Raw genomic sequence first — 71,399 nt, 5'->3', positions numbered from 1 at the left:
ATACATATTAACAGTATCGGTACAGTAGCATGGTGCTACATGGTGGATGAGAGGATACATATTAACAGGATCGGTACAGTAGCATGGTGCTACATGGTGGATGAGAGGATACATATTAACAGTATCGGTACAGTAGCATGGGCTACATGGTGGAGAGGATACATATTAACAGGATCGGTACAGTAGCATGGTGCTACATGGTGGATGAGAGGATACAGTGTCTGGATTTGAACAGTCAAATATATAATGAAGCGTACAGTAGGTCCGGTGGGTCCATTGTAGTGGAGTCGAGAGGTAGTTGTTGTTATTGCAGGGTGTTGTACATTAGCAGCAGCCGTGTGTGTGTGTGGTGTAAGGCTGTTTCCCAACTCCAGTCCCCATGCACGCCAATATGCACGTGCATAAAAATGATTGTTTGAGTTGAACAAAATGGAATACAGCGTTGTGGCTACAGTTGAGAATGACCCAACGTCCTGTGGACAACATCTACAGACCTGCAGCACAATACTGGGAGCTTTGGGGGGTTTCTGGAGCCTTTGTTCCTGGTTTTTCGGAGGATGAGGAAGTGATTTGCTGGTTGGGGTAAATTTCTCAAAAACGTGAAATCACAAAAAAAAAAAGTGTCTGGACCCTTCTATAACATTCCATTTAAATACATTTTTTAGATTTGGTTGTAAAAAAGGAAACTTCTCCTTTTAAAGGCAGTGTTATTAAGAATGATGGCGGTGAAAAGTGGTTGTTAACGAAATATCTACGTCTCTCTCTCTCTCACCCCCCTACTATGCTTTTCCCCTCCCAGGATGTGAAGTTAAAGAACATGCGTTCTTGGGCCAGCTTGGGCCAGCGATCTCAGTCCACCCCCGCCTCCGCTGTTCGCTCGTCTAGCGACAGCTTCGAACTGTTCCGCCGCGCCGCCCGAGAGAAGGAGAGAGAGAAACAGCTAAAAGCACAGGCCGAGCAGGAGAAACTACGGTAAGAAGGGAAGAGAGCGATGGAGGGAGAGATGGAGAAGTAAGCTCATTCTAGCACCCCAGCTAAGCTCCTCCCCCTCTGACACGCCACTTCCTCTTCTCCAGTAGCCGTGACGACGAGGACTCTGTGGAGCAGCAGGGGAGGGGACGTGTCCAGGAGGACTCTCGCCGTCGCCAGGAGCAACAGTCGCCTCAAGCCCCCACTCCCCCCGCCTCGACCCCACCGGCCGACTCCCCACAGGCCCCTCCCACTCAACAGGCCACACCCCTGCCCTCGGCCGCAGCACAGAACGCCCTGGACCAACAGAGGGAGCTGGCAAGACGCCGCGAGCAGGAGAGGAGGAGGAGAGAGGCGGTAATACTTTATAGCAGTTATAATACTAACATCATATACTAGTATAGCAGGAGAGGAGGAAGAGAGAGGTGGTAATACTTTATAGCAGTTATACTACTATAATACATGATATACTAGTATAGCAGGAGAGGCAGTAATACTTTATAGCAGTTATACTACTATAATACTAACATCATATACTAGTATAGCAGGAGAGGTGGTAATACTTTATAGCAGTTATAATACTATAATATTAATATGATATACTAGTATAGCAGGAGAGAGGTGGTAATACTTTATAGCAGTTATACTACTATAATACTAACATCATATACTAGTATAGCAGGAGAGGTGGTAATACTTTATAGCAGTTATACTACTATAATACATGATATACTAGTATAGCAGGAGAGCAGGAGGAGAGAGGTGGTAATACTTTATAGCAGTTATACTACTATAATACTTCAATAATATACTAGTATAGCAGGAGAGAGGTGGTAATACTTTATAGCAGTTATATTACTATAATATTAATATGATATACTAGTATAGCAGGAGAGAGGTGGTAATACTTTATAGCAGTTATATTACTATAATATTAATATGATATACTAGTATAGCAGGAGAGGCAGTAATACTTAATAGCAGTTATATTACTATAATGTTAATATGATATACTAGTATAGCAGGAGAGAGGCGGTAATACTTTATAGCAGTTATATTACTATAATATTAATATGATATACTAGTATAGCAGGAGAGGCAGTAATACTTTATAGCAGTTATATTACTATAATATTAATATGATATACTAGTATAGCAGGAGAGGCAGTAATACTTTATAGCAGTTATATTACTATAATGTTAATATGATATACTAGTATAGCAGGAGAGAGGTGGTAATACTTTATAGCAGTTATATTACTATAATATTAATATGATATACTAGTATAGCAGGAGAGGCAGTAATACTTTATAGCAGTTATATTACTATAATATTAATATGATATACTAGTATAGCAGGAGAGAGGTGGTAATACTTTATAGCAGTTATATTACTATAATGTTAATATGATATACTAGTATAGCAGGAGAGAGGTGGTAATACTTTATAGCAGTTATATTACTATAATGTTAATATGATATACTAGTATAGCAGGAGAGGCAGTAATACTTTATAGCAGTTATATTACTATAATATTAATATGATATACTAGTATAGCAGGAGAGGCAGTAATACTTTATAGCAGTTATATTACTATAATATTAATATGATATACTAGTATAGCAGGAGAGGCAGTAATACTTTATAGCAGTTATATTACTATAATATTAATATGATATACTAGTATAGCAGGAGAGGCAGTAATACTTTATAGCAGTTATATTACTATAATGTTAATATGATATACTAGTATAGCAGGAGAGCAGGAGGAGAAGGTGGGAATCATCATAAAGATACTTATTAATATATGTACACTACCGGTCAAAGGTTTTAGAACACCTACTCATTCAAGGGTTTTCCTTTATTGTTACTGTCATCAAGGCAAAGGGTGGCTATCTGAAGAATCTCAAATATAAAATATATTTTGATTTGTTTAACACTTTTTTTGGTTACTACATGATTCCATATGTGTTATTTCATAGTTTTGATGTCTTCACTATTATTCTACAATGTAGAAAACAGTAAAAATAAAGAAAAACCCTTGAATGAGCAGGTGTTCTAAAACCTTTCACTAGTAGTGTGCATACTTCAGTTATATTACAATAATACAGAGAAGGAAGTTTAGCTGAGAAAAATGGGAAAGATTTTCACTGGATCTAATTCCCCCCCCCAGATGGCGGACACCATTGACATCAACTTCCAGAGCGACCTGATGGCCATCTTTGAAGAGAATCTGTTCTGAGAAAGAATGCGATAGGAGGAGAGGGAGAGAAAGAGATAGGAACTCTACCTCCCACCATGTGTCTGGGATTCCTGCCCTCCCTCTCTCTGATTGGAGAAACCAGACCAGGATGTGAGCTCCAGAGACTTGAAGGAGACTGAGGTGAGGTGCAGTAATAAGGTGGAACCCCCCCCCCTAGCGGTGGGGACCGGGGAGTACAACTTCCACTTTTTGCAATTTCAGATGCGTTTTTTGTGTCGAACTGCCCATTTATCGTTGATGACTGGTAGTTGCCGTGGGCAATGATGAAACCGGATACCCTATCGATAAACAGATTTTTGAACTCCTCTTCTATTCTGAAACGGAACCGAGGGAGGAGGGGAGTACCGAGAACTATTACCTGAAAATAAAGAACAAGAAAAAATAGGGTTTAATTTAAGAAACAAGAAGAAGAAGAATACCTTCTGTTCTTCTGACGTGAGAGAGCGAGAGGGGCGGGCGAACGAGAGGACGGACAGACTTCTTCCTCTTTGATTTATATTTCTCTTAATCTAGTCTTTGTTTCTCCCTGTTTTTTGATGTTGGGGAGGGAGAAGTGGGCTGTCTGTGTGTGTTTAGTTAGAGGTCAGAGGTTATCATGGCAGCATCCCAAAGGGTACCCTATTCGCTTTAAATAGTGCACTACTTTTGACCCGGGCCCATGGGGATCTGATCAAAGAGTAGTGCACTAAATAGGGAGTAGGGTGCCATTTGGGACGTTTCCATGATAACCACGTTTCCCTTGAGATGGGTTCGGTTTCTCTCAGGACAGCAGGACGGACACCTCAGCCACACCCCAACACTCTAAAGACTCACCCTTCCTTCCTTCCTTCTCACGCTCCTTGTTCTTTGTGAGATAAAAATCACTGACTTGACACAATTTGAAAAGTGTGACAGCTTGAATATTCAGTCGCGTCTGATTCATTGATTATTTCAAGGAGAGGGAGGGGAGGGGAGGAGAGGGAGGGAGGGGAAGAGGGGGAGGGGAAGAGAGGGAGGGAGGGAGGGGAAGAGAGGGAGGGAGGAGAGGGAGGGGAGGGGAAGAGGGGGAGGGGAAGAGAGGGAGGGAGGGAGGGGAGGAGAGGGAGGGAGGAGAGGGAGGGGAAGAGGGGGAGGGAGGGAGGGAGGGGGAGGGGAAGAGGGGGAGGGAGGGAGGGGAGAGGGAGGGAGAGGAGGTAAGGGAGGAGAGGGAGGGAGAGAGAGAGCGGGAGGGGAGGAGAGGGGGGGGGAGGGAGGGAGGGAGAGAGAGCGGGAGGGGAGGGAGGGAGAGCGGGAGGGAGAGGAGGTAAGGGAGAGAGGGAGGAGAGGGAGAGCGGGAGGGGAGGGAGAGAGAGGAGGGGAGGGGAGGGAGAGAGGGAGGGATAGAGGGAGAGGAGGGGAGGGAGAGGAGAGGAGGGGAGGGAGAGGAGAGGAGAGGAGAGGAGGGGAGGGAGAGGAGGGGAAGGAGGGAGGGAGAAAGCAAGAGCGAGAAGAAAGGAGGGAAGGATGCATTTTCAAAGTGTTGGAATGTGGCTCTTGCCTTACAGCTCTGACCTGTAAACTAACACACGCCACAGATTATACATATATATATAAATAGATGCATAAATATATATTATATACGATGAAAAGTCACAAAAAATAATTGGGTTATGTTGTTGGGAGGAGCACAGCTCATCTGCTTTGGGCTCAATTCCCTTTTTTGTTTTTTGTAGAATTGACAGTAAAAAAAAAAAATGTATGATGCTATAAAACATTGTTTTTGTCTTGTTCATAACCTCCTTTCTCTCCCCCTCTTTGTCTCTGTCCTTCCTCAACTCTAAAACCAACAATCTTATTGAGTGATGAAAGTTTTTACACGTCTTCTTTTCACTCTGTAAAAAAATATAGAGTTCGAATATTCAAGAGTTCAGTCACAGAACTTTAAAGGCCCCCGTTTTTATTTCAATATCGAATCATTTCTGGGTAACAATTTAAGTACCTTACCGTGATTGTTTTCAAATTAAAATGGCCAAAAAGAAACAAAAATAGCTTCTTAGCAAAGAGCAATTTCTCAAGCAAGAACTTTGCTAGGACTGTCTGGGAGTGGTCTGAGTGGGGAGGGGAAAACTGAAAACTAGCTGTTATTGGCAGAGAGGTTTGGAACTCTCTTTCTTATTGGTCTATCAACGAATTTACCGCATGGTGATGTCACCAGGCAGGCCAGAAGTCCATCCCACCAAAACGAGGCTGATATTTCAGGAGGCCTTTTCAAACTGCTCTTACACTAAAAGGCATTATCATCATTTACACTATTTCACAGTATTATTCCACCCTCATAGTGTGGAAATATATATAAAACACAGGAAAATCAGGTTTTTGACTGCACTGGGCTTTAACTATTTAACTTTGTTCTGCTGTTCCGTAGCTACATCCACCTGCTACTACACTTACATTTACATTTACGTCATTTAGCAGACGCTCTTATCCAGAGCGACTTACAACACTTCCTTTCTTTTCTTTACACTTCCTTTCTTTTCTTTAGCTTCTTACACATTTTCTTTTTTTATATTCACTTCCATCTTTTAATCTCTCTCCTGTCATCGTCATCATCATCATCTTCCTCTACCGTCCGTATCATAGCTTTTATTTAGTTTTTATTCCCTTCCTGTTTTTTGTTTAATTTTTCTGCTTTGTTTTTAGTTTCCGTGGTAATAATCGGGGTTGTTGTCATGTGCCATAGCTCTAAGTGTTTTGGGGGCGTGGCCTGCGGTGTTGTCATGTCCAGATATACATTAAACCCCTGTATACAGCTCTACATACACTATCTGTTCCTTTTATTATTTTTGGGATGTTTTTATTTAATTTTGCCCCCTTTTCATATTTAACGGTTGTTTGTTATGTTTCTTGTCATTTTTGTTTTGTTTTGAATAACCTGTTGGGATGTTGGTGAGTGAGGTGTTAAGGTTGATAGATACATTCTGTTCTGATTATGGAGTAAAACATCTCTCTTTTTTTTTTAAAGAAAAGTATTACAATTATATAAAAAATGACACTGTGTTCTGTTTGGTTGGTTGGAGTCACTGGGTGGGACATGCGTGGGTCGACACTAAGAATTGCCTGTTACCTCTCTTAATTAATCTTTCCTCGATTCCTCGCATTCCTATTGGAGGAGAAGGTCTGAGGGGCGGGACCTTGGACCTTCTCCTCCAATACTGTTGAGAAGGAGGTGTGGTCCTCTGTAGCTCAATTGGTAGAGCATGGCGCTTGTAACGCCAGGGTAGTGGGTTCGATCCCCGGGACCACCCATACGTAAAAATGTATGCACACATGACTGTAAGTCGCTTTGGATAAAAGCGTCTGCTAAATGGCATATTATATTATAAGATGCGAGGAATCGAGGAAATGTGACTTGAGAGAGAGCCTCAAGGTTATCATGTCTATTCCCTTTAGAGAGCACTACTTTTGTCCAGGGCCCATAGGGATTTGGTCAAAGGTAGTGCACTATATAGGGAATAGGGTGCCATTTGGGATGTAACCCAAATGGAAATGTGACTTGAGAGAGAACCTTCTAATGAGGTTCAGTATAATGGATATTCACCCTGCAGTTCCGATGGTAACCAGAAGAGGGTGTGGTTGAAGTGTAGCTGCTGCTATCAGCTTCTCAGACGGAGAGAGGGGGGAGAGAGAGGAGGGGGGAGAGAGAGAGAGGGGGAGAGAGAGAGGGGGGAGAGAGGGGTGGGGGGTTTACTGTGACAAAGAGGATGTGTTTGCGTACGTGTGCATATACCTGACCTACCTGAGAGTATTGGTGGTCCTCTGTAGCTCAGCTGGTAGAGCACGGCGCTTGTAACGCCAAGGTAGTGGGTTCGATCCCCGGGACCACCCATACACAAAAAAAATGTATGCACGCATGACTGTAAGTCGCTTTGGATAAAAGCGTCTGCTAAATGGCATATTATATTATTATATTATTTTTATTGAATGTGTGTACGTACAGTGTAGTGTAAAGTATTGTGTAAATACTATGAGTGTGTGTTTGAAAGAGGGGGAGGGGGGACATGCTAGTCTGTCTCTGTCCTTCCTGTCTGAGTTATTCAATGTGTCTGTGCTATAAGCAGTGTTAGGGAGTAGTGAACTACGTATAGTGTCTGTCTCTGTCCTTCCTGTCTGAGTTATTCAATGTGTCTGTGCTATAAGCAGTGTTAGGGAGTAGTGAACTACGTATAGTGTCTGTCTCTGTCCTTCCTGTCTGAGTTATTCAATGTGTCTGTGCTATAAGCAGTGTTAGGGAGTAGTGAACTACATATAGTTCAACCACAGGAGGACGGGCTCGTTGGAATGGCTGAAGCAGAATCAGTGGAATGGTATCAAATACGTCAAACACATGGCTTCCATTCCATTGGCTCCTTTCCAGCCATTATTATGAGCCGTCCTCCCCTCAGCAGCCTCCACTAAGTTCAACTAGTCATTTAACTACATTTTGCTGTAGCTTTGTGGTAGTTGAACTAAATTCAAATCTAGGTAGTGTTTTCAGTAGTTAATTCCTTTTTCTGTGTAGATAACTACTGGAACTACTTTCTGCCGTGTAGCTGTGTAGATAACGACTGGAACTACTTTCTGCCATGTAGCTGTGTAGAGAACGACTGGAACTACTTTCTGCCATGTAGCTGTGTAGAGAACGACTGGAACTACTTTCTGCCATGTAGCTGTGTAGATGACTACTGGAACTACTTTCTGCCATGTAGCTGTGTAGATGACTACTGGAACTACTTTCTGCCATGTAGCTGTGTAGATAACGACTGGAACTACTTTCTGCCATGTAGCTGTGTAGATAACTACTGGAACTACTTTCTGCCATGTAGCTGTGTAGATGACTACTGGAACTACTTTCTGCCATGTAGCTGTGTAGATGACTACTGGAACTACTTTCTGCCATGTAGCTGTGTAGATGACTACTGGAACTACTTTCTGCCATGTAGCTGTGTAGATAACGACTGGAACTACTTTCTGCCATGTAGCTGTGTAGATGACTACTGGAACTACTTTCTGCCATGTAGCTGTGTAGATGACTACTGGAACTACTTTCTGCCATGTAGCTGTGTAGATAACGACTGGAACTACTTTCTGCCATGTAGCTGTGTAGATAACTAATGGAACTACTTTCTGCTGTGTAGATAACTACTGGAACTACTTTCTGCTGTGTAGATAACTACTGGAACTACTTTCTGCCATGTAGCTGTGTAGATGACTACTGGAACTACTTTCTGCCATGTAGCTGTGTAGATGACTACTGGAACTACTTTCTGCCATGTAGCTGTGTAGATAACGACTGGAACTACTTTCTGCCATGTAGCTGTGTAGATAACGACTGGAACTACTTTCTGCCATGTAGCTGTGTAGATGACTACTGGAACTACTTTCTGCCATGTAGCTGTGTAGATGACTACTGGAACTACTTTCTGCCATGTAGCTGTGTAGATGACTACTGGAACTACTTTCTGCCATGTAGCTGTGTAGATAACGACTGGAACTACTTTCTGCCATGTAGCTGTGTAGATGACTACTGGAACTACTTTCTGCCATGTAGCTGTGTAGATGACTACTGGAACTACTTTCTGCCATGTAGCTGTGTAGATAACGACTGGTTTTGCAAAAAGAAAAAATGGGTGACGTAGGCAAGAATGTTTCTTTTTTGACATCATACCTGCGTAATTCTCACTTGAAACAGTTTTTGTGTTTAATAAGCCAAATTACACATTATGTTAACATCTGACTCCATAGTGATATGTTCTTGCAATTTATTGGCTATGACATTTCAGATTTAGATATGATAATTTATCATGAACTACTTTTTCAAAGTAACTTTAGTTTAGTAAACTATATTTTTCTTAAGGGTAGCTTTAGTGTAGCTTAACTTCTTCCAGTGTGAAGTAATTGGTAGCTTGGTAAACTCTATTTTCAGAGTAGCTTCCCTGACACTGGCTATACATTTTACATTTTTGTCATTTAGCAGACGCTCTTATCCAGAGCGACTTACAGTTAGTGAGTGCATACATTTTCGTACTGGCCCCCCGTGGGAAGTCCCCTGTACTGTAAGTCGTGTGTGTGTTGTCTCCATGGATACATAGTTTAGGTTGCTATGACCTTCCTAGGACTGATAGCGCTGTGTCTCTACCGTGCTTCTGATAATCACAGGGAGAGAGAGAGAGAGAGAGGTGTCCAACACTTTCCTACTCTCAGATTTAAAGCATAACTCATCCTAGAACTTTGAGTAACAAATTATTGCAAATGTTCTTCTCGCACTCTCTCTCACACACACACATGCTTTTGCATATTGTTTTTGTTTGTGCGAATCAAGTGAAGGGCGTGACAGAAAGACTGAGCGTTTCCAGAACCCCACAGAGTAGAAAACACACTCACAGAGTAGAAACCACATTAGAGGGCTCACTGCCAGAGCACGGATATGACTTTATCATCACAAGGTGAGAGAGGGAGGAAAGGGGTTGGGGGGGGGAGAGAGAGAGAGAAAATATAAGGAAAATTAGGCTGGAACGGGGGAGAGGGTGTTGTGTACGTTGGAGGGGGAGAGAGGGTGAAGCTGTGTACGTAGGAGGGCGAGAGAGGGGGAAGCTGTGTACGTAGGAGGGGGAGAGAGGGTGAAGCTGTGTACGTAGGAGGGCGAGAGAGGGGGAAGCTGTGTACGTAGGAGGGGGAGAGAGGGTGAAGCTGTGTATGTAGGAGGGGGAGAGAGGGGGAAGCTGTGTATGTAGGAGGGGGAGAGAGGGGGAAGCTGTGTACGTAGGAGGGGAGAGAGGGTGAAGCTGTATACGTAGGAGGGGGAGAGAGGGTGAAGCTGTATACGTAGGAGGGGGAGAGAGGGTGAAGCTGTGTACGTAGGAGGGCGAGAGAGGGGGAAGCTGTGTACGTAGGAGGGCGAGAGAGGGGGAAGCTGTGTATGTAGGAGGGGGAGAGAGGGGGGAAGCTGTGTATGTAGGAGGGGGAGAGAGGGGGAAGCTGTGTACGTAGGAGGGGGAGAGAGGGGGGAAGCTGTGTACGTAGGAGGGGGAGAGAGGGTGAAGCTGTATACGTAGGAGGGGGAGAGAGGGTGAAGCTGTGTACGTAGGAGGGGGAGAGAGGGTGAAGCTGTGTACGTAGGAGGGGGAGAGAGGGTGAAGCTGTGTACGTAGGAGGGGGAGAGAGGGTGAAGCTGTATACGTAGGAGGGGGAGAGAGGGTGAAGCTGTATACGTAGGAGGGGGAGAGAGGGGGAAGCTGTGTATGTAGGAGGGCGAGAGAGGGTGAAGCTGTGTACGTAGGAGGGCGAGAGAGGGTGAAGCTGTGTACGTAGGAGGGGGAGAGAGGGTGAAGCTGTGTACGTAGGAGGGAGAGAGGGGTGAAGCTGTGTACGTAGGAGGGGGAGAGAGGGTGAAGCTGTGTACGTAGGAGGGCGAGAGAGGGTGAAGCTGTATACGTAGGAGGGGGAGAGAGGGTGAAGCTGTGTACGTAGGAGGGGGAGAGAGGGTGAAGCTGTATACGTAGGAGGGGGAGAGAGGGTGAAGCTGTATACGTAGGAGGGGGAGAGAGGGTGAAGCTGTATACGTAGGAGGGGGAGAGAGGGTGAAGCTGTGTACGTAGGAGGGCGAGAGAGGGTGAAGCTGTGTACGTAGGAGGGGGAGAGAGGAGCAGGGGGAGTAGTTGTTTACAAATAAAAGTGAGATTGAGTGAGTGGGCAAACAAGAGAAAGAGAGGGAGGGGGAAATGTTGGAGAGGTGAAAAAGGGCTTGAGGAAGAATGAGTGAGTTAATGAATAGAAAGGAGAGAGAGAGGGAGGGAGGGGGAGAGAGAGAGAGGGAGGGAAAATGAGAGGGAGATGATTGAGGGGCGGGGGAGAGGAGGTAGAGTCAGGTGAATGAGTAGGAGAGATGAAATGAAGGAAGGTAGAGGACAGTCAGATTAAAAGAGAGAGAGAGAGAGGTGGTAGAGAGAGAGAGAGGTGGGGGAGAGAGAGAGGTGGGGGAGAGAGAGAGGTGGGGGAGAGAGAGGTGGGAGAGAGAGAGGTGGGAGAGAGAGAGAGTGGGGGAGAGAGAGAGGTGGGGGAGAGAGAGAGGTGGGGGAGAGAGAGGTGGGAGAGAGAGAGTGGGGGGAGAGAGAGGTGGGAGAGAGAGAGGTGGGGGAGAGAGAGAGGTGGGGGAGAGAGAGAGAGAGAGAGGTGGGAGAGAGAGAGAGGTGGGAGAGAGAGAGAGAGGTGGGAGAGAGAGAGAGGTGGGGGGAGAGAGAGTGAGTGAGAAAGAGAGGTGGGAGAGAGAGAGAGAGGTGGGAGACAGAGAGTGAGTGAGAGAGGTGAGAGAGAGAGAGAGAGGTGGGAGGGAGAGAGAGAGGTGGGAGAGAGAGAGAGAGGTGGGAGAGAGGGAGTGAGAAGCTGGCTCAGATATGACATGTGAGTGTGTGAGAGAGAGTGTGTGTGTGTGAGCACTGGCTCAGTCACTACCGTGGTTTCGGTGTATGAGCAAAGAAGTGTGTGTTTGCGGCCCTGTGGGTGTGTGTGTGTGTGTGGGTCTCCATCCCTGATAGTGTTTCTCTGGTTCTCTTGTGTGTGTTTGGACGTTCCATGTTCTAATCATGTGCCTCTTGTAGAAGCAGTTAGCCACATTCATTCCCTTCTCCAGGCAGACCTTGCCCCTAACCACAGATCTAGGATCAGTTTCCCTTACCTCAACCCAATGGAAACCTTCAGGAGGTGGACATGACTGAGCTTAGATCAGCCCTTAGGGGAAAGTTAACCAGAAAGGCGACTATGATCTACTCTTGTAACATAGTTGGAATAGAGAAACAGAGCTAGGAGTTTTAGAACACACACACACACAGTTAGATGACACACACACACACAGATGACACACACACACACACACACACAGTTAGATGACACACACACACACAGATGACACACACACATACACACACACAGATGACACACACACACACACACACACACAGATGACACACACACACACACAGTTAGATGACACACACATACACACACACAGTTAGAAGACACACACACACACACACACACACAGATGACACACACATACACACACACAGTTAGAAGACACACACACACACACACACACACACACACAGATGACACACACACACAGTTAGATGACACACACACACAGTTAGAAGACACACACACACACACAGAAGACACACACACACAGTTAGATGACACACACATACACACACACAGTTAGAAGACACACACACACACACACACAGATGACACACACACACAGTTAGATGACACACACACACACACACAGTTAGAAGACACACACACACACACAGATGACACACACACAGTTAGAAGACTCTCTCTGGGTAATTAGCTGCAGTGAGAGACTGTGGTTGGGAACAGGGAGTCTGGAGATAGAAACAGAGGTAGAGATACACACACTGTATAATAAAATACATAGAGACACACACTGTATAATAAAATACATAGAGACACACACTGTACAATAAAATACATAGAGACACACACTGTACAATAAAATACATAGAGACACACACTGTATAATAAAATACATAGAGACACACACTGTATAATAAAATACATAGAGACACACACTGTACAATAAAATACATAGAGACACACACTGTACAATAAAATACATAGATACACACACTGTACAATAAAATACATAGAGACACACACTGTACAATAAAATACATAGAGACACACACTGTATAATAAAATACATAGAGACACACACTGTACAATAAAATACATAGAGACACACACTGTATAATAAAATACATAGAGACACACACTGTACAATAAAATACATAGAGACACACACTGTATAATAAAATACATAGAGACACACACTGTATAATAAAATACATAGAGACACACACTGTACAATAAAATACATAGAGACACACACTGTATAATAAAATACATAGAGACACACACTGTATAATAAAATACATAGAGACACACACTGTACAATAAAATACATAGAGACACACACTGTACAATAAAATACATAGATACACACACTGTACAATAAAATACATAGAGACACACACTGTACAATAAAATACATAGAGACACACACTGTACAATAAAATACATAGAGACACACACTGTATAATAAAATACATAGAGACACACACTGTACAATAAAATACATAGACACACACTGTATAATAAAATACATAGAGACACACACTGTATAATAAAATACATAGAGACACACACACACGCAAAGACAGAGACATACAGAACACGCAAAGCACACGCCTCTCCCTCTCTTTCTCTCTCTCTCTCTCTTTCTGAGGGGCTGGGGGGGGGTAATCATTGGTACATCAAGGCCCTCCCTAAATTGATGCCAGATGACAATAAGCAACTCCATATGTGATTCACACACACACACACACACACACACACACAGAGAGAACTCTCTCACTCTCACACACACACAACTCTCTCACTCTCACACACACACACATTGATAATTGCAGATGGTCACACATCAAGTACAGATTGACTGCCATATTGTAGCACGCCCAGTTGCTGTTCCAGGCTGGGAGTTGGTTTTATGATGGGAGAGTGATGCAGTTTGGCTGTCATCCACCACTTCTCTCCTCCTTCCTTCTCTCTCTCTGTTCTTACATGTTTCCAATTCTCACTACCTCTTTCTCTCTTACCTCTCTCTCTTTTCTAAACATATTTTCCTACCTCTCTTTCTCATCTTCCCTTCTTGTCTTGTCCTCATCGATCCCTCTCTCCTCCTCTTCCCCTCTCCAATTACACTTCCTCTCAGACACAACACTCTTCTATTTCCTCTCTCTCACAGGTGTGTGTGTGTGTGTGTGTGTGTGTGTGTGTGTGCAGGGCACGCACGTCTGGGTTGCCTAGCAGCGGCACAGTTTCCTGTGACACGGAGAACACAGCAGGAAGTGGAGACGGCTAATAAAATAACTGGAAACAATGACAGACACACAAACACACATACACATGCTGGACACACACATGCTGGACACACACACGTTTGTATATCTGATAGCTAATCTTCCATAAACATTTTACTTTGTGTCGCAACAGTTTAATCATCCCCAAACCAAACAGCCAAGAATTCATATCCTTACATTTCATCATCTAGAGTCAATACTTTCTTCAAACTAGCAGTGTGGTTGCCAAGTAATGAGGTACAGCTCGGCCTAATCTCCATGGGTCATAGATTTAAACAGGCCTCGTTCAAACATCCTGATCTTGTCAGCTTGTCTTCTGCTAACTACACAGATTGTGTTGGTCAGGATGGTGGATCAGGCTGTGATCACACACACACACACAGACACACAGACACACACTTACACAAGGAAACTGCTTATAACACACACAAAATGAGAATGTTGCTAGGAAACTAGACTGTGGTGGTGAGGATAGTCCTATAGGAGAGGCTCGTGTATATGTTGGAAGTCAAGCCAACCTGTAGGGCTCTGGTCCCATTTGGGACGCAGCCTAAAACAGTTTCATTAGTCTAGTTGATATGTTGTTTTGATTATTTCTGTTGTCATACAACAAGCTGGAGAGATCAACCACTCCTTAAACAACACTGTGTGTCACAGAGAAAAACCTTCCCTGTTCTAAACACGTCAACCACGACAAATGTGGGGAACATGTTGTTGAGTAACTGTGTGGCACTGGAGCGAAGGGCTGGGGTTTGGGTTTGGGTCATTCATAATGTGAAGCAGAGAGAGGGAGAGAGACGGTAGAGAGAGAGAGAGCGAGGGAGAGAGACGGTAGAGAGCGAGGGAGAGAGAGAGAGAGCGAGGGAGAGAGACGGTAGAGAGAGGGAGAGAGACAGTAGAGAGCGAGGGAGAGAGACGGTAGAGAGCGAGGGAGAGAGAGAGCGAGGGAGAGAGAGAGAGCGAGGGAGAGAGACGGTAGAGAGAGAGAGAGAGAGAGAGAGAGAGAGAGAGAGGCGGTAGAGAGAGAGAGCGAGGGAGAGAGACGGTAGAGAGAGAGCGAGAGAGGGAGAGAGAGGGAGAGAGACAGTAGAGAGCGAGGGAGAGAGACGAGAGGGAGAGAGAGAGCGAGGGAGAGAGAGAGAGAGAGACTGTAGAGAGAGAGGGAGGGAGAGAAGGTAGGGAGAGAGAAGGTAGAGAGAGCGAAGGAGAGACTGTAGAGAGAGAGAGACTGTAGAGAGGGAGGGAGAGAGAAGGTAGAGAGAGAGCGAGGGAGAGAGAAGGTAGAGAGAGCGAGGGAGAGAGAAGAGAGAGAGAGCGAGGGAGAGAGAAGGTAGAGAGAGAGCGAGGGAGAGAGACGGTAGAGAGAGAGAGAGAGGGAGAGAGACGAGAGAGATGGTAGAGAGAGAGAGAGACGGTAGAGAGAGAGCGAGGGAGAGAGAAGGTAGAGAGAGAGCGAAGGAGAGAGACTGTAGAGAGAGAGAGACTGTAGAGAGAGAGGGAGGGAGAGAGAAGGTAGAGAGAGAGCGAGGGAGGGAGAGAGAAGGTAGAGAGAGCGCGAAGGAGGGAGACTGTAGAGAGAGAGCGAGGGAGAGAGAAGGTAGAGAGCGTAGGAGAGAGACTGTAGAGAGAGAGACTGTAGAGAGCGAGGGAGGGAGAGCGAAGGTAGAGAGAGCGAGGGAGAGAAGGTAGAGAGAGAGAAGGTAGAAAGAGAGCGAGGGAGAGAGAAGGTAGAGAGAGAGCGAGGGAGAGAGACAGAGAGAGAGAGAGAGCGAGGGAGAGAGACGGTAGAGAGAGAGCGAGGGAGAGAGATGGTAGTTAGAGAGCGAGGGAGAGAGACGGTAGAGAGCGAGGGAGAGAGACGGTAGAGAGAGGGAGAGAGACAGTAGAGAGAGGGAGAGACTAGAGAGAGAGGGAGAGAGACGGTAGAGAGAGGGAGAGACTGTAGAGAGAGAGGGAGAGAGAGAGACGGTAGAGAGAGAGAGCGAGGGAGAGAGACGGTAGAGAGAGGGAGAGAGACAGTAGAGAGAGAGAGAGACTGTAGAGAGAGAGGGAGGGAGAGAGAAGGTAGGGAGAGAGAAGGTAGAGAGTGAAGGAGAGACTGTAGAGAGAGAGAGTGTAGAGAGAGGGAGGGAGAGAGAAGGTAGAGAGAGAGAAGGTAGAGAGAGAGTGAGGGAGAGAGAAGGTAGAGAGAGAGAGTGAGGGAGAGAGAGAGAGCGAGGGAGAGAGACGGGAGAGAGAGGGAGAGAGACGGAAGAGAGAGAGAGAGAGGGAGGGAGAGAGACGGGAGAGAGATGGTAGAGAGAGAGCGAGGGAGAGAGATGGTAGAGAGAGAGCGAGGGAGAGAGACGGTAGAGAGAGAGCGAGGGAGAGAGACGGTAGAGAGAGAGCGAGGGAGAGAGAAGGTAGAGAGAGAGAGAGAGAGACTGTAGAGAGAGGGGGAGGGAGAGAGAAGGTAGAGAGAGAGCGAGGGAGAGAGAAGGTAGAGAGAGCGTAGGAGAGAGACTAGAGAGAGAGAGAGAGAGACTGTAGAGAGAGAGGGAGGGAGAGAGAAGGTAGAGAGAGAGAGAAGGTAGAGAGAGAGCGAGGGAGAGAGACGGTAGAGAGAGAGAGACTAGAGAGAGAGGGAGGGAGGAGGGGTTGTGAGGGAAGAGGGGGTGAGCTCTGAGCTTTTTATCTGCGAGATAAATAAGAAGATAGTCAAATTCTGATGATAAACTGGGTGGTTCGAGCCTTGAATGCTGATTTGGCTGATAGCAGTGGTATATCAGACCGTATACCATGGGTATGACAAAACATTTATTTTTATTGTTCTATATATGTTGTTAACCAGTTTATAATAGCAAATAAGATACCTCTGAGTTTGTGGTATATGGCCAAAATATCACTGCTAAGGGCTGTATCCAGGCACTCAGCCATGCGTCTTGCCTAAGAACAGTCCTTAGCCATGGTTTATTGGCCATATACATTTACATTTACATTATTTAGCAGACGCTCTTATCCAGAGCGACTTACAGGAGCAATTAGGGTTAAGTGCCTTGCTCAAGGGCACATTGACAGATTTTTCACCTAGTTGGCTCGGGGATTAGAACCAGCGACCTTTCGGTTACTGGCACAACGCTCTTAACCACTAAGCTACCTGCCGCCCCATCCTCGGGCCTTATTGCTTAAATATAAAAATCTACTAATCAAAAGCCTACACATTTATCATTGTAATAGTATGCCTGTCCACTGTCCCGCCTAAAAGGAGCTCCACATGCCTGGCGCCTCGCACCCTCGTGAAATAATGATGAGAGCTAAAATGTATGTAGGCTATAATTATATTATTTTGCTTATTTTTAAACTTATTTTGTCCTCTCAATGTTTATTATGCGTAGGCTATTATTCTATTAGGCTCCTAGCGCAACTCTTCACTGTCATCTCCTAACTCCTATAGCATCATCTCTGTCTTCAGACGCCCTGGAAACCCTTTAGCCATTCTATTGTCTTTTTCTATAAATAATTGATGTCTTGTTTCTTGTCAAAACAAAATCACACCCAACACATCACATCACAGCCCAGCATCCGCGTAAAATCAAAGCGCTGACTTGCCAAACGCTGTACCTACGCTGTCAATCATCCTTTCTCCTCCTCTCATTGGTTGTGTTGCCCTGCCAGTGTCCAACGGGGGACCGGTAGGGGCGGGGACGTTGGGCGCCCAGGTTGTGCAAAGCGAACCAAAGTCACATTCTGACAGGCAGAGAGAGAGAGAGGCAACTTTGCCGCACCCTTTCTCTACCGCGCACAGGTAGCTGCTGCCAAACGACCAAAGTTACTCGAAACTCAAATTTGGATTGTAACTTTTGGCCAAATTTGTGGATTAAACAAAGACTAATCTCGTGTCTGGAAGCGGATATGAAGGGATAGGCGCTAAGGCAAGACTAAGGTAAGGAACTGGATACTTGGATATGGTTTTAGTTTTTTTTTTACGAAAGCACCTTTTCATTGTTTAGTGAGTGAAAGCTAAACTAGGATAGGCTACGTGCGACAAACTCAACCTAGGCTACGTTATAGGCCTTTATGATTGGTTTAACTTGAGAAACTCGTAAAAACAAGACGTAAAAAGAACATTGTTCTCTCAGCACTTATCTTTTGCATAATGGTTGTGGAGTTTTACCATACTGTTCATAAAATAACCTTTGTAAATCTTCTCGGCGTTGCTGTGTCTCGCTGGCAGGCTCGCGGTTGCGCCGCTGTATCGCGTGACATTCCGTATGCGCTGCACCGACCTCAGAAGTCACTTGTGCACAAAGTGTATGTGAACGTTTCCCGGATATAGGCTGTAAAATATATTTGTTTCTGTTCTTTGTTGCAGCAGTCATATGGTCAATTGCAGCAGTTTGCATAGACCTATTGAAAGTAATGTTTCTAAAGTTGTCACACAAAAGAAAAAACATGTTTTTTTAAAAGTGCACGCTCGGCCTAGCGCACCAATGCTGCTCGCGCTCTGCTGCTGGAATTCCCACACACTCGCCCTGTGGAGCGTTTGGAGGGAGCGAGAGAAATTGAAAATTAAGAGCGTGTAAAAGAAGACTATTTAATGGGTCAGAGTTGACCTCACAGTGTTATCTGTTGTTTGTATTGCCCCCCGGCGCCGGGCGGCTCCTCCACGGTGATTGCCCTGGCCAGTACTGCGATGCTCAATGGAGATCTACAGTGAGCTCACCACAGCACCATGAATAGTGTTGATCGCTCTTATCTCATTGGTAGCCTATCAACTAAACGTTGTAAAGGTGTGTGTGTGTGAAGGGGGGAGAGAGAGTCAAACACATACACATAAACATAAATTTGCACAGGGACAGAGGCAGAAGGTGATAGACATACAGACAGACATGGAGACAGAAGGTGATAGAGAGAGAGAGAGAGAGAGACAGACAGACAGACAGACAGACAGACAGACAGACAGACAGAAGGTGATAGAGAGAGAGAGACAGACAGACATGGAGACAGAAGGTGACAGAGAGAGAGACAGACAGACATGGAGACAGAAGGTGACAGACAGACATGGAGACAGAAGGTGACAGAAGGTGACAGACAGACAGACATGGCGACAGAAGGTGATAGAGAGAGAGACAGACAGACATGGAGACAGAAGGTGACAGAGAGAGAGACAGACAGACATGGAGACAGGTGATAGAGAGACAGACAGACAGACATGGCGACAGAAGGTGATAGAGAGAGAGACAGACAGACATGGAGACAGAAGGTGACAGAGAGACAGACAGACATGGAGACAGAAGGTGACAGAGAGACAGACAGACAGACATGGAGACAGAAGGTGATAGAGAGAAAGACAGACAGACATGGAGACGGAAGGTGACAGAGAGACATGGAGACAGAAGGTGACAGACAGACATGGAGACAGAAGGTGACAGAGAGACATGGAGACAGAAGTTGACAGAGAGACAGACAGACATGGAGACAGAAGGTGACAGAAACAGACATGGAGACAGAAGTTGACAGAGAGACAGACAGACATGGAGACAGAAGGTGACAGAAACAGACATGGAGACAGAAGGTGACAGAGAGACAGACAGACAGACAGACAGACAGACAGACATGGAGACAGGTGACAGAGAGACAGACAGACAGACATGGAGACAGAAGGTGATAGAGAGAGAGACATGGAGACAGAAGGTGACATGGAGACAGAAGGTGACAGACAGACATGGAGACAGAAGTTGACAGAGAGACAGACAGACATGGAGACAGAAGGTGACAGAAACAGACAGACATGGAGACAGAAGGTGACAGAGAGACAGACAGACAGACAGACAGACAGACATGGAGACAGGTGACAGAGAGACAGACAGACAGACATGGAGACAGAAGGTGATAGAGAGAGAGACATGGAGACAGAAGGTGACATGGAGACAGAAGGTGACAGACAGACATGGAGACAGAAGGTGACAGAGAGCGACAGACACACGGATACAGAAAGACAGACATGGAGACAGAAGGTGACAGCGAGAGAGACAGACAGACATGGAGACAGAAGGTGATAGAGACAGACAGACAGAGAGACAGAAGGTGACAGAGTCGGAGGGTTTCCAGCTGGGTCAATATGTATCATTGTTCTTTACCCCTAACCCTTTCACATATCCAAAAAAGAAGGGAAACTAAATGTAAAAATAAGGGTTTTTTGTCTCTGTGTAAATGGGATAAGAGTATCTGAATACTGACAGAATAGTGAGTGTGAACTGAGGAACAGGGAGCCGGAAGTCAACTAGACTTCCTGCATCCTGTCAGTCAACTAGTGGAGGTGCACCCACTTCAACTAGACTTCCTGCATCCTGTCAGTCAACTAGTGGAGGTGCACCCACTTCAACTAGACTTCCTGCATCCTGTCAGTCAACTAGTGGAGGTGCACCCACTTCAACTAGACTTCCTGCATCCTGTCAGTCAACTAGTGGAGGTGCACCCACTTCAACTAGACTTCCTGCATCCTGTCAGTCAACTAGTGGAGGTGCACCCACTTCAACTAGACTTCCTGCATCCTGTCAGTCAACTAGTGGAGGTGCACCCACTTCAACTAGACTTCCTGCATCCTGTCAGTCAACTAGTGGAGGTGCACCCACTTCAACTAGACTTCCTGCATCCTGTCAGTCAACTAGTGGAGGTGCACCCACTTCAACTAGACTTCCTGCATCCTGTCAGTCAACTAGTGGAGGTGCACCCACTTCAACTAGACTTCCTGCATCCTGTCAGTCAACTAGTGGAGGTGCACCCACTTCAACTAGACTTCCTGCATCCTGTCAGTCAACTAGTGGAGGTGCACCCACTTCTCTCAGTCTGCAGCTGTCGGTTGGAGACATGAACACAGAAAGCACCTTTATTTCTCAGAAACACTCAACGTCTCTCATCTCACACTTGTAGCCGAGCCTTCTGATGCAATAGAAAGATAAAGGCGGGGGGTTTGTTTGGAAACTAGAAAATAGCTTTCCGCTTGTGGCTGAAACTGCTCTTAATTCTCGGAAAGATGGGAACGAAACAACATGGACTGATAATGCAGGGGGAAGGAGGAGAGCGGGGGAGTAGTGGTGTGTGTGTGTGTGTGTGTGTGTGTGTGTGTGTGTGTGGGTGAATGAGGAGCATTGATGCGCGTGCCTCCTCCTAACGTACTGCTGGTCTCTCCACGCCTCGCTGCAGGGAGCCACATATAGGGGGCTCATCTCTGACTCACACGCACGCACACACACAGCATGGTTGTTTTATACCCACTGTCAATGTTAAAGGCTTCAGGACTAGGGAGAGATAATCTGACCCTACATTGGTTTCTGTGTGTGTGTGTGTGAACTGACTGTGTGGTAATCATTTTCAGTGTACCCAGAGACTAATACAATATAACAGTTATAACTAATGAAGGACACACTTTAGTAAATGAGGGGTACAAGGTACAGTTGAAGTCGGAAGTTTACATACACCTTAGCCAAATACATTTAAACTCAGTTTTTCACAATTCCTGACATTTGATCCTAGTAAAAATTTCCCTGTCTTAGGTGAGTTAGGATCACCACTTTATTTTAAGAATGTGAAATGTCAGAATAATAGAGAGAATTAACACATTTCCAGTGGGTCAGAAGTTTACATACACTCAATTAGTATTTGGTAGCATTGCCTTTAAATAGTTTAACTTGGGTCAAACGTTTCAGGTAGCTTCCCACAATAAGTTGGGTGAATTTTGGCCCATTCCTCCCGACAGAGCTGGTGTAACTGAGTCAGGTTTGTAGGCCTCCTTGCTCGCACACGCTTTTTCAGTTCTGCCCACACATTTTCTATAGGATTGAGGTCAGGGCTTTGTGATGGCCACTCCAATACCTTGACTTTGTTGTCCTTAAGCCATTTTGCCACAACTTTGGAAGTATGCGTGGGGTCATTTGGAAGACCCATTTGCGACCAAGCTTTAACTTCATGACTGATGTCTTGAGATGTTGCTTCAATATATCCACATATTTTTCCTTCCTCATGATGCCATCTATTTTGTGAAGTACACCAGTCCCTCCTGCAGCAAAGCACCCCCACAGCATGATGCTGCCACCCCGTTCTTCACGGTTGGGATGGTGTTCTTCGGCTTGCAAGCTATCTCCTTTTTCCTCCAAACATAACGATGGTCATTATGGCCAAACAGTTCTATTTTTGTTTCATCAGACCAGAGGACATTTCTCCAAAAAGTACGATCTTTGTCCCCATGTGCAGTTGCAAACCGTAGTCTGGCTTTTTTATGGTGGTTTTGGAGCAGTGGCTTCTTCCTTGCTGTGCGGCCTTTCAGGTTATGTCGATATAGTACTCGTTTTACTGTGGATATAGATACTTGTGTACCTGTTTCCTCCAGCATCTTCACAAGGTCCTTTGCTGTTGTTCTGGGATTGATTTGCACTTTTTGCACCAAAGTACGTTCATCTCTAGGAGACAGAACGCGTCTCCTTCCTGAGCGGTATGACGGCTGCGTGGTCCCATGGTGTTAATACTTGCATACTATTGTTTGTACTGATGAACGTGGTACCTTCAGGCGTTTGGAAATTGCTCCCAAGGATGAACCAGACTTGTGGAGGTCTACAATTTTTTTTCTGAGGTCGGCTGATTTCTTTTGATTTTCCCATGATGTCAAGCAAAGAGGCACTGAGTTTGAAGGTAGGCCTTGATATACATCCACAGGTACACCTCCAATTGACTCAAATGATGTCAATTAGCCTATCAGAAGCTTCTAAAGCCATGACATAATTTTCTGGAATTTTCCAAGCTGTTTAAAGGCACCGTCAACTTAGTGTATGTAAACGTCTGACCCTCTGGAATTGTGATACAGTGAATTATAAGTGAAATAATCTGTCTGTAAACAATTGTTGGAAAAATTACTTGTCATGCACAAAGTAGATGTCCTAACCGACTTGCCAAAACTATACAAGAAATTTGTGGAGTGGTTAAAAACCGGGTTTTAATGACTCCAACCTAAGCGTATGTAAGCCTCCGACTTCAACTGTATATTGAAACTAAAGCATGGGTTGCCTCCAATACAGGAAGTTCTAGACACGTGTAGAATCTATGCCAAGGCGCAGTGAAGCTGTTGTGGTTTTTGGTGGGCCCAACGCCCTATTAAGACACTTTATGTTGGGGTTTCCTTTGTTTACCTGTAGCAGCAGGCTACACGGAGGATGGAACAGCTGGAGAGAGGAGACAGCTCTAGTCACACAACAGGGAATACGGCGTAATACAGGTGGACACTTCTAGAACATACCATTGACATATTTGTTTTTAGATTTGGTTGTAAAAAAAAAAAGACTTCTCCTTTAAGAAACACAGAGGGGGAAGGAAGGAGAGCGAGGAGAAGGGACGAGGACCGCAAAGGGTGTGTCTCCATCTGTAATGACCCGTTTGCATTCCAACTAGTGTTTACTGATTCTTCCCAGTACGCACACACACACACACACACACACACACACACACACACACACACACACACGCGTTGGTACAACAGGAAGTCTAAATCAGACAGCTCAGTGTTTAGAGTTCTGTTACGAGACACCCACTTCCTTTCTCTTACTAACACACACACACACACCTGTCAGAATCGGTCACACACACACTTCCTCTCTCTTACACACACACACACACACACACACACCTGTCAGAATCTGTCACACACACTTCCTCTCTCTTACTAATATAATATAATAATAATATGCCATTTAGCAGACGCTTTTATCCAAAGCGACTTACAGTCATGCGTGCATACATTTTTGTGTATGCACGCATGCTAACACACACACACCTGTCAGAATCTGTTTAACCCCCTAGAGTCGATTGATGCACCGGTCATCCCCATCAGAATCTGTCTGTTTAAGAGAGATCGGTTTGTTGCATTGGATGTGTCTCAATCCACCGCATCCACCGATGTCGCCCCTTCTGCTTCTGTGGTGGAAGGTGGCCGAGCTACAGTAGGTGTTTGTCAGACGATGAGACATACCGAAAACCGGTCTTCTCACTAAAATGTTGGTAGCATCTGAACGGTTTCACCTACAAACTATATTAGATGGAAAGACGACTCTCACGAACACAATGGTGTTCTCCGCTTTGCTCTACGACCTCCATAAGTGTCATGGGACTCGTCTGAAGGTAGCCGGTACCGGTAAAAAAAAAAACGACAGGAAGATGAAGTTTTGTGCCTACTCAAAAAATTAGTTTCATATGTGTAAAAAAAAAAAACAACAACAAAAAATATTTCCTGAGCTTATATCTCCTAGATACAGGACAAACACTTCAACCTTGTTTCTTATGATACGTTTTGGGCTGTCTTTTTTGCCGTTTATGAATGTGTTATTCAATGTGTTTCTCCCCCCCCCAACGGTTTAGACTTTTCAGAATTAAAGATAGAAGTTTTGTGAACATCTCTCTTCCTCTTTGAGTACAGAGAAATCATGTCATGTCATCTCCTCTCTTCCCTTCTCTCTGCCACACACACACACACACACACACACACACACACACACACACACTCTAGTACCCCCACTCCCCCTCCCATCACCAACCTACACATGTAAAAACATGGATTACCCATGACAACCACTGAGCCTGTTCTGGTGATGTCACACTCTTTAACATGATCCCACAGTCTGGACAAAACAACACGGTCTACATAGAAGAACAACAACTGACTCCACATTTTTAGGAATTTGGTCTTAGGCCATAGCTTCTCACAACGGACTCACTTGGCTTGTTAGCCTTCTACAGTTTGTAGGGCAACGGAACAGTCTGCTGTACACACACATAGTTACAGAAACACACACACACAGAGAGTGGTTAGGTGAGCTACAGAACGGCCCGTTTAACTGACAGCTCTCTGTTTCTCCCTCTCAGTTCAAGGGGAAACACTAGGCTTTAGAACACCAGCTAACTGCAAGTGGAAATCGCCATGTTGGCATTGCTGCATCATCGGTAGGAGAGTTTTGGAATTCCTGAATTTTCTGAGACCATGACCTCTGCGTACGTTAATGAGCATACTTTGCTGGTTTCGAACCATAATATGAAAGCATGATACATATTTTGAAAGCTGAGAAACAGCCCTTTCAAATTATATGACATACAATAGCACCGCATCAATCAAATAGTAATCAATCAAATGTGTATCTTGTGTGCTTTTTTCCCCCAAACAACTGCCATTAACACTTCCTAATGAAGATAGACTCAATATGCTCTAAATGTTTCTCTTTCTTATTTTGTAAGGATTGATCATCTGAAATCAGAATGGTAATACCTTTTACTGTGAATGAGTTACAGCCGTTTTAGTGAAAGGTGGTATTTTTCTAGAATTCTATGGAATGTTCTGTGATCAGACACTTTATTATCTGGATAGTATATTAGACACATACAGTGCCTTCAGAAAGTGTTCACACCCTTGGACTTTTTCCACATTTTGTTGTGTTACAGCCTGAATTTAAAATGGATTAAATTGAGATTTTGTGACACTGGCCTACACACAATACCCCATAATGTCAAAGTGGAATTATGTTTTAGACATTTGGACAAATTCATTTAATATGAAAAGCAGAACTGTCTTGAGTCAATAAGTATTCAACCCCTTTGTTATGGCAAGCCTAAATAAGTTCTGGAGTAAAAAAAAAGTGTTAGGTTCTAAGATTCTGGTACAAATTCCAATCGGACTCCGAAGAAAGCTCAGGCTAGATTTATTAAACCACACTGGATCATACAGCTGCAAAGACAAAGTATGATTATACACGCACATATATTTATGACCTCTGTTTGTACCCTCTTCACAGACAAGCCCTTCCCCTCCTGAGTCAAGGATGAACAATTCATCTCTGTTGCTTGACAGGTGGTGTTATTGTCCCAGCTTGAGTCCAGAACCTTTGGTTCTCCTCCACGCATCTCCCTGTCTTCTTACCAGTCAGGAGAAGCCTTGAGACTAGGGAGTATACATTCTAGCAGCCTGCCGCAGTCCATTGTTACCCATCCTTCTCATACACAAAGAGCTGTCTGAGAATAATAATGGATCATTCATCTCTGTTGCTAGACAGGTGGTGTTATTGTCCCAGCTTGACACTCAAGTGGATATGATGATGCAAAACATATAGAGAGAATATAATGAGATAACACAGTGAAGCTATAACATATAGAGAGAATATAATGAGATAACACAGTGAAGCTATAACATATAGAGAGAATATAATGAGATAACACAGTGAAGCTATAACATATAGAGAGAATATAATGAGATAACACAGTGAAGCTATAACATATAGAGAGAATATAATGAGAACACAGTGAAGCTATAACATATAGAGAGAACATACTGATATAACACAGAGAAGCTATAACATATAGAGAGAACATACTGATATAACACAGAGAAGCTATAACATATAGAGAGAACATACTGATATAACACAGAGAAGCTATAACATATAGAGAGAACATACTGATATAACACAGAGAAGCTATAACATATAGAGAGAACATACTGATATAACACAGAGAAGCTATAACATATAGAGAGAACATACTGATATAACACAGAGAAGCTATAACATATAGAGAGAACATACTGATATAACACAGAGAAGCTATAAGACGGTGTTACAGGCCAGTAGTTTACAGTCTATTAGCTCTAACACATGCCTCCCATCTCACCCTTATGGAAACATTCTGTCTCAGAGACAGGCCCCCTTTTGTTATATGGTTATAAATATACTAAAACATCCTCAAGTCAATTAGTCCGTTTCCAACACAAGTCACATAATAAGTTGCATGGACTCACTCTGTGTGCAATTATAGTGTTTAAACATGATTGTTGACTGACTACCTGATCTCTGTACCCCACACATACAATTATCTGTAAGGTCCCTCAGTCGAGCAGTGAATTTCAAACACAGATTCAACCACAAAGACCAGGGAGGTTTTCCAACGCCTTGCAAAGCAGGGACATGGACTAGAAATGTAATATTAGTAAAACAATAACTATTGGAAGAATAAGGTAACCTCCCAATATGCAACAGAATGTCATGCTATCATAACCATGACATTATATACAATATTCATCTCAGGGATCTTGGTCTGGAATTACAAAATATGGTAAGAATAAGGCATCTAATAACAATAATTGGCTTTTACAACTAAAACATTTCCTGTACATACATTCCACTAGGCCTTTAGCCTAATGCACGAAGAGTCAGAATGGGAACACATTAAAAACATGTAAAGGAGGTGAAATGACCAGTGACAATCTGAGCTACTGGCTGAAGACTAGGAGTCCCTTTACTATGACCAGTGACAATCTGAGCTACTGGCTGAAGACTAGGAGTCTCTTTACTATGACCAGTGACAATCTGAGCTACTGGGTGAAGACTAGGAGTCTCTTTACTATGACCAGTGACAATCTGAGATACTGGCTGAAGACTAGGAGTCCCTTTACTATGACCAGTGACAATCTGAGATACTGGGTGAAGACTAGGAGTCTCTTTACTAGTACCTATGTTTGGTATGTACAGTGCCTTCAGAAAGTATTCAATTTTTTTTACATTTTAGTCATTTAGCAGACACTCTTATCCAGAGCGACTTACAGTTAGTGAGTGCATACATTATTTTTATTTTTTAATACTGGCCCCCCATGGGAATCGAACCCACAACCCTGGCGTTGCAAACGCCATGCTCTACCAACTGAGCTACATCCCTTGACTTTTTCCACATTTTGTTGTGTTACAGCCTGAATTTGTTCTCACTGGCCTAAACACAATTCTCCATAATGTCAAAGTGGAATTATGTTTTTTGAAATTTGTTGTCAATACTAATTTCCCCCCCCCCAATAAATGTGCAAACATTTCTAAAAAACATGTTTTCACTTTGTCTTTATGGGGTATTGTATGTAGATGGGTGAGAAAAAACATCAGTTTAATACATTTTTAATTCAGGCTGTAACACAACAAAATGTGGAATAAGTCAGGGGGTATGAATACTTTCTGAAGGGACTGTATGTCTTTCAAGGGTGTGATCGTCCCTCAGCAACATGTTGTCCAGATGCCTGTCGTGGTCACCGCGGGGGCAGCTATTAATATAATATGCCATTTTAGCAGACGCTTTTATCCAAAGCGGCTTAGTCATGTGACTTACAGTCATACATTTTAACGTATGCACACTATTGACTGCCTCGTGTTTTCCACGTAATGGTGAGAGGTTAGCATGTCCCCTGTCATTAGTAATGGTGAGAGGTTAGCATGTCCCCTGTCATTAGGAATGGTGAGAGGTTAGCATGTCCCCTGTCATTAGGAATGGTGAGAGGTTAGCATGTCCCCTGTCATTAGGAATGGTGAGAGGTTAGCATGTCCCCTGTCATTAGGAATGGTGAGAGGTTAGCATGTCCCCTGTCATTAGGAATGGTGAGAGGTTAGCATGTCCCCTGTCATTAGTAATGGTGAGAGGTTAGCATGTCCCCTGTCATTAGTAATGGTGAGAGGTTAGCATGTCCCCTGTCATTAGGAATGGTGAGAGGTTAGCATGTCCCCTGTCATTAGGAATGGTGAGAGTTTAGCATGTCCCCTGTCATTAGGAATGGTGAGAGGTTAGCATGTCCCCTGTCATTAGGAATGGTGAGAGGTTAGCATGTCCCCTGTCATTAGGAATGGTGAGAGGTTAGCATGTCCCCTGTCATTAGGAATGGTGAGAGGTTAGCATGTCCCCTGTCATTAGGAATGGTGAGAGGTTAGCATGTCCCCTGTCATTAGTAATGGTGAGAGGTTAGCATGTCCCCTGTCATTAGGAATGGTGAGAGGTTAGCATGTCCCCTGTCATTAGGAATGGTGAGAGGTTAGCATGTCCCCTGTCATTAGTAATGGTGAGAGGTTAGCATGTCCCCTGTCATTAGGAATGGTGAGAGGTTAGCATGTCCCCTGTCATTAGGAATGGTGAGAGGTTAGCATGTCCCCTGTCATTAGGAATGGTGAGAGGTTAGCATGTCCCCTGTCATTAGGAATGGTGAGAGGTTAGCATGTCCCCTGTCATTAGGAATGGTGAGAGGTTAGCATGTCCCCTGTCATTAGGAATGGTGAGAGGTTAGCATGTCCCCTGTCATTAGGAATGGTGAGAGGTTAGCATGTCCCCTGTCATTAGGAATGGTGAGAGGTTAGCATGTCCCCTGTCATTAGGAATGGTGAGAGGTTAGCATGTCCCCTGTCATTAGGAATGGTGAGAGGTTAGCATGTCCCCTGTCATTAGGAATGGTGAGAGGTTAGCATGTCCCCTGTCATTAGGAATGGTGAGAGGTTAGCATGTCCCCTGTCATTAGGAATGGTGAGAGGTTAGCATGTCCCCTGTCATTAGGAATGGTGAGAGGTTAGCATGTCCCCTGTCATTAGGAATGGTGAGAGGTTAGCATGTCCCCTGTCATTAGGAATGGTGAGAGGTTAGCATGTCCCCTGTCATTAGGAATGGTGAGAGGTTAGCATGTCCCCCTGTCATTAGGAATGGTGAGAGGTTAGCATGTCCCCTGTCATTAGGAATGGTGAGAGGTTAGCATGTCCCCTGTCATTAGGAATGGTGAGAGGTTAGCATGTCCCCTGTCATTAGGAATGGTGAGAGGTTAGCATGTCCCCTGTCATTAGGAATGGTGAGAGGTTAGCATGTCCCCTGTCATTAGGAATGGTGAGAGGTTAGCATGTCCCCTGTCATTAGGAATGGTGAGAGGTTAGCATGTCCCCTGTCATTAGGAATGGTGAGAGGTTAGCATGTCCCCTGTCATTAGGAATGGTGAGAGGTTAGCATGTCCCCTGTCATTAGTAATGGTGAGAGGTTAGCATTACATTTTACATTTTAGTCATTTAGCAGACGCTCTTATCCAGAGCGACTTACAAATAGGTGCATTCACCCTATAGCCCGTGGGATAACCACTTTCCAATATATATATATATATATTTTTTTTTAATTTAAAAAAAAAAAAAAAAAAAATTTGGGAGGGGGGGGGTTGAAGGATTACTTTATCCTATCCCAGGTATTCCTTAAAGAGGTGGGGTTTCAAATGTCTCCGGAAGGTGGTGAGTGACTCCGCTGTCCTGGCGTCGTGAGGGAGCTTGTTCCACCATTGGGGTGCCAGAGCAGCGAACAGTTTTGACTGGGCTGAGCGGGAACTATGCTTCCGCAGAGGAAGGGGAGCCAGCAGGCCAGAGGTGGATGAACGCAATGCCCTCGTTTGGGTGTAGGGACTGATCAGAGCCTGACGGAGGTGCCGTTCCCCTCACTGCTCCATAGGCAAGCACCATGGTCTTGTAACGGATGCGAGCTTCAACTGGAAGCCAGTGGAGTGTGCGGAGGAGGGGGGTGACGTGAGAGAACTTGGGAAGGTTGAACACCAGACGGGCTGCGGCATTCTGGATGAGTTGTAGGGGTTTAATGGCACAGGCAGGGAGCCCAGCCAACAGCGAGTTGCAGTAATCCAGACGGGAGATGACAAGTGCCTGGATTAGGACCTGTGCCGCTTCCTGTGTAAGGCAGGGTCGTACTCTCCGAATGTTGTAGAGCATGAACCTGCAGGATCGGGTCACCGCCTTGATGTTAGCGGAGAACGACAGGGTGTTGTCCAGGGTCACGCCAAGGCTCTTCGCACTCTGGGAGGAGGACACAACGGAGTTGTCAACCGTGATGGCGAGATCATGGAACGGGCAGTCCTTCCCCGGGAGGAAGAGCAGCTCCGTCTTGCCAGGGTTCAGCTTGAGGTGGTGATCCGTCATCCATACTGATATGTCTGCCAGACATGCAGAGATGCGATTCGCCACCTGGTTATCAGAAGGGGGAAAGGAGAAGATTAGTTGTGTATCGTCAGCGTAGCAATGATAGGAGAGGCCATGTGAGGATATGACAGAGCCAAGTGACTTGGTGTATAGGGAGAAAAGGAGAGGGCCTAGAACTGAGCCCTGGGGGACACCAGTGGTGAGAGCACGTGGTGCGGAGACAGCTTCTCGCCACGCCACTTGGTAGGAGCGACCGGTCAGGTAGGGACGCAATCCAGGAGTGAGCCGCGCCGGAGATGCCCAGCTCGGAGAGGGTGGAGAGGAGGATCTGATGGTTCACAGTATCAAAGGCAGCAGACAGGTCTAGAAGGACAAGAGCAGAGGAGAGAGAGTTAGCTTTAGCAGTGCGGAGAGCCTCCGTGACACAGAGAAGAGCAGTCTCAGTTGAATGACCAGTCCTGAAACCTGACTGGTTTGGATCAAGAAGGTCATTCTGAGAGAGATAGCAAGAGAGTTGGCTAAAGACGGCACGCTCAATAGTTTTGGAAAGAAAAGAAAGAAGGGATACTGGTCTGTAGTTGTTGACATCAGTGGGATCGAGTGTTGGTTTTTTGAGAAGGGGAGCAACTCTCGCTCTCTTGAAGACGGAAGGGACATGGCCAGCGGTCAAGGATGAGTTGATCAGCGAGGTGAGGTAGGGGAGAAGGTCACCGGAGATGGTCTGGAGAAGAGAGGAGGGGATGGGGTCAAGCGGGCAGGTTGTTGGGCGGCCTGCAGTCACTAGTCGCAAGATTTTATCTGGAGAGAGAGGGGAGAAAGAAGTCAAAGCATAGGGTAGGGCAGTGTGAGCAGGACCAGCAGTGTCATTAGACTTAACAAACGAGGATCGGTTGTCGTCAACCTTCTTTTTCAAAGTGGTTGACGAAGTCATCCACAGAGAGGGAGGAGGGGGGGGATTCAGCAGTGAGGAGAATGTGGCAAAGAGCTTCCTAGGGTTAGAGGCAGATGCTTGGAATTTAGAGTGGTAGAAAGTGGCCTTAGCAGCAGAAACAGATGAAGAAAATGTAGAGAGGAGGGAGTGAAAAGATGCCAGGTCGGCAGGGAGTTTAGTTTTCTTCCATTTCCGCTCAGCTGCCCGGAGCTCTGTTCTGTGAGCTCGCAATGAGTCGTCAAGCCACGGAGCTGGAGGGAGGACCGAGCCGGCCGGGAGGATAGGGGACACAGGGAGTCAAAGGATGCAGAAAGGGGAGGAGAGGAGGGTTGAGGAGGCAGAATCAGGAGATTGGAGGGAGAAGGATTGAGCAGAGGGAAGAGATGATAGGATGGAAGAGGAGAGAGTAGTGGGAGAGAGCGAGCGAAGGTTGCGGCGGCGCGTTACCATCTGTGTAGGGGCAGAGTGAGTAGTGTTGGAGGAGAGCGAGAGAGAAAAGGATACAAAGTAGTGGTCGGAGACATGGAGGGGAGTTGCAGTGAGATTAGTAGAAGAGCAACATCTAGTAAAGATGAAGTCAAGCGTATTGCCTGCCTTGTGAGTAGGGGGGACGGTGAGAGGGTGAGGTCAAAAGAGGAGAGGAGTGGAAAGAAGGAGGCAGAGAGAAATGAGTCAAATGTAGACGTAGGGAGGTTGAAATCCCCCAAAACTGTGAAGGGTGAGCCATCCTCAGGAAAGGAACTTATCAAGGCGTCAAGCTCATTGATGAACTCTCCAAGGGAACCTGGAGGGCGATAGATGACAAGGATATTAAGCTTAAATGGGCTAGTGACTGTGACAGCGTGGAATTCAAATGAGGAGATAGACAGATGGGTTAGGGGAAAAATTGAGAATGACCACTTGGGAGAGATGAGGATTCCTGTGCCACCACCCCTCTGACCAGATGCTCTCGCGGTATGCGAGAACACATGGTCAGACGAGGAGAGAGCAGTAGGAGTAGCAGTGTTTTCAGTGGTAATCCATGTTTCCGTCAGCGCCAGGAAGTCGAGGGACTGGAGGGTAGCATAGCATGTCCCCTGTCAGCATGTCCCCTGTCATTAGTAATGGTGAGAGGTTAGCATGTCCCCTGTCATTAGGAATGGTGAGAGGTTAGCATGTCCCCTGTCATTAGGAATGGTGAGAGGTTAGCATGTCCCCTGTCATTAGGAATGGTGAGAGGTTAGCATGTCCCCTGTCATTAGTAATGGTGAGAGGTTAGCATGTCCCCTGTCATTAGTAATGGTGAGAGGTTAGCATGTCCCCTGTCATTAGGAATGGTGAGAGGTTAGCATGTCCCCTGTCATTAGTAATGGTGATATGTTAGCATGTCTTGGGGATCCCCTGTTATTGGTAATGGTGAGAGGTTAGCTGTCCCCTGTCATTAGTAATGGTGAGAGGTTAGCATGTCCCCTGTCATTAGTAATGGTGAGAGGTTAGCATGTCCCCTGTCATTAGTAATGGTGATATGTTAGCATGTCTTGGGGATCCCCTGTTATTGGTAATGGTGAGAGGTTAGCATGTCTTGGGGATCCCCTGTTATTGGTAATGGTGAGAGGTTAGCATGTCTTGGGGATCCCCTGTTATTGGTATTGGTGAGAGGTTAGCATGTCTTGGGGATCCCCTGTTATTGGTATTGGTGAGAGGTTAGCATGTCTTGGGGATCCCCTGTTATTGGTAATGGTGAGAGGTTAGCATGTCTTGGGGATCCCCTGTTATTGGTAATGGTGAGAGGTTAGCATGTCTTGGGGATCCCCTGTTATTGGTATTGGTGAGAGGTTAGCATGTCTTGGGGATCCCCTGTTATTGGTATTGGTGAGAGGTTAGCATGTCTTGGGGATCCCCTGTTATTGGTAATGGTGAGAGGTTAGTGTCTTGAGGATATGATTGATTTCTGACCCTCTAACTTTCTCACTCATCATTATTTACGATTCATTCAGGATTATGGGTAATCATGGTAGCGTCCACATTAATGTGGATGGTAAAAGACCGTGGTACTTACCGACGGAGCAGCAAGAGGAACTGCCCCTCCCTACCTTCAGGCTCTGCTCAAACCCTACACCCCAACCCAAGAACTCTGTTCTGCCACCTCTGGTCTTTTGGCCCTCCCTCCCCTATGGGAGGGCAGCTCCCGCTCAGCCCAGTCCAAGCTCTTCTCTGTCCTGGCACCCCAATGGTGGAACCAGCTTCCCTCTGAAGCTAGGACAGCAGAGTCCCTGCCCATCTTTCGAAAACCTACCTCTTCAAAGAGTATCTTAAATAATTCCACAGCGCATCCCCTCATCAACCCCTCCTAAAATATAACATTTTTAGTTACATATTCTATTCTTATTTACAATAAAAGTGACTCCAAAATGACACACTACATTATTTACCATTCATTTTTATTGGGCTCAAAATAATATGAAACACAACCAAAACGAACTGCAAATGCATCCAACAAGTTTGTAGAGTCACAAGCTTGATGTAGTAATTACGTACTAGGAATATGGGACCAAATACTAAACTTTTGACTACTTTATAAGAATCTTTAGGGGTGTCAATTTTGACCCCTACCTTTTTCAGAAAATAAGTATTACTTGTTAAACAAAATTGTTAAGCAATTGTATTAGTAGAAAATAATATAATTTACCCATAGCTCAGTATTTTAATGATTTATTTCTCATCTTAATCAAGGGTGTCAATATGTTCGGACCCCACTGTGTATATATAAATCCATGTTTAATTTGAACTGTGTACACACTGTGTCCTGGGGGGTACTTCTACCAGGTAGCTAGATAGATGGAGCTATGATGTACTTCTACCAGGTAGCTAGATAGATGGAGCTATGATGTACTTCAGCCAGGTAGCTAGATAGATGGAGCTATGATGTACTTCTACCAGGTAGCTAGATAGATGGAGCTATGATGTACTTCTACCAGGTAGCTAGATAGATGGAGCTATGATGCAAGGACTGATATCAAAATTGTCGTTTTAACCAGGTTTTGAAGCTTACAGGGTTTGTTTACAATTATTGTCTACAAACATTGGAGTAAATCAAGCTTATCTACAGTTGAAGTCGGAAGTTTACATACACCTTAGCCAAATACATTTAAACTCCGTTTTTCACAATTCCTGACATTTAATCCTAGTAAAAATTCCCTGTCTTAGGTCAGTTAGGATCACCACTTTATTTTAAGAATGTGAAATGTCAGAATAATAGTAGAGAGAATTATTTATTTCAGCTTTTATTTCTTTCATCACATTCCCAGTGGGTCAGAAGTTTACATACACTCAATTAGTATTTGGTAGCATTGCCTTTAAATTGTTTAACTTGGGTCAAACGTTTCAGGTAGCTTCCCACAATAAGTTGGGTGAATTTTGGCCCATTCCTCCTGACAGAGCTGGTGTAACTGAGTCAGGTTTGTAGGCCTCCTTGCTCGCACATGCTTTTTCAGTTCTGCCCACACATTTTCTATAGGATTGAGGTCAGGGATTTGTGATGGCCACTCCAATACCTTTACTTTGTTGTCCTTAAGCCATTTTGCCACAACTTTGGAAGTATGCTTGGGGTCATTGTCCATTTGGAAGACCCATTTGCGACCAAGCTTTAACTTCCTGACTGATGTCTTGAGATGTTGCTTCAATATATCCACATAATTTTCCTTCCTCATGATGCCATCTATTTTGTGAAGTGCACCAGTCCCTCCTGCAGCAAAGCACCCCCACAGCATGATGCTGCCACCCCGTGCTTCACGGTTGGGATGGTGTTCTTCGGCTTGCAAGCTATCCCCTTTTTCCTCCAAACATAACAATGGTCATTATGGCCAAACAGTTCTATTTTTGTTTAATCAGAACAGAGGACATTTCTCCAAAAAGTACGATCTTTGTCCCCATGTGCAGTTGCAAACCGTAGTCTGGCTTTTCTTTATGGCGGTTTTGGAGCAGTGGCTTCTTCCTTGCTGAGCGGCCTTTCAGGTTATGTCGATATAGGACTTGTTTTACTGTGGATATAGATAAATTTGTACCTGTTTCCTCCAGCATCTTCACAAGGTCCTTTGCTGTTGTTCTGGGATTGATTTGCACTTTTCGCACCAAAGTACGTTCATCTCTAGGAGACAGAACGCGTCTCCTTCCTGAGCGGTATGATGGCTGCGTGGTCCCATGGTGTTTATACTTGCATACTATTGTTTGTACAGATGAACGTGGTACCTTCAGGCGTTTGGAAAATGCTCCCAAGGATGAACCAGACTTGTGGAGGTCTACAATTTTTTTTCTGAGGTCTTGGCTGATTTCTTTTGATTTTCCCATGATATCAAGCAAAGAGGCATTGAGTTTGAAGGTAGGCCTTGAAATACATCCACAGGTACACCTCCAATTAATAATAATAATATGCCATTTAGCAGACGCTTTTATCCAAAGCGACTTACAGTCATGTGCGCATGCATTTTTACGTATGGGTGGTCCCGGGGATCGAACCCACTACCCTGGCGTTATAAGCGCCATGCTCTACCAATTGAGCTACAGAGGACCACCAAATGATGTCAATTAGCCTATCATAAGCTTCTAAAGCCATGACATCATTTTCTGGAATTTTCCAAGCTGTTTAAAGACACCGTCAACTTAGTGTATGTAAACGTCTGACCCACTGGAATTGTGATACAGTGAATTATAAGTGAAATAATCTGTCTGTAAACAATTGTTGGAAAAACAAGTTTTAATGACTCCAACCTAGGTGTATGTAAACCTCCGACTTCAACTGTACACTGACCACGTTAACATGCACACCAATATCCCGTTATTATTCAGGATACTGAAGTATTCTGTTTTTGAGTTGACGCATATAAACAGCATATCCCATTTACAATAACCCGAAAAGGCTTGTATCCCAGGTTATGAGAAACTCAGATAAGATGCCTGGGACATGGTGATCTAAGACCGGATACTGTGGTATGTAAACATCTTATCCCGTTTACTGTTGTTTTTTTGTTGTCTGCCACATGTCAATGTCATTGGTGTTGGGTGACGTTTTCAAACAAATCACTTCAAAAAGTAGGTTAACCGGCACAGTTCCATCCACCATAATAATTCCATAATAATTTAGCCTACTATAATTAATTTACTACTGGCTACTTTCACCCCTAATTTAGACACGTTTCTGCTTATAATTTCCGTCATTTGGTAGGCCATTTTGTTTGTCAACTATAGTTAGATACATGCAGCTTCTCTTCTGTCATAACTTGTTGCCCCAGACGACTTAATAAAGTAGTGCTCACCAGAATAAGGTCTTACATCAATAGAATGAAGGCATTAGTAATCTAGTTAACACTGGGAAAGTTGTCTGTTTCGTTTAGGGACCGGGGAGAAAACGCAATAAGTCCAAAACAGTGGAAAGATTGGTCCTGTGCAAAATGTCCAAATTCATCAGTTTGACAGGTTTTAAGGAAATGTACATTTACATTTACATCATTTAGCAGACGCTCTTATTCAGAGCGACTTACAAATAGGTGCATTGAACTTATGATAGCGAGTGGGGACAACCACTTTTTTATTTTTTTTTAGAGGTGGGGTAAGGGGGTAGAAGGATTACTTTATACTATTCCAGGTATTCCTTAAAGAGGTACGGTTTCAAGTGTCTCCGGAAGGTGGTCAGTGACTCCACTGTCATGGGGGAGCTTGTTCCACCATTGGGGTGCCAGAGCAGCAAATAGCTTTGACTGGGCTGAGCGGGAACTGTGCTTCCGTAGAGGTAGGGGAGCTAGCAGGCCAGAGGTGGATGAACGTAGTGCCCTCGTTTGGGTGTAGGGTCTGATCAGAGCCTGAAGGTAAGGAGGTGCCGTTCCCCTCACAGCTCCGTAGGCAAGCACCATGGTCTTGTAGTAGATGCGAGCCTCAACTGGAAGCCAGTGGAGTGTGCGGAGGAGCGGGGTGACATGAGAGAACTTGGGTAGGTTGAACACCAGACAGGCTGCAGCGTTCTGGATAAATTGTAGGGGTTTAATGGCATAGGCAGGGAGCCCAGCCAACAGCGAGTTGCAGTAATCCAGACGGGAGATGACAAGTGCCTGGATTAGGACCTGTGCCGCTTTCTGTGTAAAAGCTGAGAAAACGACAACATGTTTCTGATAAAACTTCAGTTCGTCTTGGGTGCATATTTTGTGGTTGGAATACTGTCTGCTTGCATAAGTGTCAAAGATAACACATTACATTCGCATTTTCTCAAGAGATGTTGAAAGAAAAGAAACAATTCTCCACTCCTGTTCCCGAGACAAAATTAACATTTGTAAAAGTTCACTGCAAGAAATGCATAATTCTGCAGGAGTTAATATTATATTACGCTACATGTGAGAGGTTGTAGACCTACAGTCAGTGTCCATATTTCAGTTACTATTCCATTTAACCCAAATCTACTTAAACGAGGAATATTCTGTTTATTCATGGGTACAGTGATACTCATGAGCGGGATATCAAAGCTGCGTGTAAACAGCTTCTCCAGAATAAGACCTTAAGAGGGATATGAGCTACTATCTGGAACACTGTTTGCATGTAAAACGTGTTCACTGTGTGCCGGGAGGGACTTCTACCAGCCACCCACAACTCTGACTCCATCGCCACATAGAAACCCACCTGTTCAGTCAGGTTTTTCCCTCCGTGTACAGTCGTGGCCAAAGATATTGGCACCCTTGCACTTTTTTTTCAAGTAACTCAAAAATGTTCCCTAAAAATAAGTTGAAATTGACCAAAGTGTTTGGTCTCCACAATTCTTTATTTCACTGTTAATATTACTGAACCTTTTGTTTTTGATTCAGAAGTTAATATATCTATTTAAATCAGAAAATAAACGGAAATGGCATTGACTAAATGATTGACACCCCAGACTTAATATCTGGTAGCACAGCCTTTGGTCAAAATAACTGCAATCAAACGCTTCCTATAGCCATCGCTTAGCTTCCTGCACTTCTGTACTGGCAGTTTGGCCCACTCCTCTTGGTGCCTTCTCCCAACTGCTGTTTTCAGATCTCTCCACAAAATGTTCAATTAGATTTTAGATCGGGACTCATTGCGGGCCACATGAGACCAGTCCAACTTTTTGGAGTGTGTTTTGGGGTCATTGTCCTGCTGGAAGACCCATGACCTTCGACAGAGACCCAGCTTTCTGACACTGGGTCCGACATTGCGTTCCAAAATGCCTTGGTATTCTCCTGATGTCATGATGCACACGTTCAAGGCACCCAGTGCCAGAGGCAGCAAAGCATCACTGAACCTCCTCCACGTTTGACTAAGGCTTCATTTTGTTTTCTTTAAACATAGAGATAGTGTGCTTTACCAAAAAGCTCTAACTTGGTCTCATCTGTCCACAGGACATTCTCCCAGAATGATGTTGGCATGTTCAGGTGTGTTTTGGCCAGTTCTTATGTCTCTCTCAGCAGTGGGGTCCTACTGGGTCTCCTACCATAGATCCCCCTTTCATTGAGTTGGCGACGGACGGTGCGTGTTGAATCTGTCGTACCTTGTGTGTTTGAAGGTCAGCTTGAATCTCTGTGGCAGTTGATCGAGGTGCTTTCTCCACCATTCCAACAATCCGTCGCTGCAATCTTCCATGAAGTTTTCTCTTGCGGCCATGTCCAGGGAGGTTAGCTACAGTGGTGTGGGCCTTTATACCTCTTGATAACATTACGTACGGTGGAAACAGGAAGTGGAAACAGGAACGTCAAGGTCTCTGGAGATGGACTTGTAGCCTTGAGATTGTCCATGCTTGGCTACAATCTTGTGTCTGACCTCCTCAGATAATTCCCTGGCTTTCTTTTCTTTTCTCCATGCTCGTTGCGGGACGCACAGTGACACAAACAGATTGTCTGAACTGATAAGCATGTAGTAGTCCAACAGCTGTTTATTCTGCTTTAAGTGTTAGAGAGTGACATCAGGGTTATGGTAGTAGTCATGTATGGGTCAGTTGGTAGAGCATGGTGCTTGCAATGCCAGGGTCATGTGTTTGATTTTGGCTGGGGCCTCCCAGTATCACTCCTACTCCCCAGGAGCTATCATGTGTTGACTCCTGTAACCGTAAAAGCCTTGGTTTTCTGCAATGTTAACATCAGAAGCCTACTTCCTAAGTTTGAGTTATTCACTGCGTTAGCACACTCCGCCAACCCTGATGTTCTAGCGGTGTCTGAATCCTGGCTTAAGAAGGCCTCAAAAAATTCTGAAATGTCCATCCCCAACTACAACATTTCCCGTCTAGATAGAACTGCCAAAGGGGGTGGGGTTGCAATCTACTGTAGAGATGGAGCTCTGCAGGCTATCATACTATCCAGGTCTGTGCCCAAACCGTTTGAGCTTCTACTTCAAAAAATCCACCTTTCCTGAAATAAGTCTCTCACTGTTGCCGCTTGCTACAGACCCCCCTCAGCCCCCAGCTGTGCCCTGGACACCATATGTGAATTGATTGCCCCCCATTTATCCTCAGAGTTCGTACTGCTTGGTGACCTAAATTGGGATATGCTTAACACCCCGGCCATCCTACAATCCAAACTAGATGCCCTCAATCTCACACAAATTATCAACGAACCTACCAGGTACAACCCTAAATCCGTAAACATGGGTACCCTCATAGATATCATCCTGACTAACTTACCCTCTAAATACACCTCCGCTGTCTTCAACCAGGATCTCAGCGATCACTGCCTTATTGCCTGCGTCCGTAACGGGTCCGCGGTCAAACGACCACCCCTCATCACTGTCAAACGCTCCCTAAAACACTTTAGCGAGCAGGCCTTCCTAATTGACCTGGCCCATGTATCCTGGATGGCTATAGATCTCATTCCGTCAGTAGAGGATGCCTGGTTGTTCTTTTAAAAGTGCTTTCCTCTCAATCTTAAATAAACATGCCCCATTCAAAAAAGACAGAACTAAGAACAGATATAGCCCCTGGTTCTCCTCAGACTTGACTGCCCTTGACCAGCACAAAAACATCCTGTGGCGTACTGCATTAGCATCAAATAGCCCCCGCGATATGCAACTTTTCAGGGAAGTTAGGAACCAATATACACAAGCAGTTAGGAAAGCAAAGGCTAACTTTTTCAAACAGAAATGTGCATCCTGAGCACTAACTCCAAAATGTTTTGGGACACTAAAGTCCATGGAGAATAAGAGCACCACCTCCCAGCTGCCCACTGCACTGAGGCTAGGAAACACTATCACCACCGATAAATCTACAATAATCGAGAATTTCAACAAGCATTTTGCTACGGCTGGCCATGCTTTCCACCTGGCTACCACTACCCCGGCCACCAGCTCTGCACCCTCCGCTGCAACTTGCCCATGCCCCCCCCGCTTCTCCTTCACACAAATTCAGACAGCTGATGTTCTGAAAGAGCTACAAAATCTGGACCCCTACAAATCATCTGGGCTAGACAATCTGGACCCTTTCTTTCTAAATCTAGCCGCCGAAATTGTCGCAACCCCTATTACTAGCCTGTTCAACCTCTCTTTCGTAACGTCTGAGATCCCCAGAAATTGGAACACTGCCGCGGTCATCCCCCTCTTCAAATGGGGTGACACTCTAGATCCAAACTGTTACAGACCTATATCCATCCTGCCCTGCCTTTCGAAAGTGTTTGAAAGCCAAGTTAACAAACAGATCACCGACCATTTCGAATCCCACCGTACCTTCTCCGCTATGCAATCCGGTTTCCGAGCTGGTCATGGGTGCACCTCAGCCACGCTCAAGGTCCTAAACGATATTATAACCGCGATCGATAATAGACAGTACTGTGCAGCCGTCTTCATCGACCTGGCCAAGGCTTTCGACTCTGTCAACCACCGCATTCTTATTGGCAGACTAAATAGCCTTGGTTTCTCAAATGACTGCCTCGCCTGGTTCACCAACTACTTCTCAGATAGAGTTCAATGTGTCAAATCGGAGGGCCTGTTGTCTGGACCTATGGCAGTCTCTATGGGGGTGCCACAGGGTTAAATTCTTGGGCCGACTCTTTTCTCTGTGTATATCAATGATGTCGCTCTTGATGCTGGTGACTCTCAGATCCACCTCTACGCAGACAACACCATTTTGTATACATCTGGCCCTTCATTGGACACTGTGTTAACAAACCTCCAAACGAGCTTCAATGCCATACAACACTCCTTCAGTAGCCTCCAACTGCTCTTAAACACTAGTAAAACTAAATGCATGCTCTTCAATCGAACGCTGCTGGCACCCGCCCACCCGACTAGAATCACTACTCTCGACGGGTCTGACCTAGAGTATGTGGACAACTACAAATACCTAGGTGTCTGGTTAGACTGTAAACTCTCCTTCCAGACTCACATTAAGAATCTCCAATCCAAAGTTAAATCTATAATTGGCTTCCTATTTCGCAACAAAGCCTCCTTCACTCATGCTGCCAAACATGCCCTCGTAAAACTGACTATCCTACCGATCCTTGACTTCGGCGATGTCATTTACAAAATAGCCTCCAACACTCTACTCAGCAAATTGGATGTAGTCTATCACAGTGCCATCCGTTTTGTCACCAAAGCCCCATATACTACCCACCACTGTGACCTGTACGCTCTTGTTGGCTGGTTCTCACTACATATTCGTCGCCAAACCCACTGGCTCCAGGCCATCTATAAATCACTGCTATGCAAATCCCCGCCTTATCTTAGCTCATTGGTCACCACAGCAACACCCACCCGTAGTATGCGCTCCAGCAGGTATATCTCACTGGTCATCCCCAAAGTCAACACCTCCTTTGGCCGCCATTCCTTCCAGTTCTCTGCTGCCAATGACTGGAACGAATTGCAAAAATCTCTGAAGCTGGAGACTCTTATCTCCCTCACTAACTTTAAGCATCAGTTGTCAGAGCACCTTACCGATCACTGCACCTGTACACAGCCCATCCATCCAAATACCTCATCCCTATATTGTTATTTATTTTGCTAATTTGCACCCCAGTATCTCTATTTGCACATCATCTCTTGCACATCTATCATTCCAGTGTTAATACTAATTGTAATTATTTTGCACTATTGCCTATTTATTGCCTTACCTCCATAACTTACTACATTTGCACACACTGTATATAGATTTCTGTTGTATTTTTGACTGTACGTTTTGTTTTACCCCATATGTAACTCTGTGTTGTTGTTGTTTTTATCGCACTGCTTTGCTTTATCCTGGCCAGGTCGCAGTTGTAAATGAGAACTTGTTCTCAACTGGCTTACCTGGTTAAATAAAGGTGAAAAAAAAAAAAAAGGTTAGTTAGGGATGGTGATTTAGATATCTGGTGGTTAAGCGAGGGAGAGCTGTACTTCCATTCTGTTTAGCTGTCAAAAAGGGAAACTTCTCTTAGTACACACACACACCACAAACACTCCCTCTGCATTCCTCTGTTTCTGACTCCAACTCAGCTATTTAACACCTCTCTCTCTCTCTCTCTCTCTCTCTCTCTCTCTCTCTCTCTCTCTCTCTCTCTCTCTCTCTCTCTCTCTCTCTCTCTCTCTCTCTCTCTCTCTCTCTCTCTCTCCCCCTCCCCATCCTGGTTTTCAGCCCTTCATGTTTTCTTTCCATTTCAGTCTCTTCCATTTCTCTCCTGTATACATTTAATCTTCCCTCTCTCTTTTCCACTCTTCTACTTTCCATCTCTTCCTCCCTTTCTGTTTCCCTCGGTCTCGCAGTCGTAGAGTGGGGCACCAAGGCCGTGTGTGTGTGCATCCGTGTGTGTGTGTGTGCGCGCGCATGTTTGGATTGAGATTAGGTTACATTGCTGGATTGTGTAATTGTGAGGTGTGTCTCTGCTCTAGAAAGCTGCTCTGTTTCTTTTGTTAGAGAAGAGAGACGAGGGGGGAGAGGGAGCGAGGGGGGAGGGAGGGAGGCTAGTTACGGTACTGTAAATCAGAATATCTTCTCAGTCCACTAACCTGCTAGAATCAAGACATCACTTCATAGGTAATAGCTCACCTGGTTCAGTAAAGACTACAGAGATGATAAACTGAGGTAGAAGGAATGTTGTTGTTATCTAAACCACACCAGGCGGCCTGGTTTACAGTCATCACTGCCGTAGGGATGATTGTTACAGGGAGGATGTTTCATCATTGTTAGGCCCAGGACCAGGAAACACTCTAGACCCTAGTTGAAGGCTCTAAAGAAAAAACTCCTGACGCTAGTCATGATTAAAATAGAGTGTGTGTGTGTGTGTGTGTGTGTGTGTGTGTGTGTCTTTTGATCAACTATGTTGTTAAATATTATACTTCTCTTTTCCCCCACAGACCAAAGAGAAGGGACAACGTCTCAGCCCACACACGATTGGAGGAGATAGACATCAATCAAACTGGACGCCGTCCATTCCCCCCCACCCCTCATGGCGAGTCCACCCCCAACCCACCAATAGGGCGAGTCCCATCCACTCGAACCTCGCCACCACTCATCCGTCCGGGCAATCTGATTGGGTCCCACTCACTCCACAACTCCCGCCCACTCTACGCTCCACCCCCTCTGATTGGTCAAGATGGACACGTGCTACTACAACCGCTCGGTGGAGTTCTTCTACGACCGAAGCGACAAGAACATCAGCGACCACTGGCGTCCTCGGGACTACCTGGTGGTGAGCCTGGGCATGGCCGTGTCTGTCATCGTCATCCTGGCCAACATCCTGGTCATGGTGGCCATCTTCATCAACCGACGATTCCACTTCCCCATCTACTATCTGCTAGGTAGGGCGTGTGTGTCTGTCAATTAGCAGCTGCTCCCACTCATTTACCAAAGGTACCAGAATTTTCTGAAATGTTGGTCATTTTGGAAATCTACAGGATCTTTGGTAAATTATACTTTTCAAAAATGTAGTCGTATTCCTGTCATATTTTTTTATCTGTGAAAATTCCCTAAAATCCTTGAAAGTAAAGAGAAATTCCAGGAGTTAACTGGTACGTTTAGAAAGTTACAAGTAATATTTACCCCCCTTAGCAACATTTTACATTTACATTTTAGTCATTTAGCAGACGCTCTTATCCAGAGCGACTTACAGGAGCAATTAGGGTTAAGTGCCTTGCTCAAGGGCACATCGACAGATTTTTCACCTAGTCGGCTTTAGAACCAGCGACCTTGTTACTCCCGCTCTTACCACCCAACCCTACTCATTTCCTTGTCTACTGTCCCCTAGGCAACCTGGCGGCAGCAGACCTGTTCTCAGGTATTGCCTACCTGCACCTGATGTTCCACACTGGGCCCTGGACCATCAAGCTGACCCTGAACCAGTGGTTTGTACGCCAGGTAGGGAAGAGTTCAACACACACCCTAAAAATGGGCTGCTGTGTCAGAAAGGCCAGGGCCGATTTCTGATCCTGTTCCGTCCCGGAGTTGATGCTTGCTGGGGCCCATGAATCGATGAATCCACATTGGTTTCTTTCAAACTGTGGAAAAATATAGTTTTCCTGTCAAAGTACTGTATAGTAAGAGGTTTGTGTGAATATTCCTACTAAGCTATTCTGAGCAAACGTTCCACATACTTTAAATGAAAACCGAATCCTTGTGGCCTGTGTGACCAGAGATGGGTTGAAATCCACTCACTGGCTTTCTGACTCACTATCTCTCCTACCTTTCCTGTTTCCTCTCAACTGTCCTATCTCACTATCTCTCCTACCTTTCCTGTTTCCTCTCAACTGTCCTATCTCACTATCTCTCCTACCTTTCCTGTTTCCTCTCAACTGTCCTATCTCACTATCTCTCCTACCTTTCCTGTTTCCTCTCAACTGTCCTATCTCACTATCTCTCCTACCTTTCCTGTTTCCTCTCAACTGTCCTATCTCACTATCTCTCCTACCTTTCCTGTTTCCTCTCAACTGTCCTATCTCACTATCTCTCCTACCTTTCCTGTTTCCTCTCAACTGTCCTATCTCACTATCTCTCCTACCTTTCCTGTTTCCTCTCAACTGTCCTATCTCACTATCTCTCCTACCTTTCCTGTTTCCTCTCAGCTGTCCTATCTCACTATCTCTCCTACCTTTCCTGTTTCCTCTCAGCTGTCCTATCTCACTATCTCTCCTACCTTTCCTGTTTCCTCTCAACTGTCCTATCTCACTATCTCTCCTACCTTTCCTGTTTCCTCTCAACTGTCCTATCTCACTATCTCTCCTACCTTTCCTGTTTCCTCTCAGCTGTCCTATCTCACTATCTCTCCTACCTTTCCTGTTTCCTCTCAACTGTCCTATCTCACTATCTCTCCTACCTTTCCTGTTTCCTCTCAACTGTCCTATCTCACTATCTCTCCTACCTTTCCTGTTTCCTCTCAACTGTCCTATCTCACTATCTCTCCTACCTTTCCTGTTTCCTCTCAACTGTCCTATCTCACTATCTCTCCTACCTTTCCTGTTTCCTCTCAGCTGTCCTATCTCACTATCTCTCCTACCTTTCCTGTTTCCTCTCAACTGTCCTATCTCACTATCTCTCCTACCTTTCCTGTTTCCTCTCAGCTGTCCTATCTCACTATCTCTCCTACCTTTCCTGTTTCCTCTCAGCTGTCCTATCTCACTATCTCTCCTACCTTTCCTGTTTCCTCTCAGCTGTCCTATCTCACTATCTCTCCTACCTTTCCTGTTTCCTCTCAACTGTCCTATCTCACTATCTCTCCTACCTTTCCTGTTTCCTCTCAGCTGTCCTATCTCACTATCTCTCCTACCTTTCCTGTTTCCTCTCAACTGTCCTATCTCACTATCTCTCCTACCTTTCCTGTTTCCTCTCAACTGTCCTATCTCACTATCTCTCCTACCTTTCCTGTTTCCTCTCAGCTGTCCTATCTCACTATCTCTCCTACCTTTCCTGTTTCCTCTCAGCTGTCCTATCTCACTATCTCTCCTACCTTTCCTGTTTCCTCTCAGCTGTCCTATCTCACTATCTCTCCTACCTTTCCTGTTTCCTCTCAACTGTCCTATCTCACTATCTCTCCTACCTTTCCTGTTTCCTCTCAGCTGTCCTATCTCACTATCTCTCCTACCTTTCCTGTTTCCTCTCAACTGTCCTATCTCACTATCTCTCCTACCTTTCCTGTTTCCTCTCAACTGTCCTATCTCACTATCTCTCCTACCTTTCCTGTTTCCTCTCAGCTGTCCAATCTCAATCAATACGTTAAACCCTTCAAATATATAGATGAATTAATCCTCCCTCCAGACCCTGATCGACACCAGTCTGACAGCATCGGTATTAAACCTACTGGCCATCGCCTTGGAGCGCCACCAGACCATCTTCACCATGCAGGTGTGTGTGTGTGTGTGTGTGTGTGTGTGTGTGTTTATAGTATATCAGAGCGGTTGGGAGAAAAGCCATAGACTCATTTCCATCTGGCATGGACTAATAAAGTATATATTATCTCAGCTCCACAGTAAGATGACCAACCGCCGCGTGGTGCTGCTTATCGCCTTTATCTGGGGACTAGCCATCTTCATGGGCCTGGTTCCCACCATGGGCTGGCACTGCCTGTGTAACCTGGCCAACTGTTCCACCATGGCCCCCATGTACAGCCGCTCCTACCTGGTGTTCTGGGCTGTTCTCAACCTGTTCACCTTCTCTCTCATGGTGGCCGCCTACACCAGGATCTTTGTGTACGTCAGACACAAGAGCCAGAGGATGTCTCAGCACACCAGCCAGATACGACACAAGGAGACTGTGTTCAACCTGATGAAGACTGTGTCTATGATACTGGGTGAGGAGGGACGGGGGGGTTCACACATACATGCAGACACACACACGAGCAGGTATGGGTGCACACACACACACACACACACACACACACACACACACACACACACACACTCTCTCTTTCTCTCTCTCTCTCTCTCTCTCTCTCTCTCTCTCTCTCTCTCTCTCTCTCTCTCTCTCTCTCTCTCTCTCTCTCTCTCTCTCTCTCTCTCTCTCTCTCTCTCTCTCTCTCTCTCTCTCTCTCTCTCTCTCTCTCTCTCTCTCTCTCTCTCTCTCTCTCTCTCTCTCTCTCTCTCTCTCTCTCTCTCTCTCTCTCTCTCTCTCTCTCTCTCTCTCTCTCTCTCTCTCTCTCTCTCTCTCTCTCTTCTCTCTCTCTCTCTCTCTCTCTCTCCTCTCTCTCTCTCTCTCTCTCTCTCTCTCTCTCTCTCTCTCTCTCTCTCTCTCTCTCTCTCTCTCTCTCTCTCTCTCTCTCTCTCTCTCTCTCTCTCTCTCTCTCTCTCTCTCTCTCTCTCTCTCTCTCTCTCTCTCTCTCTCTCTCTCTCTCTCTCTCTCTCTCTCTCTCTCTCTCTCTCTCTCTCTCTCTCTCTCTCTCTCTCTCTCTCTCTCTCTCTCTCTCTCTCTCTCTCTCTCTCTCTCTCTCTCTCTCTCTCTCTCTCTCTCTCTCTCTCTCTCTCTCTCTCTCTCTCTCTCTCTCTCTCTCTCTCTCTCTCTCTCTCTCTCTCTCTCTCTCTCTCTCTCTCTCTCTCTCTCTCTCTCTCTCTCTCTCTCTCTCTCTCTCTCTCTCTCTCTCTCTCTCTCTCTCTCTCTCTCTCTCTCTCTCTCTCTCTCTCTCTCTCTCTCTCTCTCTCTCTCTCTCTCTCTCTCTCTCTCTCTCTCTCTCTCTCTCTCTCTCTCTCTCTCTCTCTCTCTCTCTCTCTCTCTCTCTCTCTCTCTCTCTCTCTCTCTCTCTCTCTCTCTCTCTCTCTCTCTCTCTCTCTCTCTCTCTCTCTCTCTCTCTCTCTCTCTCTCTCTCTCTCTCTCTCTCTCTCTCTCTCTCTCTCTCTCTCTCTCTCTCTCTCTCTCTCTCTCTCTCTCTCTCTCTCTCTCTCTCTCTCTCTCTCTCTCTCTCTCTCTCTCTCTCTCTCTCTCTCTCTCTCTCTCTCTCTCTCTCTCTCTCTCTCTCTCTCTCTCTCTCTCTCTCTCTCTCTCTCTCTCTCTCTCTCTCTCTCTCTCTCTCTCTCTCTCTCTCTCTCTCTCTCTCTCTCTCTCTCTCTCTCTCTCTCTCTCTCTCTCTCTCTCTCTCTCTCTCTCTCTCTCTCTCTCTCTCTCTCTCTCTCTCTCTCTCTCTCTCTCTCTCTCTCTCTCTCTCTCTCTCTCTCTCTCTCTCTCTCTCTCTCTCTCTCTCTCTCTCTCTCTCTCTCTCTCTCTCTCTCTCTCTCTCTCTCTCTCTCTCTCTCTCTCTCTCTCTCTCTCTCTCTCTCTCTCTCTCTCTCTCTCTCTCTCCCAAGCTTCTGCCCCAGCATTTTTTACTTCTTCATTAAATTCCTCAAAAGAAGGAATTTGACATCTCTATTTCTCACATATAGGCTCATACACAGTCACTGAATCTCTCTTTCTCTCTCTCTTTCTGGCATGTCAAGGCAAGCGTGCGTGAGAGTGGCTGTGTGTTGGGTTTTACTAGGTACCTGAAGTCCTCACATGACCGTAAAACGAGGAACGTTTGGACAAGTGGGGACATTTCACCGGTCCTCACAAGGAAAAAGCCTTTTTCAGGGTTAGGTTTAGGGTTACGATTAGGTTTAGGGAAAATAGGATTTTGAATGGGAATCAATTGTTTGGTCCCCACAAGGATAGTAAAACAATGTGTGTGTGTGAGCGAGGAATCTCTGTGCATGTCCTGACAGGGAACAGCATAGTTAAACCATCACGACACAAAAACACTCCTCCATTTCAACCTCGCATTCTCTCTCTCACAGTACATATGTGAGTGTGAGCACGCCTGTGTGTGTGTGTGTGAGCGTGTGTCTGTGTACAGTATGAATTCCTGAGGCGTGAAATCGTGTAATTGAATATTATCATAATGAAATCAGATCTGTCCGACCAACCCCAAGCCACACACTGACAGTGGATAATGACTCTGTGTGTGTACAGTATTCACTGACCAGCTGAATTTTTACAATTGTCTCTTCTCTCCTCCTCCCCTCCCCCCTCCCCCCTCCCCCTCCTCTCCTCCAGGTTGTTTTGTGATCTGCTGGACCCCAGGCCTGGTGTTGTTGATGTTGGATGGTCTGGGCTGTGTTTCGTGCCAGGTGCTGCGTTATGAGAAGTACTGTCTGGTCCTGGCTGAGTGCAACTCCCTGGTCAACCCCATCATCTACAGCTTCAGAGACACGGACATGTTACAGACCTTCAAGAGGATCCTCTGCTGCCTGTGTCGCCGCGACGTCGCCGGCAACAACCACACGCTGTCCGGCATGCGCTGCAACACCCTGGAGCAAGAGGTACTCTCCGAGAGTAACGGCAACAATCACCATGACAACCACAGCGACGACAACAATCATAAAAGTCCCCACGGCGACCACTCGGACACAGACGAGGACAGTAGACGCATATAGGTGACAGACGAACAACGACGACGTAACAAGCAGTTACACCGTAAAAATGTCAACACTGACAGGTGTATAGCAACGTTCATCACCATGACCACTCAGACAACTAGCTAACAGTCTTGTGACAACAACGTAGCTATACCGTCACAATGACATCAACTACACCGTAACAACAACGTTATGGCCTCAAAACTATACTATACTATAGCAACCACCACATACTGATACATTGTAACAACATCAACCATTACAACACCTACAACTTAACAAAACTTAAAAATTACTACAATGGACAAAATACCACTACAGTGACTACTACAGCGCAACAAAATACCACCACAACACCTACAATAACTACAACGTAACCAAATACCACCACAACACCTACAATAATTACAACGTAACCAAATACCACCACAACACCTACAATAACTACAACATAACAAAATACCACCACAACACCTACAATAACTACAACGTAACAAAATACCACCACACCACCACAACACCTACAATAACTACAACGTAACAAAATACCCCTACAACACCAGGCCTCGACAACAACCGCCTACAAGCAAACAGACTATCAGAGAATGTGCCATGTTTTAGTGTTTGTAGGAGAATGCTCATTGTTATAATACTGTATGTTGCGCCAGCTTATTGCATACTGTAAACGTACCAGCCCCATCAGTCCCCGTTCTTACCAATATAGAACAATATAAATAGTTAATAATGTCGATTATTATTGTTTGGAAATGAACAGTAGCTGTACTGTTTGGAAAAGTTACTGCATGGTATCAAAAACAAGAGGAGAGGTAGCCTACATGATATCTGTAAAAATATAAAAGATCAAACATAATGTTGTGAGTGGATTGAGAGTGACGGGGCTGATGTATACTCTGTTACCATGGTTCTGGGCAGCCTAGAATGCAGAAGTCTCAGTATGTGTGTCTAGAGAGAGACTTGAATGAGTCCGGTTGAATAAGGTCAGCCCCTGCAGTGAATGTTTTGGTCTTCAGTTGGGTCCATACTGGGCTCTGATAATGCATAGTGACAATGTTTCTATAACGTTGTTGGAAGGTTGTCTGCCACCCGTAGTGACTTTCCATACAGAATTTCTGTATAGTGACAATGTTTCTATAATGTTGTTGGAAGGTTGTCTGCCACCGTAGTGACTTTCCATACAGAATTTCTGTATAGTGACAATGTTTCTATAACGTTGTTGGAAGGTTGTCTGCCACCCGTTGTGACGTTCCATACAGAATTTCTGTATAGTGACAATGTCTCTATAACGTTGTTGGAAGGTTGTCTGCCACCCCTGGACAGCCTGGTGGGATGTAAACCAGATGTTAAAGTGGTTCAAACGGGTCTGACTATTTGTCATGCTTCCTGTGACCTGTAGCTTTGGCATGTACACACACACACACACACACACACACATTATCACACGCACAGATACATTAAAACGCATGCACACACGCAGATACATACACACACACAGACACGGCTGACTCATAGCTGTGTTGTTGCTCTCTGCGTGGAGGCACAGGAGTGTGTGTGTTTACAGAACCCCCACACAAACATTTAAACATTTACACATCCTGTCAGTGATGTCACTAATGGAGAACGAACAAACGGCACAATACAGGAGGGAGGGGGAAACATTTCAGTGTCGCACGCTATTCTACACTAACTCTGTGGTGTGACAGTGAAATATGTTCCCCTCGTACTTACCCTACCCCACCCATGACACAGACTGTCATTTTTGCGCACACACACACACACACACACACAGACAGACAGACAGACAGAAATGTGTGATATACAATAGTGCCCCCAGTGGTCCAAGGTAAAGCAAGTCGTCCTTTTCTGCTCTCCTGGGTTACGTCCCAATTGTCTCTCTTTCCTCCCAAAGTGTGCACTCGTTCACTTCCCTTCACTGATTTGAAAGGAAATGACTGGTATTGGAAATATGGTGGAATCTCCCTCCAGCCCATGCCTCCACCAATCCAATGCTGTTAGATCTGTGGAATGTAGTGAACGAGTGCACCCTTCAGGAGAAAAGAGAGATTGTTGGGACGCACACCAACTCTCACCATTACTGGCTGAAATCATTTCTGAAAAGGGACATTTTTTATACCTGAGAAACTATAAAAGGGAAATGCTGGTTATGAATATTCTAAATATTTAGATTTTTTAAATAATAAATATGCCTGTTAATATGCATTATTTTCATAAGCACATATGAAAACATATTTTTTCCCCATATTGTAAACACATAATACTCAATTTAACAGAGAAACCGTTTTTTCTGTCTTTCATTTATAAAAGATGTTACTGTTTTTTGTTTTATTTTTGTACGACACAATCTCTGAAAATAAAGCCATAAAAATGAATACATGCTCAATCTGTGTCTGTCTGCCTGATCGCTTGGTTATGCCTGGCAGCATCGTGCGGCTATACAACACTGGCAGGTCCAGACACTACATAACGTGACAGAGGAGAAACAAATCATTTTTTAGTCATTTAGCAGACACTTCCAGGAGCAATTAGGGTTAAAGTGCCATCTTATTGCTGTACTTGTCATAGAGAGAGAAGCAGGGATGCTATCTGGATGTGTTGTGATCCATCTTATTGCTGTGCTTGTCATAGAGAGAGAAGCAGGGATGCTATCTGGATGTGTTGTGATCCATCTTATTGCTGTGCTTGTCATAGAGAGAGAAGCAGGGATGATATCTGGATGTGTTGTGATCCATCTTATTGCTGTGCTTGTCATAGAGAGAGAAGCAGGGATGCTATCTGGATGTGTTGTGATCCATCTTATTGCTGTGCTTGTCATAGAGAGAGAAGCAGGGATGCTATCTGGATGTGTTGTGATCCATCTTATTGCTGTGCTTGTCATAGAGAGAGAAGCAGGGATGATATCTGGATGTGTTGTGATCCATCTTATTGCTGTGCTTGTCATAGAGAGAGAAGCAGGGATGATATCTGGATGTGTTGTGATCCATCTTATTGCTGTGCTTGTCATAGAGAGAGAAGCAGGGATGATATCTGGATGTGTTGTGATCCATCTTATTGCTGTGCTTGTCATAGAGAGAGAAGCAGGGATGATATCTGGATGTGTTGTGATCCATCTTATTGCTGTACTTGTCATAGAGAGAGAAGCAGGGATGATATCTGGATGTGTTGTGATCCATCTTATTGCTGTACTTGTCATAGAGAGAGAAGCAGGGATGATATCTGGATGTGTTGTGATCCATCTTATTGCTGTGCTTGTCATAGAGAGAGAAGCAGGGATGATATCTGGATGTGTTGTGATCCATCTTATTGCTGTGCTTGTCATAGAGAGAGAAGCAGGGATGATATCTGGATGTGTTGTGATCCATCTTATTGCTGTGCTTGTCATAGAGAGAGAAGCAGGGATGATATCTGGATGTGTTGTGATCCATCTTATTGCTGTGCTTGTCATAGAGAGAGAAGCAGGGATGATATCTGGATGTGTTGTGATCCATCTTATTGCTGTGCTTGTCATAGAGAGAGAAGCAGGGATGATATCTGGATGTGTTGTGATCCATCTTATTGCTGTGCTTGTCATAGAGAGAGAAGCAGGGATGATATCTGGATGTGTTGTGATCCATCTTATTGCTGTGCTTGTCATAGAGAGAGAAGCAGGGATGATATCTGGATGTGTTGTGATCCATCTTATTGCTGTGCTTGTCATAGAGAGAGAAGCAGGGATGATATCTGGATGTGTTGTGATCCATCTTATTGCTGTGCTTGTCATAGAGAGAGAAGCAGGGATGATATCTGGATGTGTTGTGATCCATCTTATTGCTGTGCTTGTCATAGAGAGAGAAGCAGGGATGATATCTGGATGTGTTGTGATCCATCTTATTGCTGTGCTTGTCATAGAGAGAGAAGCAGGGATGATATCTGGATGTGTTGTGATCCATCTTATTGCTGTGCTTGTCATAGAGAGAGAAGCAGGGATGAATCTACTGAACACCTGTCTCTCTGAAAGACGCCACCCTGTGTTTCTCTCTGTTTCTTCATCTGTCTCTATCCTTCTCTCTGATGGCTGAACATTACTAACTCCCTCTCTTTCTCCTTTTATTCCTTCTCTTCCTGTCCTCCACCTAATCCCCTCCATCCCCCTCCATCCCTCTCCATCTCCCTCCATCCCTCCTCCCCCTCCATCGCTCCATCCCTCCATCCCTTCATCCCCCTCCATCCCTCATCACCTTCCATCCCTCCATCTCCCTCATCCCTCTCCATCTCCCTCCATCCCTCTCCATCTCCCTCCATCCCTCCTCCCTCTCCATCCCTCCTCCCTCTCCATCCCTCCTCCCTCTCCATCCCTCCATCCCTCTCCATCTCCCTCCATCCCTCCTCCCTCTCCATCCCTCCATCCCTCCATCCCTCCTCCCTCTCCATCCCTCCTCCCTCTCCATCCCTCTCCATCCCTCCATCCCTCCATCCCTCCTCCCTCTCCATCCCTCCTCCCTCTCCATCCCTCCTCCCTCTCCATCCCTCCATCCCTCCATCCCTCCTCCCTCTCCATCTCTCTCCATCCCTCCATCCCTCCTCCCTCTCCATCCCTCCATCCCTCCATCCCTCCTCCCTCTCCATCCCTCCATCCCTCCATCCTCCTCCCTCTCCATCCCTCCATCCTCCTCCCTCTCCATCCCTCTCCATCTCTACAGCCGTCTGAGAATCGTGATGCGGAGCTGGAGGAGAAGACTAAGGGAGCTCCTCTCATTCTGAAGGGAACGGAGGACATGATGACGTCCACAGAGAGCTGACAAACGCACTTTGTGATTTCTTTTTGGGGAATTTCTGAATCATGCTAAAATGTTTTTGTTGTATAGATGTGATTTTTAGTTGTATTCATGTAAAATGTTGTGTTTGTATGACTGACGATACTGCATCGTGCAGAAACATGACCAATAACTATAGTTACCGCACTGACATTTCTGTTTGAAACAACTTTGACATTGTCCTATATACAGTGGGGAAAAAAAGTATTTAGTCAGCCACCAATTGTGCAAGTTCTCCCACTTAAAAAGATGAGAGAGGCCTGTAATTTTCATCATAGGTACACGTCAACTATGACAGACAAAATGAGGAAAAAAATTCCAGAAAATCACATTGTAGGATTTTTAATGAATTTATTTGCAAATTATGGTGGAAAATAAGTATTTGGTCAATGACAAAAGTTTCTCAATACTTTGTTATATACCCTTTGTTGGCAATGACACTGGTCAAACATTTTCTGTAAGTCTTCAAGGTTTTCACACACTGTTGCTGGTATTTTGGCCCATTCCTCCATGCAGATCTCCTCTAGAGCAGTGATGTTTTGGGGCTGTCGCTGGGCAACACGGACTTTCAACTCCCTCCAAAGATTTTCTATGGGGTTGAGATCTGGAGACTGGCTAGGCCACTCCAGGACCTTGAAATGCTTCTTATGAAGCCACTCCTTCGTTGCCCGGGCGGTGTGTTTGGGAACATTGTCATGCTGAAAGACCCAGCCACGTTTCATCTTCAATGCCCTTGCTGATGGAAGGAGGTTTTCACTCAAAATCTCACGATACATGGCCCCATTCATTCTTTCCTTTACATGGATCAGTCGTCCTGGTCCCTTTGCAGAAAAACAGCCCCAAAGCATGATGTTTCCACCCCCATGCTTCACAGTAGGTATGGTGTTCTTTGGATGCAACTCAGCATTCTTTGTCCTCCAAACACGATGAGTTGAGTTTTTACCAAAAGGTTCTATTTTGGTTTCATCTGACCATATGACATTCTCCCAATCCTCTTCTGGATCATCCAAATGCACTCTAGCAAACTTCAGATGGGCCTGGACATGTACTGGCTTAAGCAGGGGGACACGTCTGCACTGCAGGATTTGAGTCCCTGGCAGCGTAGTGTGTTACTGATGGTAGGCTTTGTAACTTTGGTCCCAGCTCTCTGCAGGTCATTCACTAGGTCCCCCCGTGTGGTTCTGGGATTTTTGCTCACCGTTCTTGTGATCATTTTGACCCCACGGGGTGAGATCTTGCGTGGAGCCCCAGATCGAGGGAGATTATCAGTGGTCTTGTATGTCTTCCATTTCCTAATAATTGCTTCCACAGTTGATTTCTTCAAACCAAGCTGCTTACCTGTTGCAGATTCAGTCTTCCCAGCCTGGTGCAGGTCTACAATTTTGTTTCTGGTGTCCTTTGACAGCTCTTTGGTCTTGGCCATAGTGGAGTTTGGAGTGTGACTGTTTGAGGTTGTGGACAGGTGTCTTTATACTGATAACAAGTTCAAACAGGTGCCATTAATACAGGTAACGAGTGGAGGACAGAGGAGCCTCTTAAAGAAGAAGTTACAGGTATGTGAGAGCCAGAAATCTTGCTTGTTTGTAGGTGACCAAATACTTATTTTCCACCATAATTTGCAAATAAATTCATTTAAAATCCTACAATGTGATTTTCTGGATTTTTTTTCTCAATTTGTCTGTCATTGTTGACGTGTACCTATGATAAAAATTACAGGCCTCTCTCATCTTTTTAAGTGGGAGAACTTGCACAATCGGTGGCTGACTAAATACTTTTTTTCCCCACTGTACACTCCTCAGAGATGTGTTGACATGTTGTCTACCTAACCTCCTGTTCATTGTGTTCATTTCACTAGCAAGTCAGCTGAGTAGAAAACCCATCATTACCATCACAACTATATATATATAGATGACTTTTAATTTTTTTTTTGTTTAATTTATGAAAGATCATTTTTTATCTTACGGGAATAGTCTACACTGAGTGTATACAGAGAGGGGGAGGTGCAGGGGTAGGAGTTGGAGAGGTGTGTGTGTGTGTGTGTGTGTGTAGGAGTTGGAGAGGTGTGTGTAGGAGTTGGAGAGGTGTGTGTGTGTGTGTGTGTGTGTGTGTGGGGAGTTGGAGAGGTGTATGTCTGTGTGTGTGTGTGTAGGAGTTGGAGAGGTGTGTGTGTGTAGGAGTTGGAGAGGTGTGTGTGTGTGTGTGTGTGTAGGAGTTGGAGAGGTGTGTGTGTGTGTAGGAGTTGGAGAGGTGTGTGTGTGTGTGTGTGTGTGTGTGTGTGTGTGTGTAGGAGTTGGAGAGGTGTGTGTGTAGGAGTTGGAGAGGTGTGTGTGTGTAGGAGTTGGAGAGGTGTGTGTGTGTAGGAGTTGGAGAGGTGTGTGTGTAGGAGTTGGAGAGGTGTGTGTGTGTGTGTGTGTGTGTAGGAGTTGGAGAGGTGTGTGTGTGTAGGAGTTGGAGAGGTGTGCACAACATGTTAGGTGAGTTTTAAGAAGGGGGGGGGGATTTGTAAAGACATTTACTGTTATTAAATGTATTGTTAGGTTCTGAACAAACAGTGTAAAAACTCAAACGTCGACAAGAAAAAGCTTAAACCAAGTTTATTCACATTTTGCACATGATCAGACAGCCATTTATATGTCAAGATGAGATTAGGGGTGTAACTTCTCAGAACTGCTATCTGTTGCCCGATACTGCCTAAATGTTGCATTGTTGTCTTCGTGGTTGAGCAGTCTGCTAGGAGTTCCTCTTTGTCCAGTGACTTCTCCATGATGTTTATCAGTGACCCTCTGTTCCCCTTACTCAACAGACCTGGTCATATACTCTGTTCCCCTTACTCAACAGACCTGGTCATATACTCCGTTCCCCTTACTCAACAGACCTGGTCATATACTCTGTTCCCCTTACTCAACAGACCTGGTCATATACTCCGTTCCCCTTTTCTCTCACAGTAACTTTCACTCAGGGATTTTCCACACCACCAAGTTCATTTTTACCCTTCCTTGACCCCTAACATATACATTATTTTATACATGTAAAGTCATCAGTAAGTTCTAGTATGGTAACATGAATAAGTGTTATTTCAAGCTGGTGGCAGAGCCAGTGGTTTAGCTGTATAGAGGATGAATGAATATAATATTTACCAGAGAGCGGTCTGTATTGGAGACTGTGTTCTGGTTGTTTCTGTGACCTGACAATTAGTTTAATGTTCAGAAATGGTTGAAACAGCTTTTATTAAAGAGAACCTACAACACTTCTGACTGTCTGTCCATCTGTCTCTCTCTCTGACTCCCTGGCCATCTGACTCTGTCTGTCTACTTGTCTGTCTGTCTGACTGCCTGTCTGTCTGTCCGTCCGTCTGTCTGTCTCTGTCCAGGGCATAGGTCAGGTTTAAAGTAAGGGGTTAACATTTGCAAGGGATAATCTCTCTTTGGGAGGCGATTTCTTCTTGATGTTAACCAGAGAGAATGTATTTTTGGGTGGTGCTGGTGGTGGTTCCTTCTTGATGTTAACCAGAGATAATTTCTTTTTGGGTGGTGCTGGTGGTGGTTCCTTCTTGATGTTAACCAAAGATAATATATTTTTGGGTGGTGCTGGTGGTGGTTCCTTCTTGATGTTAACCAGAGAGAATTTCTTTTTGGGTGGTGCTGGTGGTGGTTCCTTCTTGATGTTAACCAAAGATAATATATTTTTGGATGGTGGTGGTTCCTTCTTGATGTTAACCAGAGAGAATATAGTTTTGGGTGGTGGTGGTGGTGATTCCTTCTTGATGTTATCCAGAGAGAATATCTTCAGTTCTCCTTTCTTCAACTCTTTCTTCCTCTTCCCCATAGAGAGACTCTTCAGTGACACAGACTCCTTCCTAGAGTTACCCAATGACAGCCTCTTGATTGACAGCGACTCCTTCCTCTTCCCGGCCAATGAAAACCTCTTCTTGGGAGTAAGGACCTCCCTCTTCAGGTTCTCCACTGACAGTTTGTCCAGAGTAGGAAGATTGATGCTTGTCTTCTGTTTCTTACTGGATAGCTCCCCCTTCAGTTCACTCCAGGTCAACACTGAGACCCGTTTCTTCTTTCTTCCCCCAAACACACTCTTCTTAGAGGAGGAGCCCCCCATAGCAGACAGGGAGGAGAGGAGGAGGAGGAGGAGGAAGCGAGAAGAGGTTTGTGTGTACTGATCTGGAATGACAGAATAGCAAACGGTTCATTAATACTACATTCAAATGACCCGAAACAGACATAATGCAAGACTACTAATTTGCACGTAGACTAAAACACAAACATACGCACACACACACACCAAACAAACAGCTGAACTTGGACATGAAACAAACATTCACAAGCAAATATTGGGAAATACATATACACAGAAATGGTAAACTCACATTCAGTGGAACAAAGCCAGTTGTGGAAAAAGTACCCAATTGTCATACTTGAGTAAAAGTAAAGATACATTATTAGAAAATGACAAGTAAAAGTCACCCAGTAAAATGCTACTTGAGTAAAAGTATTTGGTTTTAAATATACTTTAGTAGTAAAAACTACTTAAGTAGTACTTTAAAGTATTTTTACTTAAGTACTTTACACCACTGAACAAAGCCAACCTACAGTCACACACCACGAAAAAACTTTCAAAACATCTCTCTGTGTCTCTCTCACACACACATATATACTCACGGTAGTTGTGTGTTGTGTCAGTCTGCTGTCTGCATGTCTCCTCTGTGTCTCAGTCAAAATGGAGGCTGTATGACAGTAACACACCTGTTCTTCCCCGTGCACGAGTCAGGACTAAGATCAGATCTAGGATTCGATTCTAACCAACCTGTTACATTACTGATCAGAAACTATAAGGTAAAAGGATTATATTCTAACCAACCTGTCACATTACTGATCAGAAACTATAAGGTAAAAGGATTAGATTCTAACCAACCTGTTACATTACTGATCAGAAACTATAAGGTAAAAGGATTAGATTCTAACCAACCTGTCACATTACTGATCAGAAACTATAAGGTAAAAGGATTAGATTCTAACCAACCTGTCACATTACTGATCAGAAACTGTCATGTAACTTTAGTGTTGTCATCACCAGACAAGTTTAACAGGTTCCACTGCATTCTAGCTGGCTGACTGTTCATCTTTGTCTGCGACCCAAAAGGGGGGAGGTATTTTGGGGGATTAGAAAAAAACTCTCCAGGCCACACTTGAATGTCTTAAACTAGATAGAAAGTATATAGAAATTATAATTGACCTATATATGTTCAAATAACTGCCCTTTTTCTGGCCCATAATGATTTTGACGATCAAATCAAACAACAAACAAATCAGTCAATTTTTTTTTCTCCAAAATCCCAACAAAGTTTTCCCATCCCTGCTGATACAGTATCACTCTCCCCCTCCTCTCTCTCTCTCTCTCTCCCCTCCTCTCTCTCTCTCTCTCTCTCTCTCTCTCTCTCTCTCTCTCTCTCTCTCTCTCTCTCTCTCTCTCTCTCTCTCTCTCTCTCTCTCTCTCTCTCTCTCTCTCTCTCTCTCTCTCTCTCTCACTCTCCTCCTCTCTCTCTCTCTCTCTCTCTCTCTCTCTCTCTCTCTCTCTCTCTCACTCTCCCCCTCCTCTCTCTCTCTCTCTCTCTCTCTCTCTCCCCCCCTCTCTCTCTCTCTCTCTCTCTCTCTCTCTCTCTCTCTCTCTCTCCCCCTCCTCTCTCTCTCTCTCTCTCTCTCTCTCCCCCCTCCTCTCTCTCTCTCTCTCTCTCCTCTCCCCCTCCTCTCTCTCTCTCTCTCTCTCTCTCTCTCTCTCTCTCTCTCTCTCTCTCTCCCCCTCCTCTCTCTCTCTCTCTCTCTCTCTCTCTCTCTCTCTCTCTCTCTCCTCTCTCTCTCTCTCTCTCTCTCTCTCTCTCTCTCTCTCTCTCTCTCCCCCTCCTCTCTCTCTCTCTCTCTCTCTCTCTCTCTCTCTCTCTCTCTCTCTGTGTGTCTCCTCTCTCTGTCTCTCTCTCTCGCTCTGTCTCCTCTCTCTCTCTCTGTGTGTCTCCTCTCTCTGCCTCTCTCTCTCTCTCTCTCTCACTCTCACTCTCCCCCTCCTCTCTCTCTCTCTCTCTCTCTCTCTCTCTCTCTCTCTCTCTCTCTCTCTCTCTCTCCACTCTCCCCCTCCTCTCTCTCTCTCTCTCTCTCCCCCCCCCTCTCTCTCTCTCTCTCTCTCTCTCTCTCTCTCTCTCTCTCTCTCTCTCTCTCTCTCTCTCTCTCTCTCTCTCTCTCTCTCTCTCTCTCTCTCTCTCTCTCTCTCTCTCACTCTCCCCCCTCCTCTCTCTCTCTCTCTCTCTCTCTCTCCCCCTCCTCTCTCTCTCTCTCTCTCTCTCTCTCCCCTCTCTCTCTCTCTCTCTCCCCCTCTCTCTCTCTCTCTCTCTCTCTCTCTCTCTCTCTCTCTCTCTCTCTCTCTCTCCCCCCTCCGCTCTCTCTCTCTCTCTCTCTCACTCTCCCCCCCCTCTCTCTCTCTCTCTCTCCCCCTCCTCTCTCTCTCCCCCTCCGCTCTCTCTCTCTCTCTCTCTCCCCCTCCTCTCTCTCTCTCTCTTTCCTCTATCACTCTGTAGTATCACTCTCCCTTTACCCCCCTCCTCCCTCTCCTCAATCAAGCACATTTATTTATAAAGCCCTTTTTACATCAGCAGATGTCACAGTGCTTATACAGAAACCCAGCCAAAAACCCCAAACAGCAAGCAAAGCAGATGTAGAAGCACAGTGACTAGGAAAAACTCCTGGGCAGGAACCTAGGAAGAAACCTAGAGAGGAACCAGGCTCTGAGGGGTGGCCAGTCCTCTTCTGGCCAGTCCTCTTCTGGCTGTGACCGGTGGAGATTATAGGAGTACATGACCATGGTCCTCTGTAGCTCAGCTGGTAGAGCACGGCGCTTGTAACGCCAAGGTAGTGGGTTCGATCCCCGGGACCACCCATACACAAAAAATGTATGCACGCATGACTGTAAGTCGCTTTGGATAAAAGCGTCTGCTAAATGGCATATTATTATTATTATTATTATTTTTAAGGCCAGATCATTCTTCAAGATGTTCAAACATTCAGAGATGACCAGCAGGGTGAAATAATAATCCCAGTGGTTATTGAGGGTGCAACAGGTAATAATAATCCCAGTGGTTATTGAGGGTGCAACAGGTAATAATAATCCCAGTGGTTATTGAGGGTGCAACAGGTAATAATAATCCCAGTGGTTATTGAGGGTGCAACAGGTAATAATAATCCCAGTGGTTATTGAGGGTGCAACAGGTAATAATAATCCCAGTGGTTATTGAGGGTGCAACAGGTAATAATAATCCCAGTGGTTATTGAGGGTGCAACAGGTAATAATAATCCCAGTGGTTATTGAGGGTGCAACAGGTAATAATAATCCCAGTGGTTATTGAGGGTGCAACAGGTAATAATAATCCCAGTGGTTATTGAGGGTGCAACAGGTAATAATAATCCCAGTGGTTATTGAGGGTGCAACAGGTAATAATAATCCCAGTGGTTATTGAGGGTGCAACAGGTAATAATAATCCCAGTGGTTATTGAGGGTGCAACAGGTAATAATAATCCCAGTGGTTATTGAGGGTGCAACAGGTAATAATAATCCCAGTGGTTATTGAGGGTGCAACAGGTAATAATAATCCCAGTGGTTATTGAGGGTGCAACAGGTCAGCACCTCAGGAGTTAACCCCCTAGAGTCGATTGACGCACCGGTGTGTCAATCTTAAGTTACATAACAAATCTCCATCAACATCCGTCAGTTTACGGTAGAGATGTTTGTTATTTTGCATCTCAATCAACCTCATTCGCCGGTGTCGCATTTCCAAATCTGCGGTGAAAGGTGACAGAGCTAGAGCGATGTTTGTCATACCCGAAAAATCTGTCTTCTCACGAAAATGTCTTTAACTTCCGAGACTCTCACGATTGTGTTCTCCGTTTTCCTCTATGACCCCCACAAGTGCCACGTGACTCGTCTGAAGGTAACGGTACCGGTAAAAAAAAACGAATGGAGGTATGGAAGTAGTTTTGTGCCTACTCAAAAAGGGGTTTAATATGTGTAAAAGAAATTATTTAAAAAAATATTTCCTGATCTTTCTTATGTCTCCTAGATACAGGACAGACACCTCAAAACCTTGTTTCTTATGATACTTTTTGACTGTCTTTTTTGCCATGTATGAATGTGTTATTCAATGCTTTTCTATGGGCTTTAGTAGTAAAGGCCAAATTTAAATATTTTATCAAATATTTTTTTCATATATTTTTTTGATACCTAAAGGGGGTCCTAAAATTCTAAATCAAAAAGCTCAATGATCCATAGTATGACCATCTTAAAACAATTCCATATGTCATATGTCAGCTTAGCATCTGATAATTACAACATCAAGTGACTGTCCAAAGCTGAATTATATTTATTACGTTTATTACATAAAGTTTTCTAATCAAAACATAATTGTCATCTCTTTGAGTGAAGGGGTAGTTGTGATGAGACAGGTGGGTGTCATCTCTCTGAGTGAAGGGGTAGTTGTGATGAGACAGGTGGGTGTCATCTCTCTGAGTGAAGGGGTAGTTGTGATGAGACAGGTGGGTGTCATCTCTCTGAGTGAAGGGGTAGTTGTATTGTGACAGAGCCAAACTCTCCCTGGTTGTGAATCTGATCACACGGTTTGTATTGTGACAGAGCCAAACTCTCCCACCTTGTGAGTCTTGAATGCTGGATATCTAGGCTCAGTAAACAACGGCATGTCGAGTATCGTGTACAGATGGGTCAGTATGTCTGAGGAGACACTGTAGAAGTACAGAGTGCCGGCCAGAAACACCCCCCACACACTTAGAGGTGGGGACGATCGCCACATTTGCGGTGGATGTTATTTATTTGGCTTGAAATATTGCAGCTGTCGTCGTAAAAGGTGTAATAATAATCAAAAGATGTTCTCTCTGGACTGTTTTCTGTGAACGTCACCCAAATAGAAAAGGAGCCGGTCCCCTCAGCCTGCCAGTAAACACAGACTCCAGACAGGCCCTGGGTACAAGTTTACTATCCCTGGAATCTGTCTCCTCTAATCTCTTGTTCTCCTCAGACAGTGTCATTTTATGCAATCAGGGTCCATGGTGAGCTGACAGTCATCTACAGAAAAATACACACACACACACACACACACACACAGGAATGAGCATAGGAAACTCTACAACAAAGGGGTAGTTATCGATGTCAGAAGTTTTGCATACTGATGGTGATTCAAATGTGCAATAATATGTTCGGGCCTGGACAGGTTCCTGTACATCATATTCCATGTCAGATTTGTATTCAGACTCACATTTTCTCATGCCTGGTTTGATTCATGTTCCACGCTATAGGAGAGGCAGAAGAACAGACAGACTGACACAGACAGACAGCTGTTCATACAGTTCTTACAGTCATTGCTGTCATTTGTTCAGCGGTATTCAAAGTGGGGAGAAATGTTCATATTAGGCTACACTTCCTCCCGTCTACAGTGTGGATCCTCCAGTCTAGCAGAGAGCAGCTTCACTCCAGAGTCTCCTGGGTGATTGTAGCTCAGGTCCAGTTCTCTCAGGTGGGAGGGGTTTGACCTCAGAGCTGAAGCCAGAGAAGCACAGCCTTCCTCTGTGACCAGACAACCACACAGCCTTCCTCTGTGACCAGACAACCACACAGCCTTCCTCTGTGACCAGACAACCACACAGCCCGCAGAGAGCAGTTGGCATGGGATTGAGTGAAACACACTCAAACACACTCGCACTCAATATAACATTTATATTGCAACAGCATTGTGTGAGACTCTCACCCCTAAAACCTGCAAGGCACAGCGAGGGTCCCCCAGTGCAGCAGAGAGTCGCTCCACCTCCGCCTTCCTGCAGTGTCTAACTACCGGGACCAGTCTCCAACGACCCTCTAGTGTTGTGCTGTATTTTCTCATGTTAAATTCACCCAGCACCTCCTCTGACATCAGCAGCTTGTAGGCCAGCGCTGAACACTGACCAGGCGTCCGACTATGAATTTCCTCCACCAGCGAGTTATTGTTCAACTCCATCAAACAGAGAAGGAGATTGATACACCGCTCCGGGGAGTATTGCTTCACAAGGTCTATAAAAGCCTGGTTGCCATGGTTGCCAGGTGAGTGCTTTTCTTTGATGTTCTGGATGGTATTCTGGATCCTCTCTGGGTCTCCTCTCTGTCTGGAGCCGTAGGCTTTTCAAGAGGATCTGATTGGACTCCAGTGAGATGCCCAGGAAGAGGTCGAGGTGACCGGTCTCGCTCTTCAACGCTTCGTCCACCGCACTCTTCTGCAAGTCAAACAATGTTCTCTGAAAAACTTTAGGTTGAGGGCGGATGTCTTCCTCATCAAGTGGTACCGGTAACCTTTTCTGTCTTGAAGTGAACGGGTTGACATTTTCACTTACATAAATGTAGGAAACGTAGAGTGCAGTGAAGAACTCTTGAATGGTGAGATGCACAAAGCTGTACTTGTTTGCTCTAAACATTGGGTCCTCCTCTCTGAAGAGCTCTGTGCACATCCCTGAGAGCAAGAAACCTTCTTTGACATCAATGCCACACCCCCTCAGATCGTCTTCAGAAAACACCAGATTGCTCATTTCCAAGTTTTGGAAGGCTAGTTTTCCAAGCTTCAGAATTATCTGTAAATTAGACTCTGACAGAATACGAGGATCTGGTTAGTTTTTCCCATTATATTTCTTGTTCTTCATGCTTGTCAGAGTGAGTAGGAAACTAATGTACATCTCAGTCAGAGTTTTAGGGACTTCTTCAGAACAGGATCCTCTCAACATGTTCCGAAGAACCATGGCAGTAATCCAACGGAAGACTGGAATGTGACACATGATTAAGAGACTCCTCAACGTCTTTATGTGTGAGATGATTTTGCTGGACAGGTTCTCATCATCACTGAATCTCTTCTTGAAGTATTCTTCTTTCAGTGGGTCGTTGAATCCCCGAACTTCTGTTACACGGTCAAAACAGTCAGAGGGTATCTTATCAACTGCTGCTGGTCGGGAGGTTATCCAGAGGAGAGCAGAAGGAAGCAGATTCCCCTAGATGAGGTTTGTCAGCAGCACGTCCACTGATGTTGTCTTGGTTACATTAGACAACCTCTTGTTGTTATGGAAATATAGTGGAAGTTGACTTTTATCGAGGCCGTCAAAGATTAACACAATTTTACAGGCGACCACCTTCTTTGTGTATTCCATATCTGAAAGTTCAGGGTGGAAGTCACTCAGCAGCTCCAACAGACTGTACTGGTCGTCATTGTTTCGATTCAAGTCCCTAAATAGAAGTACAAAGACAAAATCTACATCCTGATTGGCTTTTTCCTTCTGCCCAGTCAAGGATGAACTTCTGCACCGAGACTGATTTTCCGATGCCAGCGATACCCTTCGTCAGCAGAGTTCTGACGGATGCCTCTTGTTGGAATATGGATTTGAAGACGTCATTGCAGTTGATTGCATGGTCTTGAAATGCTTTGGTCCGAGCCGCGTCGTCCATCTTCCAAACCTCGTGCTCTCTGTTCTCCCTTTCACTCTCTGTGATGTAGAGCTCTGGGTAGATCCTGTTGAGCAACGTTGGATCTCCACGTTTTGCAATGCCCTCAAAGATGTTCCCAGACTTCTTCCTCGTGTTGGACTTAAGGTTGTTTTTCACTCCTCGCAGGCCTACTTCTAATTACTTCTAATCAGGAGAACAGTAGAGATATTGAGTAGTTTGTTAGTCCGAGTTTGCCGTTCTAGTGTCTGTAATATGTCACTTTTCACACAAAGTTAGTTTGCTATAGTTCTAATCAGAGTTTGATTATTTGTTACATTGTATTTTTTTTTCATTTGGTCTGGTCGTGTTCACATTGCCAAATGTCAAACGAATGAAATTGCCTAAACGAAACCATGTGTTCTTCATGCAGGTTGACTCATCATGGGTTGTTTGGTACAGTACTTAACCTACACCCAATGTAGACGGTGCTAAATAGCCTAATAATGAGAAGATTTACAAGGTCAATTCATGATGTTTGCATATTCACTTTAAATAGGATAAAGTTTAAGTCACTGCTGTGTTTTAAATGCCGCAAAACGCAGACGAAAATTCAACTATAATGGGGATTCACATTCTGTCTTATTTTAGTAGAGCTGTATCTGTTCATCTCAAATAAGTACAGAGGTTTGGTTCACTGAAAATCATTTTTGAGAATGTGCACATTTCTGTGTGACTCACCAGTAGCTGGATGACTTGTCTCTGGAGAGAGACAGGAAACAGTCAAGCTCTTAATAAAAAAAAAAGAAATACCCTCTATTATCTTCGTAAATATCTTTATGATCTTCGGTCGTAAAATAATAAACGGAGAAATAAAGTTTCTCACCAGCATCATGTGAACTCATAGTGATATTAATGTTAACTGGATCCCTCACCATTGCAGCCAACAAGCTGGGGTGCATCGATATTAGAACATGAAGAGTTGGGTTGACAACATTAACGGAGGCTCAAATAATTGAACGTTTTCGTTGTCTGATGAAAGTGTTCTTTGTCTCTGATTTAAATGTTCACTTCCCTCATGACCTCATTTGTAGGCAGGTTTTAATGTCTATGCTTTCTTGCAACACCTGCCAATGCCAACTCATAAATTGTAGTGTCGCAATATCAAAGGTCAAATGAGATAATATAGCCTTGGCACCCCCTTTTAAGGTTAATCATTAATTTGGAGTTACTGAAGGCTTAGCAACACCAGTCAATATACAAGCCATAGACTGTTCACTCTGCTGCCGTCCGGCAAACTGTAGCGGAGCATCGGCTCTATGAGCCTGTCCGACAGCTTCTACCCCCAAGCCATAGACTGTTCACTCTGCTGCCGTCCGGCAAACTGTAGCGGAGCATCGGCTCTATGAGCCTGTCCGACAGCTTCTACCCCCAAGCCAGAAGACTGATAAATAGTTAATTAAATGGTTACCCACTGACCCTATCTGGCATTGACTCTATGCACACTCACTATATATACACACTATATACACACTGACTAGACTATATACACACTCACTAGACTATATATACACACTATATATACACTGACTAGACTATATATACACACTATATACACACTCACTAGACTATATACACACTCACTAGACTATATATACACTCACTAGACTATATATACACACTATATACACACTCACTAGACTATATACACACTCACTAGACTATATATACACACTATATACACACTCACTAGACTATATATACACACACTTGACTATATATACATACTATATATACACACTATATACACACTGACTGGACTATACTGTGTATGCAGACTATATACTCACTCACACACTCTACACTGACACTCACACAAAACCCACACACATTCACATAAACCAGAGGAGGATAGGGGAGGAGGAGGAGGAGGAGGAGGATAGGGGAGGAGGAGGATAGGGGAATAGGAGGAGGAGGATAGGGGAGGAAGAGGAGGATAGGGTAGGAGGAGGAGGAGGAAAACACTCCAGGCCATTCTTGAACGTCATCAACTAGATGCTAGATAGAAAGTATAACGGAGCTTTATATTTAATAAATATATTATATAGATTTTATATTTTCAAATAAATGCCCTTTTTTCCGTCCCTCAAATTGATTTTGATGACACAAATCGAACAACTTTTATTTTTATCTGAGACAAAGTTTGCCCACCCCTGCTCTAAAGTATCATCCACCCCTCCTCCCTCGCTCTTCCCTCTATCACTCTCCCTTTCTCCCCCTCTTCCCTCCCTCGCTCTTTCCTCTATCACTCTCCCTTTCTCCTCCCTCCCTCGCTCTTCCCTCTATCACTCTCCCTTTCTCCCCCTCCTCCCTCGCTCTTTCCTTTATCACTCTCCCTTTCTCCTCCCTCGCTCTTCCCTCTATCACTCTCCCTTTCTCCCCCTCCTCCCTCGCTCTTCCCTCTATCACTCTCCCTTTCTCCCCCTCCTCCCTCGCTCTTCCCTCTATCACTCTCCCTTTCTCCCCCTCCTCCCTCCCACGCTCTTTCCTCTATCACTCTCCCTTTCTCCCCCTCCTCCCTCCCACGCTCTTTCCTCTATCACTCTCCCTTTCTCCCCCTCCTCCCTCCCTTGCTCTCTCTCTTTCCTCTATCACTCTGTAATATCACTCTCCCCCCTCTCTTTCCTCTATCACTCTGTAGTATCACTCTCCCCCCTCTCTCTCTTTCCTCTATCACTCTGTAATATCACTCTCCCCCCTCTCTCTTTCCTCTATCACTCTGTAGTATCACTCCCCCCCTCTCCCTCTCCCCCACCACTCTCTTTCCTCTTCCATTACTGGGAGGAGACTCAGGTCTGGTTTCAGCTGCTTCAACTAAACTTGAATAACTTTTACACATTAATCATTAAAAACATGATAACTATAACAACAACAATAATACAATAATACAAATATAAACAAACAACTTCCAAAGACCATTTCCACACCCAAAGCTGAACGGTGTGTGAATGGTAAATATTTATTACGTTTATTACATAACATTTTCTAATCAAAACATCATTGTCCTCTCTCTAAGTGAAGGTGTATTTGTGATGAGACAGGTGGATGTCATCTCTCTGAGTGAAGGTGTATTTGTGATGAGACAGGTTGATGTCATCTCTCTGAGTGAAGGTGTATTTGTGATGAGACAGGTGGATGTCATCTCTCTGAGTGAAGGTGTATTTGTGATGAGACAGGTTGATGTCATCTCTCTGAGTGAAGGTGTATTTGTGATGAGACAGGTGGATGTCATCTTCATCACTTGATATCAGACAGAGACACAACAACATGACTCTCAGTTCCATACAAAACTTTATTGACATTAATCATTATTTACATCATCATCAATGTATGTAATGTGTGACTATACCATTTCGATTTCCCACCTGGGTATCAATAAAGTTCAATTAAAATCTCCCCCCAAAAAACACAGACTAAATCTAATTACAGAAATAAAATTAATAAAAAATGTGTCTGTCAGTTACTCTGGTATGGCTGCATTCATTCACAGAGTTTGGATTTTAACTGAGCCAAATATCTCCATCTCATCACACATGATTCTGAACTGAGGGTAAAGGGGCTCAGTGAACGTGGTGTGGAATGTGTACAGGTGGGTCAGTGTACCAGAGGAGACGCTGTAAAAGGACAGAGTGCCGGCCGGAAAGTCGAGATACACTCCTATACACTTTGGGTCCGGCCTGGGTACTGGCACAACTGAGAACCTGATATTATGAATAAATGTGTACTGTTCATTGCAGCAGAAAAGCCCCCAAGACCTCTTTGCCTCAGTAACCGATCTCGATGTATATGTCACCCCAATGACAACCCAGCCAGTCCATTCAACCTGCCAGTAGAAACGGCCATCAGACAGGGGCTCCATGCAGCGTACTTTGGCCCACTTATCCAACTTTTCTGTCCGATCTGAGTCATCTGAATCCGAGAAATCCAAATGAGGATATCGGTTAACCTGCGTTCTCCTCACCACCCTCGTGTTGTCCTCGGACAGAGTCAGGTCACCATCTGCTGACATACCGTTCAGCTTGAGCTGGCAGGCATCTGTAGCAAGACAAGGCAGAAATAAACAGAAACACATGTGTGTTACGTTCTTTTCACAATTTGCTTATAAAAGTTTAGGTGCTTAAAAAGCTAGCTTTCTTTTCCTAAATGTAGTTTGATGACTCACATTTCCTCAGGCCTGGTTTGATTCTGGACTCTCCACCATGGTCCAAACTGTGGGACAAAGAAAGAGTCATGTAGGGCCTATTGAACCTGATTACAGTGGAGATTGCCTTGATGATTTCACTATATAAACTAGAGTCTTGAAAGCCCATTGAGCAATGAGGTGTTAACAGAAGCAAAAGTCAAATCAACTACATTTCCTTTTACCTGAGTTTCTCCAGTCTACAGTGTGGATCCTCCAGTCTAGCAGAGAGCAGCTTCACTCCAGAGTCTCCTGGGTGATTGAAGCTCAGGTCCAGTTCTCTCAGGTGGGAGGGGTTTGACTCCAGAGCAGAGGCAAGAAACGTACAGCCTTTCTCTGTGACTAGACAACCAGAAAGCCTACAGAGATAAGAGACAGCATAAAACAATGAACAACTGCTAGAGTATATATTTTTTAAGTTAAAACGTTTAAATTCCATTTAAGTGCAGTGCAGTTCACTAGTTCAATCATTCCTATTTGACTGTTTTCTGAAGTTTACAGTATGCTTTCACAATATCAAATGTGTAATCTACCTAAGAGTCTGTAAGGCACAGTTGGGGTTCCTCAGTCCAGCAGAGAGGAGCCTCATTCCAGAGTACCACAGGCTGTTGTCTCTCAGGTCCAGCTCTCTCAGTACTGAGTATGACCACAGGACAGGAGCCAGGGAGACACAGGAACGTCTGGAGAGATT

The 71,399-nt window shown here is 44.9% G+C and overlaps 4 protein-coding genes across 8 annotated transcripts in view; 2 read left to right on the top strand and 2 right to left on the bottom strand.

Moving 5' to 3' along the window:
* The window catches only part of LOC121546310 (bromodomain-containing protein 4), a 41,283-nt gene extending 37,077 nt beyond the window's left edge, over window positions 1-4,206 (top strand). Inside the window, 3 exon segments of the mRNA XM_045209615.1 lie at window positions 800-972; window positions 1,077-1,326; window positions 3,144-4,206. Coding sequence (XP_045065550.1) covers window positions 800-972; window positions 1,077-1,326; window positions 3,144-3,212 — 492 coding nt within the window. The 3' untranslated portion in view covers window positions 3,213-4,206.
* Window positions 4,207-17,874: 13,668 nt separating this feature from the next.
* On the top strand, window positions 17,875-55,160 carry lpar2b (lysophosphatidic acid receptor 2b). 3 transcript variants are annotated; one of them, XM_045209613.1, is made up of 7 exons: window positions 17,875-18,092; window positions 23,341-23,417; window positions 44,150-44,593; window positions 45,040-45,149; window positions 47,043-47,129; window positions 47,247-47,574; window positions 49,785-50,164. In XM_045209613.1, the coding sequence occupies exons 3-7, from the start codon at window positions 44,389-44,391 to the stop codon at window positions 50,162-50,164; spliced, it is 1,110 nt and encodes a 369-aa protein (XP_045065548.1). In that variant the 5' UTR covers window positions 17,875-18,092; window positions 23,341-23,417; window positions 44,150-44,388. The 3 variants fall into 3 exon arrangements, with proteins under 3 accessions (XP_045065548.1, XP_041713438.2, XP_045065549.1); XM_045209614.1 differs by lacking the exon at window positions 23,341-23,417 and adding an exon at window positions 54,862-55,160 and having other exon boundaries at window positions 17,876-18,092; window positions 49,785-50,050; XM_041857504.2 differs by lacking the exon at window positions 23,341-23,417.
* A 2,393-nt stretch (window positions 55,161-57,553) lies between these two features.
* LOC123482263 (formin-like protein 5) lies at window positions 57,554-59,887 on the bottom strand. The gene is made up of 2 exons (XM_045209337.1): window positions 59,646-59,887; window positions 57,554-59,147 (listed from the first exon to the last, which is right to left on the bottom strand). Exon 2 carries the CDS (start codon window positions 59,083-59,085, stop codon window positions 58,360-58,362), a length of 726 nt encoding a protein of 241 aa, XP_045065272.1. The 5' UTR covers window positions 59,086-59,147; window positions 59,646-59,887; the 3' UTR covers window positions 57,554-58,359.
* Window positions 59,888-69,800: 9,913 nt separating this feature from the next.
* The window catches only part of LOC121546306 (NACHT, LRR and PYD domains-containing protein 3-like), an 8,460-nt gene continuing 6,861 nt past the window's right edge, over window positions 69,801-71,399 (bottom strand). For all 3 annotated transcript variants that reach the window (XM_041857503.2, XM_041857501.2, XM_041857502.2), the window contains 4 exons: window positions 71,242-71,399; window positions 70,894-71,067; window positions 70,691-70,737; window positions 69,801-70,563 (listed from right to left, as the gene is read on the bottom strand). The exon at window positions 71,242-71,399 is cut by the window's right edge and continues 13 nt beyond it. In XM_041857503.2, coding sequence (XP_041713437.2) covers window positions 70,013-70,563; window positions 70,691-70,737; window positions 70,894-71,067; window positions 71,242-71,399 — 930 coding nt within the window. In that variant the 3' untranslated portion in view covers window positions 69,801-70,012. The remainder of the gene's footprint in view (window positions 70,564-70,690; window positions 70,738-70,893; window positions 71,068-71,241) is intronic.

This window comes from Coregonus clupeaformis, chromosome 30 (genome assembly GCF_020615455.1).
Source record: "Coregonus clupeaformis isolate EN_2021a chromosome 30, ASM2061545v1, whole genome shotgun sequence".
NCBI classification, from domain to species: domain Eukaryota; kingdom Metazoa; phylum Chordata; class Actinopteri; order Salmoniformes; family Salmonidae; genus Coregonus; species Coregonus clupeaformis.
This window is presented reverse-complemented; position numbering and strand designations above follow the sequence as displayed.

What these genes read in the sequence shown, in the direction of transcription:
- lpar2b (XM_041857504.2), top strand. Translation starts at nt 44,389, where the DNA reads ATGGACACGTGCTACTACAACCGCTCGGTGGAGTTCTTCTACGACCGA. An exon ending in ACCAGTGGTTTGTACGCCAG is followed by an intron (nt 45,150 to 47,042) that starts GTAGGGAAGAGT and finishes TCCTCCCTCCAG; the next exon opens with ACCCTGATCGACACCAGTCT. An exon ending in GACTGTGTCTATGATACTGG is followed by an intron (nt 47,575 to 49,784) that starts GTGAGGAGGGAC and finishes CCTCTCCTCCAG; the next exon opens with GTTGTTTTGTGATCTGCTGG.
- LOC123482263 (XM_045209337.1), bottom strand. Translation starts at nt 59,085, where the DNA reads ATGGGGGGCTCCTCCTCTAAGAAGAGTGTGTTTGGGGGAAGAAAGAAG.